This window comes from Passer domesticus, chromosome 16 (genome assembly GCF_036417665.1).
Source record: "Passer domesticus isolate bPasDom1 chromosome 16, bPasDom1.hap1, whole genome shotgun sequence".
Lineage (NCBI taxonomy): Eukaryota > Metazoa > Chordata > Aves > Passeriformes > Passeridae > Passer > Passer domesticus.
The window spans coordinates 6,676,447-6,745,357 of NC_087489.1; the positions used below are offsets into that span (position 1 = coordinate 6,676,447).

Genomic DNA, 68,911 nt, shown 5'->3' on the forward strand with positions numbered 1-68,911 from the left:
AGCGCTGGACCCCGGGGCGCAGCCGGGGCTCGGCAGCGCCCAACCCCGCCGGGGTCCGACAGACTCCCCCGGCCCCGGGCCCGCACCCGCCCGTGCCGGAGCTCCCGGGCCCCACAACCCGACTGTGCCGGAGCTCCCGGTCCCTCAGCCCGCCCGTACCGGAGCTCCTGGGACACAGACCCCAGGCCCCACAACCCGCCCGTACCGGAGCTCCCGGGCCCCACAACCCGACTGTACCGGAGCTCCTGGGGCCACAGACCCCAGGCACCACAACCCGACTGTGCCGGAGCTCCCAGGGCCGCAGCCCGCCCGCACCGGAGCTCCCGGGCCCCGGAGCTCCCAGGCCCACAGCCCGACTGTACCGGTGCTCCACGTCCCGCAGCCCGCCCGTGTTGGAGCTCCCGGCCCCGCAGCCCCCAGGCCAGGCCCACAGTCTGCCCGTACCGGAGCTCCCGGTCCCGCAGGTCCACACCCGCCCGTACGGGAGCTCCCGGGGCCCCGAAGCTCCCAGGCCCACAGCCCGACCGTACCGGAGCTCCCGGGCCCTGAGCCCACCTGTGTCGGAGCTCCCGGCCCCGCACCCGCCCGTGCCGGAGCTCCCGCGGAGCAGCCGCGTCCCGGCCCCGCCGCCCCGGAACGGCCCCGGCCGCTCGGAAGTGACGCGGGCGCCGCGCCTGCGCCATGGCCGCGGGGCCGGTGCTGCGCTCGGCCTGGGCCAGCCTCCGTGTGTGCCGTCTGCTCCGTGCAGCGAGAGCCAGCCCGGGGACGCTCCCCGAAGGGACGCTGCCCTTCAGTTCCAGAATTTTATACTTTTTAATATACATTTATATATATATATATATTTTTATATATATATTTTTTAATATATATTAATATATAGACATATATACTCATATATATACACACGTGTATGCATACATCTACACAAATATACGTAAATAATACGCATATTTTACAAAGCGCATTTTATAAATACATTTTACACTTGTAAAATACATTTTATATATATATATAGAAAGTATTATGTATAAAAATATTTTTATTATGCATGTATGTGTGTGTATATATACATATGTATGTATGCATATACATTCAAATACACTTGTGTGTACACTTACATGTACATACAGATATATGTAAAGTGTATATAATGTATATTAATTGGGTGTATAATATATAAGTGTGTATATAATATATGTAATTATATAACACAGCAAGTCTATTTATGTATATAATCTATAGATTACATAGTATTTTTATATAGTATATAATCACATATATAAAGATACTTTAAAAATATGTATACATATATATACACAGGTATATGTATAAAAATATACATGTATAAAATTACATATATATATATAAACATATATATTTTCTATACAAATGTGCATCCCAGGGCTCTCCCTGCCAGCCTGAGCTGGTGTGGGATCACTCAGTGCAGGCTCCAGGCAAGCACAGCTGGGTGGAAACAGGGCCTGAGAGATGTCCCGGCTGTATCCTGGATTTAAACCACAACAGAAGGACTAACTGTTCATAAAAAGAGAATTTGGGGTAGCTCGGCTTTGCACTGGTTTCTGACAGGACAGAAAACCGTGTTATCCCACAGGAGGCCGGGTGGTGATAGCTGACTTGTCCGTATGGGATTTGTAATAAAAAGGATGAGGATGGTCACTCCCAGGTTTGCTGCATTAAAAGCGCTCCCGGGGAGCGCTGGGGAGGGGGAATGACTTTAAACCGCAGCTGGAGGGATGCTTGCGGAGGGCTCAGCATCCCGCGGGGATGGCCCTGGGGCGCGGTGGTTTCCCTGTCTCTCCTCCCGCTGTAACCGTGCTCTCAGCCGGGAGAGGGAGTCGAGGATAGCTGGATAAAGAGTGGGAGCCGCGGGAGGCACAGCGGGAAGCAGGGCCCTGCTGCAGCGCACAGGCTTCAGCTCCGGTTTGTTTCTCTGCCCAGGGTTCACCCTTCCTAAGTAGAAAAGGTTTCGGCGGCGCTGTACCTGGTAAGGGAGATGGCAGCATGGGAGCAAATGGAGAGTGTCACCGGTGTCACCTGCAGAGAGCTGCTCCAGGGAAGGGCAGTGCATCCAGTCCAGCCTGTGCTCATGGTCAAGCCCAGACCCGGGTGCAGCCTGGCAAGCTGGTGCCTGAAGCTGGGTCCAGTTTGGATCTGAGTAAACTGGACCTGTTTGTGATGTTGCTCCGTGCCCTTTCCAGTGGATTTGTGGGATAAATGAGGTTGGGAGGGACCTCAGGAGGACAAGAGATTTTGTATTGCTTCCATTTGCATTCATACAGCTCCTGGGCACAGAGACCTGACAGAAGCAGCCAGGTGGGACCTGGAGTCCCAGGTGTGTGCTGTGGACAGGGATCTGTGGCCTCCCAGCTGAAGGGATGACAGAATTTCCTGGATCACCTGACCCACCTAATTGCTGATCTGAGAAAAGGCTTCAAAACACCAAACAGCTGGGAAGTACTGGAGCTGCAAACAGGAATTTATGCTAAAGGTTGCAAAATCTGCTTGGAATTTGTACCTCTCAAACAAGAGAGGAAAATTTAGCAGGGAGGTGACAGTTCCAGTCCTGACTGGATAATGGCTGCTGCAACAGGGTGTTGGGAGTGAGCAGGGGTGGTTGAAAGGAGTGACATGTGAATGAAGCTCTGTTTTGGGGAACAAGAAGGGCAGGAAATAAGGGAGAATCGGTAACAATCAATTGAGAGATATGGACAATGAAATTAGAATAAGAGCAAGAGCCTTAGGCAGGTGAGAGAGAATGATGAAGGAACATAGAAGTGAGGATACTGAGCAGTGAGGAAGAGCTGGGAGTGGAATACAATCTGGAGATGGCCCCCAAATGAAGTGACTGCCTTACCTCAGCTTTTTTTATGTGGAGAATGTTGAACTCATGGAGAGCAGTGGGTGGTGAATGTAAGTGAGGGGGTTCAAACATCAAGCCAAGTTGTTGGGGGAGTCTGAAATACTGGCACAGGAAATCACAGGAACTGTGGCAAGAGCTTCTGTAATTTACTCTTCCTGGTGTTGGCATCCTGTGACTAGAAACCAGTAAAGACAGGACCTGTCTATAAGGAAGTAAAAGCTAAAAACTGAAAACAAACATCCAGGAACTGACAGTCCCAGGAGATGTCATAGCTGTAGCCTGACTTTAAATTCTCCTTCCTGGGAAGGAGAGTTTTGTCCTTGCCCACCGCATCAGAAGGGAGAAGGACATGCTGCACCACATGCCCACACCCCTCCCCAGCTGAGAGGAGATGAACCCCACCAACTCTGCCACTCCATCAGGTCCAAACCTGCAGTCTTTGCACGAGTTCTCATCAGGAGTTGTGTTGTGACCTTGGGAACCACACCCAGAGCCCCGTGGGGAGTCCAGCCCTCCTCATGTTCATCTCTCCTATCACATGTGATTCATACCTTTCTCAGCTCCGCTCCTGGGTGCTCCCATGCTCTGCCGTTGTGTTATAAATGAGTGGCTGTTGGTGTTGGTTGATATTTAATGAACTCTATGTAATACTCTTTACTTGTTTACTTATCCGATCCCAGTCTTAATACCTAGCCTGGGAAAGTTATCTTGGCTTCTTTAAGCTTTTCCACCATTAGCAATAAACGTTTTACAGTCTTGGCAAGCTGAGGCTGAAAAGCGAGAGCATGACTTCAAACAGCACTGCTCACAGAGAAGGCTTTAAACTGATATTAAACCACTAAACTGTGCAAACCTAACAGTCCTGTCATAAAGATAATCCCTGAGCAGTTCAGTCCAGGAGGGGCTCTGGTGCTTGGGTTGCAGGTGGAACTTCTGGGCCCCACAAACTACAGAACCCTTTTGGGCCACTCAGCATCAGAGCAGGGAGCCATTCATGCTGCAGTGCTGGACAAGGTCTGCCTGAGTGCCAGGGCTTCCATCTCAAAGCTGAGCTGCTCCTCCTGCACCAGTGCAGCAGAATGGGAAGGGCTGTAGGGGAGCAGCAGTCCCTACAAATCACCCCAGGCAGGGCCATGCCAGGCTCCATTCATGGTGCCTGGCTGTGATACAATCCAGCAGCTCTGCTCTGCACTCAGGGATGAAGTGACTAAGAAAATATGCCCTAAATGACCGTAAATATTCCACTCAAAGCCTGGAAGTGTGCATCCTCCAGAACAGGCTTCTGTGCCTGCTGTCACCCTGCGTGGGGTGGTGTGGGGAGGGGATCCCACAGATGGGAGCCTCAGTGGGGAGCAGCACACGCCGGGCTGCAGGGGACCATCCCTGCTCTGCTCAGGCCCTCCCCACGCACAGATGGCACACCAGACCCACACACACAGCTATGGAAACAGGCACTAATGTGCAAACGCACACAAATCTGTAGCATCTGCTGCCAGAGCAGCTGTACACAGGCAGGCACCACCACCCAGGTACACAAAGCTGTGCTGAGGTGCTGACAGGCCCCAAAAAGCCAAGTGTGTGGTGGGACACAGACACACAGCCTTACCCAGCCCAGGCTTTGAGGGAAGAATTCCCCTCTCCTTGGCTTTACCAGCTTCAGGATGAGCAGTGTTTTTGCAAAAGCTTGGTGAGGAATGTGCTTGGCAGGACCTCTGAATGTTTTAAATATTACAGGATTTCTGCAGTTTAATTTTATAGAATCACAGAATAACTTCGGTTGGAGGGAACCTTTAAAGGTCATCTAGTCCAACGCCCAGTTTGCTCTGAACTGAGCATTTCCTCTCACTGCATTTCATGATGGAAGGAGAGCAGCTGTCTCTGAGGCAGGATGGGTCCCTGGCAGGATTAACCCTTGAAGGGCCTGTGATGAGGCTGCCCTGGGACTTTGGCTCTTTGCAGCCCCTCCATGGCACAGGCTGCAGCTGCCAGAAACACTCGGGTTTGTTCCTGCAAGAAACCAGTTGGTAAATGGTGGAGGATACTTTCCAGGGGCAGAATGAGGTTGGACTGGGTGCTCCAGCTCTTGGGGCTTTCAGCCTGGGGTTCATCAGAAGCCCATATGTCAGTGGGAAGGAGTGAAGCAGGGCTGGGTTTTACAGTAACCCCTGAGTGGTATCTTTGCACATCTTTGGGGTGAAGGAATTCAGCTGCATGGTGTGAGGGGAGGAGCTGCATGCAAGAAATAGTAGCATGTCAACAGAAAATTAAGAGCCTGGAGTGCTGGAGCTGTCTCCACTGCCTCCTCAATGAGTGTGCAGCACAGCAGGTCTCCCATGTGCTCTCCCAGGTGAGGAAGTGCCACTCTAATCCCACACCTTAGAATATGGTTAAGAGGGGGCTAAAACCCACCAAGAAGTGAGGATCCCAATGGCTGTTCTTCATCTGTGCTGGAAGTGCTGTAGGTCTGAGTCAGGCGTTCTGGGTTTGGCACTAAGGTTTCTCTTTGCTGCTTCTGCCTCAAGCTTTTTTCTCAGTGGCTTGTCCCTGCAAATCAGCTCTGAGTGGATTGCAGGATATGTTTGAGCCAGTGTGCTCCATGTCAGTGGTTAATGGTAAGTAACCCATCAGCAGGATTAATTAAAAAGTGGTTTTAAGGCACAGTGGTGTTTTGGAGAGTCCTGGAAAGGAGCAGAGCATTAGGAGTTACTTTATTGTAATGACTTTCCCAGTCATTGAGAGGGAACCTGTCCTGTTCCAGCCAGTGCTGACACCTGCCTTGGCAGCAGCAGAGAGGAGTTCCTGTCTGACCTGGGATGCTTTCTGCGGTGGGTGTCTATCCAGGCATTCCCTCAGGCACCTCTTGTGCTGTTTCTTGCACCCAGAGCAGTTTCTAGGAGGAGCTGGGGAATCACAACAGCTCCCCCAGACCCTCATCTGGTGTGGGGTCCCCCAGGCTCACAAGGGGTCCCTGGTCTTTGTGAATCCGTGGGGTCCCAAGGGACTGCAGGTTCCAGCCAGGCAGAGCTGCCAGCTGGGAGGGGTTGGAGTGGAGCCTGGCAGCAGAACCCAGGGCTTTGTGTAACCCACAACTAAACCCCAGGTTTAGTGTTAGGGTGCCCTCAGGCCTCTGGAGGGTTTTGGTCACGATCACGCAAGCCTGGCATCACTCCAGACCCAAAGCCAGAGCAAGGCTGGGAAATCCAGTTCCCAAACCACCTTCTTTCCCAGACCTGGGTTAGACTCAGAGCCCTTCTTCCCCTGGGTTTGAACTGGAGCACCCTGTTGGTCCCAGCAGCCTCTTCCCTCTAAGAGGACACTGAACTGCAGGTTGTGACTGCAGGGTTGTTTGTGCCAAGCTCTCCTGCTCACTCTCACATAACGAAGCTGACAATATATTGCCATTTTTATTGGCCTGGCTGGCAATTTTTCAGGTGCTAGGTGTGTTTATGATTGCCAGGGTCACACCTCACTTTGGAATGGGGAGAGGGATTTTAGACATACCCACACCTTACCATTCCTCCTCCAGCCTCTCTGAGTGCAGTGTGTGGCCTGAGTTCCCCAGTTGGTTGGTGATATTTGCATTAAGCCCAGAGGGAGCAGGCCAGCCTGGCACATGGAATTGCCTGGCTCAGCAGTGCCACGTTGCTGAGCTGTCCCTGCTGCCTCTTGGTGTTCATGACTATCTGTGCCTGTGTGTGCACTTGTTAGTTTAATAGCAGCAATAGTTGCTTTTGTCAGGGATGATATGCAGGTCATAAAACTTGTTTGTCTTTTTTCCCCCCCTCCCACTAAGATATGAAAGCTGTGGAAAAGGCTCCAAAGCCTGCTGGCTCTTTCAGATGGAACTTATATAAGGAATATGAAAAGAATGCATTTCATAGTGGCCAGAGGACCTAAAAATACCACTTTCACAGATCTTTGCTTGGACATGATGAAAAGATTCCGCAGCTGGAGATGGTGCTCTCCAGGAAATCATCCCTAGGCTGAGCTGCAGGCACAGAAAGCTCTTGTGTTCAAAAACAATGTCAGGGAAGTTGTGTGTCAAAGGCCAATCCTCAGAGCCATCTCCTGTGACATGGGACACGGCCAGCAGGCTCCAGGGAACCCAGCAGGATAAAACACAGCCCACGAGTGGCAAGACCAGTGTTTCAGGGTGATTCCAGGCTGGAGTGACAAAAGAGGTGAGAGTTGGGATTGAGGTTGCCAATTAAGGACAAGGTTGCTTCTGGGACAGTTCATGGAGGTTTTTTCCCAAGTGAGCTGAATCCAGCAATAAGAAAGCTCCTGTAGGAAGTGCACTGATTTAAGATTAACCAGGTAAAGGGCAACCTTGATAGAGCAGTTCATGGGAAGGAGTCCAGGAGAATTTATTGCTTCGAAGATTTGATATTACATATAGGGAATTTTTAGGGCATATACCCAGGTAAAACCAACCATGAATCACAGCAGAGGAGTCCCAGGGTTTGTTTTTTTTTTTATTTTACAAAGAATGAACGAAGTCCTTTTCTTTCCCCTGACTGGACTAACCACTCAGTCCTGTGTGTGCTGGAAGCACATGTCCTGTGCCTGCCTTTGGTTCCCTTGTTCAGGCTTTCAGCAGTGCTGCTGGGGCTCTGGATCATCACAGGTGCACAGGTAGTGAGGGCAGGTTATTTGAGATCTGTCCTGTTCTCCCAGGTCCTTGACTCAGAGTGGAGACAGGCTCTAAATGCTGTCTCCACACAGCCCTCAAACACAGTCTGGATCTCATCCCTGCATCTCATCCCTGCTGGCAGTTTTCACCAGCATGGTGAACTGGGACAGTGTTTGTGCTGATGGGATGGAAAATCAGGCTGCTTCTCATCCCTTGTACCTAGGATGAGACTGCCCACCTCAACTCTCATCAGAGGCAGGAGATGGGGGAACATGAGGGCCAGCTCCTGCAGACCAGAGCTGGAAATGCTGGGTGTTGTTCCTTCCCAGAGCCCTAATCTTTACAGCCATCTACACCCCTCTTCCTGGGTATGCTACAGCTGAGCACAGGCTCCCGTGGTCAGAAAAGCAGGTCATTAAGAGCCTTCTCTAATTGCCAGTGTATTTCTTCACCTTTACAGCCAGTGATAAATTGATTTTCACTTGATCATCTTACTGTGCCCCATAGGCTCAGTGTGGCTCCCACCTGCTGCCAGCAGTAGGGTGGCTGTGTTAGAATCAAAGGACAATCACTCACCCCAAAGTGCTCAGAAATTACCTTTGAAAATGAACATGTTTGAAATGTGAATAATATATTTTAGCTTCCTTTGCTTGGCTTTCAGAATGTGGTTACTTCAAGCCTTTAAGCTCCCTGGAATCATGAAAGTAAATATTTATTCTCCATGTTTGTTTTTCTTTTAATGAAAATTTGGATTGTCATTCAATCTTATGATTCCAGCACACGTGGCTTCAGGACAGACACATTGGGCTTGCCAGGAAATAGTGACAGCTGGCAACAGCATCAAACACTTGTTTGGGCATTTTCTCCATACACATATGCTTTGTGCTCAGACCAACAGGGAGGTTAGCCCCTTGATTTAAAATAAATCCTCCCAGAAGAAAGAAATCCATCTGTCTGGGAAAAGTTAGAAAATATTTTTGAATTTATTTTTCTTTTTTTTTCTTTTTTTTTAATGAATACAAACTCTTGTGAAGAAATATTCTTCTGTTTCTATTGGAAGGCAGAAACCAGCAAAAGTTAATATACAATATTGAGGAACACTTGGTGCAAATGGACCAAAAAGGATTCCCCACAAAGTATGTCTACGTACAGGAAAAAAGGTTGCTGCAGTTGGAAAAGACAGCCTGCTTATTACAGGGTTGGGGTTGGGGGGTTTTTTTGTATTTAATCTCCCAATTATAAATAATCAATGTGATTTACAAAATAATTTACAGAAAATGATTGGATTCATCATTGCAATAAATTACTTGGTACGATGCCACCAGCACTGGGACCGTGCAACACCTCTGACACCGCCAGCACGAGGTGTTTCATTTTGCATTGGAAATCAGGGGACACAGCTGCAGCTCCTCTGGCTGAGCTGGCTCAGATTTATCCCCACCAGAGACCTCCTGGCAGCCGTGGGGCCACCATCCTCATCCTCCCGAGAGGCCAGCAGTGGCTCAGGCCTGCCGTGTGCAGGGCTCGGCAGCTCCAGCCCTGCTGGCACCTGGAGCAGGAGGGCTCCTTTCCTGCTTTCTGCTGTAAACCAAAGGTCACATCTGCAGGGTTTTGGCACAGGCAGGCACAGAGGAACAGGGATAGGGGCAGGAGGGAGCAGAGCAGGGGGGCAGACCCAAGGCTGGGGCAGAACCAAGGGGCTTGGGTGAGACAGGGTTATTGCTGGACCTCTGTCGCTTTTCTCTGCAGGACCCAAATAATTGTATTTTTGAGGCTGGTGCTCTCAAACACTCTGAGGCCTGAAGGAGTCATAACGAAATCTTATCATGTTATGAAGACCTATAAATCTGTTATCAGCCACTCACTCGAAGCTGAAGGAGTGGCACTGCATTGAAGTAGATTGTGTGGCATATCTTGGCATTAAGTTGGGTCTGAACTGAGATCCTGGGTCCCAATGCTTCCAGCACTTAGAAAGCCCAAGACCTTGGTCCAATCTGTGAGGCTCTAGCTCTTCTCACCCCATGGGTCTTTCCCCTTCCTACATCTTTCCCCCACTTCCTTCCAAATAGGCATCCAGTGGCCTTCTCACTGCTGACAAGCAGTAGTTGGCCAGATATTTGGGCAGTGCTGCCAGCCTGTAAAGGGGTGAGCCCATCCCATTAGCTGAAACCTCTGGAATCCCAAGGTCCCTCTAATTTCCAGGAGGCAGTGAGTGGTGCAAGGGAAGGGCTTGGCAGTGGTTGCCTCTCCGAGCATTGTGGTGAGGGCAGGCATGGCACAGAAATATCACAACCCCTCAAGAGGCAGAGGGATCCAAATAGTGGAGTATCTTGGTGGGCCAGACTTTGCCCCAGCATCAGCTGAAAAGATTTGTTAGGTCTGGCTGGGGGGCTCAGTGTGCTGGTGGGTGACACCACGCAAAGACCTGGGACTAGCCAAGGCTGAGGAGCAGTTCTGGCAGTGCTGCCTGGGCAAGCCCCATGTGCTTCACCTGCTGTGGTGCTCCTGGGGGAGCTTCCACCTCCACCAAGTCTGGCTGGACTGGGGACTACCAGGGGGGCTGGCAGGGCTGTGGGAGGAAAGTCCTCCACTCCCACGGCACAGGGAATTGCTCATTCACAGGGTCTGATGTGGCTGAACCAGTGCTGAGGTGGCAGTGGGGCAGCAGCCTGTCCCCAGCCAGTCACTGCCACCTCCCCGCAGAGGGAGGCAGGAATCTGGCCCTCCTTACAAGGACTGAGGGTTTTGGCAAGGCATCAGCCTTAGTTCTGGGCCTCTGGGACTGCCCATGGCCCGTGCTGTCCGTAGCTGCAGGAAGACAGCTTCTGGTGGTGGTCAGTCCAAAAAGCAAGTCCGTGTGTCCGTGCCCAGGGACGTCTGGATGGCTTCTCTTTTCACAGTGGCAGAGTCCTTTTGGGCTGTTCTCCCACACGGTGCACTGAAGGGGGCTGGCTGGGTGGGGGCTGCTAGATGACCTCCTGTTTTGTGATGGCAGGCTGTGGGATGGACGTGGGCTGCTTCGCCACGGTTGCAATGGCTCCAGGCAGCAGCTTGTACTGCTCTGACCCTGAGCCCGCGGGTGGAGACGGCTGTGGAGTTTCTGGAGTAGCTGAAGAGAGAGAAACCGAATTAGAAGAGTTTAAACCAAACCTCACAGCACTGGGATCTGTCCTCAGTCGTGCAGGGTTCAGATGTCAGCACAGCAGAGGCTCTTAAGGGCTTGTGTGTTTGCTGTGGAGCAGCCCGGACATGCAGGCATGGTTTGATACCCCAGGAGAACCACAATAACCAACATCAAATAAGGGGAGCTGCTGACATTTTGACCTCTACTAATCACATTTGTGGTCAGCCAAGCTTGTCTCAGCACAAGATCCCCAGTGGTGGCCCCATTTGGTGGCCAGATCCTCCTGTGTTTTTGCAGAGGACAAACTGAAGTGTGTCTTAACCACTCAAGGGAAGGAGAGCCTTTCCACTGATTTCACTAAGCTCTGGATAGGACCATTCATCCCTTAAGGGCTATGTAAAAGTTGCAGTCTGACAAGGAGTATCTTGTTGAATCAGTTAGTCTGGCCTAATCTAATCTAACCCACCTCTCTGTTTGTCTTTCCCTCCTTTCTGCATAGGAATTTCTCACACACTCATTACCCGAGATTTTGTCTTGCTTGCAGATTTCCATGCAAGGTAGAAACTACCTCCACAGGCCCACTGGAAAGCTCCTGGTTTCTCCCAGGAGCTCTCTGTCTCTCTGGATATACTCACACATCTGCCCATTGTGCATCTGAGGAGGCATTGTGTTGGCCACAATGACGTTTGTTCCCAGGTTCTCCTGGATCAGGTGAGGGTGCAGGTGGTGGTGGGTGTGCGGCGTTTCACTCGATGAGCCTAAGAACATGCAGAAGACATTAATGGCCACAATGGCACAAGGAAACAGTTCAGATAGGCAGACTCACTGCATCCAAATGTCCAAGGCTTCGTGCACCATCACCTTGTGCACAGGTGACTGGAGTACACCCCTCCCTTTTTCCTGCATGTGTGCCTTGAACTCACTAACCCCTGCCTGCTGCCTGCATGTCCTCTTATACAGGATTATATTCCTTAGTCACACCTCCACGTGCAGAATAGCACAGTGGGAACTTTTCATTTTGTTTTGTCCCATTGGATGCTCCCACTAGAAAATCTAGGATGTTCTTTCAGCCTGAGCTTTCAGACCTTTTTGTTCTGATGAGTCCCTTCTGACAGAGGAGAATTGGTGAAATGGCTGCCAGGTAGGAGTCTGGGGGCTGCACAGCAAAGCTTGTCTGTGTGCAGAAAGCTGGGGATACCTCCCTGTAAACAGAGGCACAGCTGATGCATCTCTTTAGGTGAGAAGAAGTAGAGGACCTTTGGTTACCCCTGTCAAGGACAGGGGAGATGATTTTGTGTGAGTCAAGGGCTGACCTGCAGACTGGCTGTCTCTAACTTTGCTAGATAGGGAGCAGTGACTAAGGAGGGTCTCAAGGGGACAACAGTCAGGGAATGCCAAGAGACCTCAAGTACTCACCTCCCAGCAGCATCTCCTGCAGCAGGTTGTCAATCTTAGCCATGCCAAAGAGCTTGACGAACTGGATCTGCTCTATCATCTGCCAGGTGATGCTCTGCAGCACGGGCAGCAGCAGCAGCAGCTCCCCGAAGCGGCCGCGCGAGTCGTACTGCCGGTCGTTGATGTAATCCTCCAGGCTCACCTGCACCTGGTACCGCATCCGCTTGATCTTGGACGGGTCACTCAGCCCCTTGGCATCTGCAACGAGCCACACAGCCAGCTCTCCAGGCTGCTGCCCTGGGAGCTGCCTGCCAGTGACAGCAGGAAGGAAGCCTGAGGGGAGCTGCCTCTGATTCCCCATCGTCTTACACTGACTTCTCTCCTCCCTCTCTAAGAACAGTTTGGCCCAGAGAGACCAGGCAGCTTTTCCACCACTCAGGACTGGTGTTAGTCAGCATAATCCAGACTAGGCCCCTCTGATGGTAACCCTCACCAAGCTGGGCCATACCTGGGTCAAAGAAGATGATGGCTTTCAAGCAGGCATATTCGTTGTCATCTATCTGCAGCTCCTGGAAGGGCAACACCAGCTCGTCCAGGATGCGGATGGCCACACGGTTCACCTCCACCAGCTCGGGGCAGTTCCGTGGGATGATGTGGTCATTGCCTTCAGACAAGCAGCACAGACCATCATTTTGTCATTGCTCAAACTTAGCTGGGGTGACAAGGAGTTCAAAATGCAGGTAGATGATGCTGAGATAATTTTGGGGTGGAGGAATTAAGAAGTTCCTCCTTCAGCCCCTACCATGTCTCAGAACATGAGAAATTTTGATCTGTGTTGCCAGAGCAGCTTCTCATCACGCAGGAGCTACACAAGTGAGGAAAAGCTGACCAAGGAGTGAGAGCTTTTTTCTCAATCCCACCACAGTCTGCTTACACAAACCTGGGGCTACACCATGAATGTTCACACAGTCCCCAATTTTGCCACACCTCATGGCTTTGATGTCAATGTCAGCCAGGCCTAGCTGCACCCAAAGGTTGTGCTGGGCTTGCTAAAATACAGAACAGCTCAAGCCACCACCCTGCAAAAAGGATGTCCCCAAACACTGAGCCACCCTCTGCTTCACCCCAGCAGGGAAGTGCCACAGAAACAGATGGGTTGGGAGCAGAAGTGCAATTTTTACCTAGCAGCAAGACATCCTTGAACACCATGGACCTCTTGGCAGCTCCCAGTAACAGATGCTCCCCTGCGTGTGCACGCAGCAGTGCTACCTGCAAGGGCAGGGAGAAGTTATTTGGGTGATGCAGGGACTGAGACAAAAACTGATTTCATGTCAGCAAGAGGGAAAGCTCAGCACTCCTGTACTGCACTCAAGGATGGGAGTGAGGGCCCCTCTTCAGTTACAGGCAGAGAAAGAGATCAAATAATGCTCTGTGCTAAACCAGTTATAAACCCAGCAGAATCAGCAGGTAGGAGACAGCACCTGAAATATCCCATACTCAGGGCACATGCCATGAGCAGGACCATGCTAGACTGTCCCAGGACCTGCCACCAGTGTGGGCTGTTTGCAGACAGCTCCCACCAAGTGTAGAACCAGGGACCACACTCCACCCTGGGAAGTGGGGAGAAGCACAGTCCCTGCTGTTGGACACTGCTGTCCCTCTGGGCTGTGCCCACCTCCCACTGCAATCACAGCCATGGGTTCCCATGTCCAGCTGGCCAGTGGGGTCACCCCCTGGCCATTCATCCCCTGCACAGCCACAGGAACTGGGGAAGGGAAGCCAAAGGGATGTTTTTCTCCCCTGATGTTAATGATTGAAGTGTTTCACTTTACACCCTCCAGTGGCTCCTGAGAATGTTCTGAATCTTTTGCCCTCCTTCAGTTAAAAATTTCAGAGATTTAGGCAGAAAGAGAAGTTAACAATTGGACATCCTGACACAGAGACTTCTTAATGTCCAGCCAGGATCTTCTGCTGGAGAAAACAATCATTAAACATTAATAGAGAAATGCTGAAAAGTATGTCCTGATGGGAATGGTCCACTTTTCCAGTGTGTTACCCTCAGCATCTGTCAAAGCCAAGAGAAGCCTTACCCTACCAGGAATGCAAGGAGAATGTATCACCCATAGAAGAGAGCTCTGGTTAGGAAGCATGCTGATGTCTAGGAGAGAGGTTTTTGGTTTTTTTTCACCCCAGATGGTAAAAAAAAATATGCAAAATAAATAGAGATCCTTGCAAAAAGACTGTGCACACATGATACTGGGGAATCTTTATCTAGATGCCAAAATCTAGCTTTTCTCTATCGCTGTCCAAACATGGGTGGATATGTTAGCTGAGCTGCTTGGAATTACCAGAGCTGCACAAAACTGAGCTTTCCTACCTGACAAAGCTATGACAAGGAAAAAACTGCCAGCCCCAGGAGAGAGTGAAGCTCTCACCTAAAAATTTCCTGCCTATCGCAAATTCAGTTCACAGAATTGTGTCCAGAGAATTTCCTTGTTTGAGCAGGGTAAAAGTGAATTACTTCAAGAAGGCCAAACCATCTCGTTTGATATTTGTTCTTGCAGTGATGAACCTGAGATACATCGTTCCACTGTGAATTAGGATAGATCTACAGTTGTAACACAACAAAGCAGAATTTGAACTTTGAGATGAAACTCTTTGCCCCACCAAACATGGGAGTTTTGACATTTTGGTGCAGAAGGAGGGTGAGGGGTTGGGAATGATCTTTTCTACAAAAGGAGATCTGTTTCATGGAGCAGCCTCTCCCTTGTGGGAAGGCAGGGTTCAAACTGTGCCATCTTTAGGCTCTGTTTTCTCTTTTGAGGAAATTTGCAGCCCCACAACTGTAAAATGAGCTCATGTGGAAGTTGCTGTAGTTTGCAGAGTTATTGGCCAGGTTTAGGGCCTCTGTTCCAAATGGCAGAAGGATGTGATGGGTTGTGCAGAGCTGCCCCTGGTCTGTGCTGGGCTGCAGCCTGTTCATTTGCATGTGCTGTGTAAATGGCATTTGCCATTGGAGTCCATTGTGGTTTCCATAAATTATGAATTGTATTTTCCTTAGCAGTTTAACAGATTTCTTATCATTTTAAACAATTTAGCACTTGCACACAATAGAAAAAAAAAGGAAACATGCTCCCATTTTAAGAGCACTGAATTCCCCAGAGCTCTGGGTGCTGCTGGGTGGTTACTAAAGAACTCAGATTTAGGATTTAGGGGGTTTTGATCAGCTGGACACTCTCGACTGAATATCCTTTTTCTTCATTATATAAAAATTACCCTTAGGTCGACAGGGCTGGAGACTGGTCCTAGCTGAAGAAAACACAAACTGGTTTGTGACTGTACACTGGACAGACTGGAAATCCCTTCCTACCTGTGACAGGACCTGTGCTGGCCCTGCCAGAAGTGCTGTCCCAGCCACATGTGCTGCTCAAGGCTGGGCACACGTCATGTCCTTCAACACCTGCTGCAGCCCTCTGAAATTCAGACATCCACGGGAGGCCTCTCCTTGTAGCTCTTTGAGGCTGCCTGGGATGCTGCAGTGCAGTTCTACAGAGCACACCAAACCCACTGTGCTTATCTTCATTAGGGAACTCACAAATGCCATTTTAGTAATTTCTGTTAAATGCAAATATATCCTTGCTTTTTAATCCTGGAAAAGGATTTTCTACTGCCGTGGGAGCAAACTAGTGTATAGCTTCAAAAATCCAAGCTGGGAGCATGGATACAAACATACCCCTAGGCAAGAAGCAGCAAGAGACAGACAGGTTTTAAATTTTGGGCAGACCTTAGGCCAGAAATCTCTCCTGCTCATTCTGATTACCCCAAGCATTTGTCAAGCACTTCAGGTTTTCAAAGTGCTGTGCAAACTATAATTAATAAATGACTGGCTGACCCCAAAATGCTCATCTGATAACGACCTAATTCAAGCTCAGTGTTATCTGGCCGTGCTCATGGGCTGATTAGCTGCACATGCAAGTGGCCCGTGCTGGCATTGTATGGATGCCTGGTCTGTGCTGGCATTGTATGGATGCTGCTCCCAATCAGCTGCAGCAGTCAGGATAACAGAGTGCACAATGAGCATTTTCTCTGAAGGTCTCAGCTGGTTTTGGCTCCCCGCTGCCTTTAGCAGGGCAGGGCGAGGTGGGGTGGATGGGGGGACTTGCCTGGTCATCCAGGGGCAGCTCACAGAAGGGGGGGATGTACTTGGCCCACTCCACCAGCACCAGCAGCTGCTGCTTCATGGACTCACACACGTCGGAAATATTGGCAATCTTCTTCCCTCGGATGTCTCCATTGAGCACAGGAACTGGGGATGATATCTGGAAGGAGAGAAGAGATCCTTCAGCTTTCAGTGCCACAGAGGAACCACAGAGAGGAAAATCCCCAGCCCATGGGTTGTGTTGATGCAGACTCCAGAAATTATAATTACATTTTTCTGTGGCACACACCCAGCTCCCAGGACAGGTGACCCAACAAGACTCATTTAAACTCAGATCAGCTTGGGGGGCCTGTGAACATGAAACACTGCAGGGTAGAGGCTGGGGATCATCTTGGTAAACTGTAATGCCTTGAACAGACTGGAAAGCACAGAGGAAACATTCCTAAAGCCAGGATCTTCCTCCCACTGAACAAGTGTGCTCAGTCAAGATCCAGGAGGGAACAGAGGGGCTTGTGTGGCAGTCAGCCTCACCAGTAGAAAGGACACATCCACCAGTGCTGCTGCACTTGGTCCCACCAAAGTGCAGAGAGCTGCTCCCCCTTCCAGCCTGCTCCAGAGGCAGAGCTGCCATGTCTGCTTTCCACAGGAGGAGAGCAGGCTCTGCTCCTCTCCTGAGTCATTGTGAGCTCACCAGGCCACAGCTTTCTAGGTCTGACATTGCTTTCTGTGAGCACCAGGTCATTAACATTTGACATTATCCACTCTGAATAGCTAAGGGCAGACTTAAAAGATAACAGTCTCCCACCTCCCACTGGCTTTTAGGTCCTTTTGGCAAAACTGGGCAAGTTCAAACATGCCCACAACACGGGTGACATTTGTTACATGGCAAATTATTTGTGATTGCCACTTCATTTACAAAGGACAGCCCTGACAACTCTGCAAGTACTGTCACAGAGCTGGACAGAACATCTCCCCCAAACCAGGCACCCAACCTCCTGCCTGGTTCTCATGCATAGCTGCTCACCCAGGTCATCTAAAAATTTGCCCTTAGTCACTACTTTATCCTCATGCTTCTGTAAGCAATTAACTCAACCCCATCATTGCCCTCTGCCTGCCCTCTGTGCTCTTGTACAGCATCAGCTCTTCCTGTCCTATTCCTGCCAGCATTTTCAGCTCGGACCCTGCTGGCCTCCCCAAGGAAATGGAATTCAAATGCCACCTGCATTTTTTTTTTTCAGGTTGCATTACCTGGAGGCTTTCCAGCTCACCAGCTATTATTGAATAAATAAGATTGTAAAAATCTCACCATGTATTACCCTAATCAGAGGGCCCGGAAGGCTTAGCAAATAAATAAAGACCTCTGGGTGAGTGACCCTAGATCTTGGAGAAAGCAGCTCCTCAGCAGTATCTTGTTCTAATTAGCAAGGCACATAAAAGTTACCAATTACCGTGCTGGAGCCTGCCTTGTTTAATGAATCTCTCTGTGCTCTGTGGGAGAGCAGGAGCTCCCCTGGATTTGTCCATGGTTGTAGTTTTTATCAGCAAACCCTTCTTTCATGTGATGGCACTGCAGGACCCTGAGCCCCAGAAATGACCTTCCCTTGTAGATTTGGTGACTCGAGACCCCCTTGTCTCACACCTCTGGGAGCAGCATCAGTCTTATTTTTATAGGGTATATAAATGTATTCAGGGCTGCGTAGGACAAGGTGAGATGTGGGATGAGACTGGATGTGCTTTTTGTGTACAAGATTGGCCCTTGGCCGTTCTGGCATATCCCCTCCTTGGGGAAGTGGACCTTACAGCCTGAGCCTCGTGTGGAGCCAGAGCACAGCACGTCCTGTCCTGGAGCATCTCCCAGGGCAGCCTTCAGGGCAGTGTGACCCTCGAGGCAGCACGGACTGCCAACTCAACCCCCTGTTCATTGTCCCCAGGACACAGAGTTCTATTCTCCCCAGCTCCATGAAGGGTGGCAGCTCCTGCCTCCAGCACAGCTCCATCCTCATCACTTGTTCTCACAGACAAACCCTCCCTGCAGGCTGTGTGTGCCCATCCTGTCCTGTGTCCTCCCAGAGCTGTGTACACCATTTGCAGTATCCAGCCTCTTAAATCAGAGTAATCTTTGCAATGTGAACACTCTAGGAAACGAATCTTGGCAGTCTGCAAGTGGAAACAGGGAATTTCAGGCAACACTGGAAAAGGTATCTGCATAAAACAAGCAGGAAACTGATTCCTCGTGAAACTGTGCAGGAATCCAAAGTTCCTAACAGCTCATGGGGAAGGGAGGCTGCTCATGCAAGGCCAGCCCCTCGTGGGCTTAGGCAGCCACAGCTCTTTGGATTGCAATGATTCTACTCTACTTTCTTCCATCAGGCTCTCCAGGCTTCCTGTGTCCCATTAAAGCAGAACAAATAATTTCATATTGTTACAACTGAGTTCTGGACTAAGGAGATTTAAAGGGATGGTTTCAGGTAACAAATGCTTTTTGAAAAACCAGTGTTGAGTTGGCAGATAAACCACTTAGAAAAGAGGTGATAATTTGAAGACTTGGCTATTAAATACTCAGCTGGCTCTACACTCCAGGTAGTGCCTGATGCTTTTGTATTTGATAAAGAAGAGAGAAGAGGTACCTGCTGTGCCAGGGCTTCTGCGTGCAGGAGGGCATTGATGGAGGGCAGGCTGCTGTCCTCGTAACTTGATCTGCGGGTGCTGATTCGGTCCCGTTCATTTTGTACAGCTGCAAGAGAGGATTTTGGCTGAGCTGCAGGTCGTTCATGGCAATGCACACTGAAAACCAGCACAGACTTCTGGCGTTCCCCTTCCTTAGCTGCAGTTTCCCAGCTTCCCTGCCAGGCAGGGCGGAGGTGCAGCTGTGTCTGGTTTGGGATGGATTCCAGCGAGAGCTGACTGCATCTGATGGATCTGATTTCTTATTTGCTTTATTAGACTTTCCAGGGATGGGGTTGATTCAGAACCCAAACACCTGTAGAGTTCAGTGGGGAAAATTTCCTGGCAAAGGATCTGAGTTTTTTGATTTCATGATATGGGGTTTGAAGCAGTGGCCATGCTCATGTATGCAGCCCAAAGGTGATGTGTGAAATGGAGGAGTATCTGCGAGGTTTCCTTGCCCACATGACTCCTGTGAGCTCCATTCAGAAAAGCTGTTGCACTGGGTAGGTGTAGTTGGAAAACTTCTGTCTCAACTACAATAAGGAAGGAAGTGCAGAACTGCTCCTGCTTATCCATCCAGAGCAAAAGAGCTCTCATACCTTATTGTAAAAGCATCCCAGGACAGGTCTGACCCCAGTGTGCTTCTGTTTTGTCTAGTCTTGAGGGCTTTGAGGGGGAGGATTTGCCTGCTCTGTCTGTCACGAGGCCTGGGCTGGCTGTATCTCACCCTGGCCATGCCACTCAGAGCCATCTGCTCAAATAAGCTATTGATCCATGGCAGGGGAAACAGCACCGTCCCTGCCTTGGGCTGGTGGCTCTCCGGATTGATACGTTCTCCATGTATAAATCCACCTGATAAAAAGCAATAATGAGGCTGGGCCAGGAGAAAAGCCCTGCAGTCAGCGGCTGTAAATAGGAGCTCTCAAGGTTATGCTGCTTGTTATCAGTAGCAGGCCCCTGAGTTCAGTCATGCCATGATGTTTTCCAAATGTTTGCTCAGTATTAGCTGGTCATGCACCTAATGTAACTTCTATTGAATATTAACAGACAACAGCACAGCTCTGGGCAGGGGATGAGCTGCATGGAGAGGAGGATTCCTATATTCTTCAGGAAAACTCAAGAAAAGTTGCTTGTGATACCTCATCCCCTTTTACAGGGAATAAATATTCCTGCTCAGAGGTTTTCCTGCAGCCACCAACGTACCACTGGTACTTCCCTGTTGTCTTCAAGGACCCTTTTACTCCAAAGTTTCTCCTTGAGGCAGTGTGAACTGGGAGGAGCATGGGGTTTAATTTCCCTGCAAGGAATAACAGGGCTGAATGCCTCCCAGTTGTCCCTTTGCAGACATGAGTGAGGTGAGCTCTGTGGGATGCCTCTGCCCTGGCAGTTTGTCCCTCCTCTAACAGGAGCACCATCAAAGCCACCAGGTTCTCCTGTCCCTTCTCAAAACAGGACTAAACAAGGGGAGAATCCTGCCATGGGGACCTGTAAGGGCTGCAGAGACAGGGAGGTAGGGGAGCTGAGGGGGTGAGCATGGGCCATGTAGGGATATCTCTACTCTTCTCATGCTGTTAAATAGCAAAAATGTTCCACTTTACTCTGGTTCCTTTCTGCTGTGGCTGAAACTAAACTAAACTCACTGCCTCTCTGCAGAGGGTCAACAAGAATCTATATATCTATCAGGAAAAAAAAGGTCCAAAATGTCAGTGTGACTTTTGCTGCACTCACCTAGCCAGCTGTGGGTTTTGTGGTCACTCTGAGATAGCACTTGGAGCAGTTTTACCAAAGTCTTTCCAAATTCCCAGGCCCTCTTTGAAGTTTCTGCTCCTCAGTGATGTGGAGAAGCATTCCCAAAGCCCTCCAGTGGACTGCAATGTGGGACCCCAGGTGCTGTGTGTGTCAGTGTGAGCAAGAGTGAGCTGGAGAGCCCCGGGTGTGATTGTGTGCACAAACATGGGCAGCTCTGAGACACAGGCATGGATTCTCCCTAAATCCCCCTGTGGTGGGGGTCAGGATCTGTGCCCAGGAGAGAACAGTGCAGGGAACACAGGGCTGAGGTGGCTGGGCAGGTGTGCACCTGGCAGGGACCAGCCTTGGCTGCAAGGGCTCCCTCAAACACACCCAGGCAGCGTCAGGGACTGCTGCTGGGGGAAGGCAGAGGCACCCACCTTCCTTCTTCATTCCCGCTCGGAAGCACTTCTTCAGCCTGCAGTACCGGCACTGGTTTCTTTTGTCTTTGTCTACCACACACTGCCTGTTAAACCTGGGAAGGAAGGAAGGAGGAAAGGTGTGAGGAGTGGCAAGGCTGAGCCTGAAGGCAGGACAAGGCAGAGCCCCAGGCTCCAAGATATGCTCAGAGAAGGTTCCCAGAGGCTCGCCCTGAGAGAGGAGCCCCAGGCTGTGATTTTTCCACTCCAGCTTTAACCTGTGGTTTCCTTTTTGCAGCAAAATCTCAGTTCTCCCCTGTGCCTGGTCAATATGGACAGACTAGAACTGAGTCACATGCAGGAGCTCAGACTACTCAGTAACCACTAGGGATAGGATGTCTATAGTGGACTAACAAACCCCAGGGAAGTTAAAAGTGTGATTTAAGAGAGTCAGAACCAACTTGGAAGTTGCTGTTGTAAGTTAGACCCCAGTAGAATGAAAGGGAAAATGCCTTTATTGTGAATTTTAAAAAGAGGTGGAAGGTTGTAGTAGCCCATTTGTGAGGTTAAGAAGTCAGTTTAAGTTCCTGCATCTCTCCAGAGCTGTGTCTGGGATTCTCAGAGGTTGTTTCTGACCTTCTGGACAGCATTGCTGCTCTGCAAACTGCTCTGCTGCCACTTGCACTTCAGAGAGGACTTGGGAAGGAACCAGCTCCTTCCCTCCAGGCTTGTGTCACCAAATCCCCTGCGCATGGTGGGGAAAACTGATCTCCCATGTGTGTGATTTACAAGCCGGGTGGCCACTTGCAGCATGAATTTCACTTGCAAATTTGCTCTAATTTACAGCAGATTGATCCAGTTTGCAGAGTAAAGACAAAGGAGTACAGAGCTGGAGAAGGGCTCCCAGCCATGCTGAATTCTGTAGCTTTTGAAAGGGCTTCTTTCTACTCTGCTTTTTAAAGGCCCCAAGCTATGATTTGCCCAAATGGATGCCTGAAAGCAGCTCTTAAAATATTCCTGTAGTGCATATAAAAGCCTCAGCTTCCACAGAACCAGGCACCTTGGCCTTTCTGATGGAGTTGTGGGGAGGGGCCTCCCTGGGCAGCCACCTTAAATAACCCTGGGGTGCAAATGATGATGTGCTTCACAGGCACTCATAAACCTGGGGCTTCCTTCTGTCACTCAGGTTTTAGAGTTGTGTTGCTCTTCATGCTCTCCAAGTGGCTGTCAGGCCATCAGGAGTAACTGATTCAAAAAGCCCAAGGGATTTCGACACTGTGAACAGAGGATTCTTCAGTTTCCTTTGGACTCCCTACAAGTGAGTTGCTCAATGCCAGCAGCAGGCAGGTCACAGCTGCTGAAGGCACAGGAAAGCCGTGGGCTACCCCCAATGGCACGAGGTGCAGTGCATGAATTTCAGGAGCAACACGAGTGCCTCATCCTCAGAAAAGTGCATGTTATGCTTCCCCCATGGTGCTCCTCAGGTGTTCTTGTGTCATGTCACAGGCAGTGACAGCATTGTAGCTGGATGGCAGGCACACATCCATCTGGTGATGGAGGAGGATTGCCCCCAGGGAGAGCAAGGTTTGTGCTGCACTCAGCAGCAAGGTGCTAAGTCCCTGAAATGGGGCTCCTCCCCTGGCACCTGCTGCTTGCTGGCCACATCCATGGGTGGCCATACCCATTTGCAAGAACATGTGCTTGGCCCCTAAAATATGGGTCAAGACCTTCCAGGGTCTTTCCCCAGTGAGCAGTCCCAAAGTCAGGGCAGTCACTGACCCCTCCCAGCTGAGGGCTCAGCTCAGGGAAAGCAGAGGAGGATGCAGGGAGGATGAAGAGGATGAGGGGCAGTGCTGCTGCACTTTGAGGGCTTTGACTGAGCTGTGAGGGGCTGTCCTGTCTGAGCCATGAGTGTCTGTGCCCTCTGTCCTCACCTGCAGGAGTACATGTGGTTCTTCCTGACGCTCCTCCTGAAGAAGCCTTTGCAGCCATCGCAGCTGGAAGCCCCGTAGTGCTTGCCGGTGGCGCGGTCCCCGCAGATGGCACACAGCGTGCTCACCCCAATGCTGCTGGAGCTGCTGAGGCTGGCTGCTTCTGACGGAGACGTGTCTGCTTGGGGAAGGACACGGCAACAAGAGGACAGTGAGACAGCAGCCAACATTTGCTGACTCAGCTAGAGTCAGAGACTCTTGGAGAAAGCAGGCAGCTGCAGCCTGGCTGTGTGAGAGGTGTGTGAGGAGAGAGGGTGTAAGCTCTCAGTGCTAAAGTAATTGCATTTTGTGAAATTGCAATTTCACTAAAACTTGCTGTATTCCATGGTGAGACCCCTCTTCCCAAAGGCCTGGCTGCAGCAATGCCTTCAGATAAAGTGGAAGCCCATTTGCAGGAGTCACAGGGCAGAGCCAAAATTCCTTGGGGATTTGCAGACACTTTGGGCTGCAGTAGTGTGGCCAGAGCAAAAGCTGATGTAGAGTTAAAGCTGAGGTATTACAGCTCAGGGTGAGCAGCTGATTTGTTAGGGAGGTGTTTGTGAAACTGAAAGAGGCCAAGACAGCCCCGAGCAGATGAGGTGAACAGTTCCCTTTTCCAGGCATGGAGCTCCAGCCTGCACAGCCCTTCTTTGGGAAAACAAGACTTTAGGTAAATAGCAAACTCAAATGACTTCAGCTGGAAGACTTATGTGGGCAAGGCTACCCATGCAAGGAAGGACTGATTAAAGAAAAAAGGTGTCACTCTGGCATGGAGAAAGCTATAGGCTGGGTATCTTCTAGAGTCTGGTAGGATCACAGTGGAAATTGATTTGTCTTGCAGTCCTTACAGACCAAGGGGGACTGGGACTTGCAGGGCTTTTTTTTGAGGATAGGGAATTGCAGCAGGCTCTGGAGGAAAGGACATCTGAAAGGCTAAAACCATACAAGGGCTACACTAAACCCCTCCAGCAAGCCAAACAAGCCTCAAGGCTGAAGGGATCAGCCCTTAATTGAGATGATCTAATTGTCCCCTCCCATGTACGTTTCTCTGTGTCATCACAGGCACATCCCCCTCCCTCAGTGGAAATGCCAGTCACAAATCAATCATACCCAGGATCTACAAAGCCATAGAAACCTGCTGGGATTTTTAATGCCTGAGTCTATTGGCCCCTGAATTTTTTTTTTTGTAGGTTTTTGTAGGGACTCAGTTAAGGCTCACCCTGGAAGGACCACAGCTGCTCCCACCTGGCCCCCAGCAGAAGGGCTGGTCCCAGCTGGGCTCCCCATGGTAGCACAGCTTTTGTGCTGGGGGGGTCAGGGCAAGTCTGGCTGGGGCAGGGCTGCAATTTTAGCTTCTATTTTGCAGAGAAAGGGGTATTGCAGCAGGAGCTGCACATCCTGCTCATGCCACCCCTCAGCAGGAGTCACTGGCACAGAACCAGCAGTGAGTGAGCACGGGGGTTCTTGAGCTCCCTACCTCTGATAACTTCTTTCATTTCCCTGCCTGGTTTCCGTCTTTCCAATTCCTCGTGTCCCTCCTGTATTTCTGCGTGAGTCACTTTGCTGCCTGTCTAGGTTTCTGCCTGGCACACCCTGTCACCAGTGCAAAGCTCCTGTCTCCACTCCCAGAGCCCTGAGCTTTCCCAAGGCTGTTCTGGCTGTCTCTTGCCCCTGTGAGCAGCTTGTTTCTGAAAACAGCCTTCCTCCATGAATAGCCTGAGGGCTCAGCTAAATGCAGCTCACTCCAGAAGGAAAGTCAAATTCCCAGTTCCAGCTAAACATAGGACTTAGATGTGAGAGGAAGAGCTGATCTGCCTATAATCCCATTACTTGTATATCTGTGGCAGCCCAGATAAATCCCTTTTTAGCAATCTATCAGGCTGTAATCAGATGAACATAGAGCAGGAAAAACTGGCACTCTTATCAAAGAAATTGCAACATCTCGGTCTAATAGTCAACAACAATGAAATTATTGCCTAATGGATAATTTTCCAATTAAGTTTATTCTGACAAATACATGCCAAAAATGTGGGCTCTGGCTGCTGCAGTCAAGTGGTTGGAGTTAAGGTAAATGGAAGAAAGAAAAAATCTGACTTTGAGGCCTCTCAGCTGAGCTGTGTGTTAGGACAGGAGCTGCTCAAGAGGTCCCTGAGCCTGTCTGAGCACAGGATGCATTTTGCCTTGTGAGAGGCAAACTTGGTCCCTGCTGAGCAGCAGCCCTGGGGCTGAGCTGCAGAGCTGTGGCAGGCACTGGCTGGGCTCTGAGCAGTCCTTGGCCAGAAAAAGAGGCACAGGTTCTGCAGGTGGAGGTCCTGCAGGAGGTGTGTCCTCCAGGGCAGCTGCTGCAGTGCCAAAACAGCCCTGGAAGTAAGGGCTGTCCCTGGCCTGGAGCTGGGCCCAGGAGGAGAGGAGTTGGTGCTGCCTGCCCCAGCTGACTCATCCACCCCTGGAGTGTCACAGCACACTGGATCTTGTCACAGGAAATTCTCCTGTCCCTCTGCTCCATGGAGCCCTGGGTCCGGGGCGGGCAGATCACAGCCCCTTGTGCAGATGCTCGCTGGATGGGAGAGGAGCACGGGGAGGGAGCAGGACCTGAGCTTGTCCCAGAGTGTCCAGATGGACAGCAGCAAAGCCAAAGAGGGGGACTTTTGGCCCAGAAGCACCTGAAGGGGTAGGACCACCCAGAGGGGTGGGGGATTATTGCACAGCAGAGCCACTTTGGCACCTCAGAGTCACAACCCTGACAGAGCAGAGCCTAACCCAGGGTAGACACACACAGGCTGTGATGGAAGAGTCCACAGAGCCAGCACAGCCCTTCTGGGACAGAGGTGCCTAGCAGTCCTGGGCTGGAGGGAAAGGGCTCAGAGGGCCACTTTCTGTGGCTTCGTTTAGTCATTAACCTCATATTTAGAGAGACTTTAGGGGAGACTTGGAGAGGAATCTCTTGCTATCTCTGAGCATTTAATCACCAAGACTCTTTGGTCCTCAAATGGGTGGGCCAGCACTGTGAATTCTGCAGGGTTAGGCGTAATGTACCCTCCTGAAGGAATGGGAACATTTGTCTATCCTCTCAAGGTCCCCTTGTCCCTCTGACTGGGGGCTGAGCCAGGAGAGGGGATGCCACCCCACACCCCAGTGCTGTACTAGGAAAGGGCTGTGGCTCACAACAGCTGCAGCGGCAGTGCCTAAATCACTTCTCACAGTGATTTTCACCCTTACCAGGTGCTAAATGCCTTTCTGCTTCAGGGATCTGCTCTCAGCTCTGGAGGCACAGACTCAGTTGTCTGTCTGAACCATCAACAGCACTTCACACAGAAGCTTTTGGCTGGGGTCTGGGAGACCCCCACCCTGTTCAGCCCCAGCCCCATTCCCTAGGCTGAATGTCTGGAGGGGACCTCTCATTCCAGCCAGCTCCTGGCGTGTGCCTGCTGCCAGGGGCTCTGGGCTGCAGGACACCATCCTGCCTGTACCAAACACAGCTCTGCTCTCCTCGCTCTGGGGAAAACAGAACCCCACCTTGAGAGCTCCCCATCTGACACCCCTTCCCTGCCCGGGAACATTTTCATGACCACCCCAGGGATTTCTCCTCCTGCAGCCCCCAGCTCATCCCACCCTGCAGAGGGAGAAGTTGGAGGGGACTCACCATTGCCCATAGCCAGCACCTGCATGTTCTCAAACTCCAGGGTGGTGTAAGCCGGGTCTAGCGCTGCGCTGTAATCTGCCATCTCCATGTCTATGAGGGCTTTGGAAAGGCGCATTATCCTCGGCAAACACGGGCCAGATTGTACCGATTCCCTTGGCCCAGGCTATTGGCCCTCCTGCCTCCCTCTGCCTTCACTGCGTCCCCTACCTGTTGTCTTTTAATTCAGATATTTCTCTGAAAGGATTTGCTGAGCCTCAAGGCCTATACTCCCAGAGGGGTGGAGGCAGGAGGCAGGGGGTTAATCTTTAATCATCTCACCCATTGCCGAATACTGCTAAGCTTTTTTTTTTTTTTTTTTTTTGGTGGAGCAGCAGTGATTCTTGTTGACTGTTTATTATTGAATCTCAAGGTGTTTCTGATCCTGGCTCCTGGGTGCAGGCAGCACCATGGGAGCAGGCACTTGCCAAGGGCTATTGACCTTGATGCTGAGCTGCTGGTGTTGCTCTTAATTATACCTGGGGTGGAAAATTTGGAAAAAACCCTACGAGACAACAAAGTTCTTCGCCACTACTGTCATTGTCTTCCTCTCCTCACCACTGATTGCTTACGCCCCTGTTTTTCCCTTCTTTTGCTCTCTCCATCCCTTCCACTCCTTCTCCTTTTCTCTCCCTCACAGTCAGAGAAGGTCAGCTCCTGCCTGGAAATTTACACGTTGCTATGTGAAGTGAAATGTATGACTCCGTTTACTTCCCTATAAACCAAGTTTTACAGGGGGCTGGATGCCCTATAAACAGATCCCTTTCTGCAGCCATGCCCAAACAGCGAGTGGGGCCGAGGGGTGGCACAGACACCCTGGGAATGGCCAGGGTGGCTCCTGTCCCACAGCTGAAATCACTCTGTGCTGGACACCCCCAGCCTCGTACTGCCTGATCTGTCATAAAAGTTTCATGAGACAGGTTACAGAGAGCAGCAGGAGCTTTCCTTCTGCGAGTGCTCTGTCTGCTGTCAGCACCAGCAGTGGTTCTGTGCCTCACCCAGACCTGGGTCTGACCCCACTGCTGGCGCTGGGCAGTGGGGCCAGAGCTGCCCGTGCTCTCCTCCCCAGCTGCCCCACATCGCTCCTTCACTTCAGCCAGAGCTGAGAGTTTTCAGTGCAATTGCAAGATCATTGAGTGGGAATTTAATCGATCTCTGAATGGCACCGGCTCATGGTGCAAGAGAATCAGCAATTAATGATTTGGTATCAGTTTGTTCTGCATTGAAAACAGCCCCGTAGTTTCGCAACCAGCGGCAACTGAGTCCACACGCTGCTGATCTGGGCTCCCAGTGCCTGCTGTTTGTTCTTCCCAGGCACCCCAATGCAGCCCCAACCCCACTGGCACCACGAGCTGCCCTGGCCGCAGTGCCATCACTGCCACAGCATGAATCCAAGGTCTCTGGCTCCACACCAGTACATGCCTTTGGGCAGCTATGCTAGTGATGATTTTCTACTCACGTTTTAGGAGCACACAGAATTGTTCAAGCAGCCCTTTGCCCCCCAAAACCGTGACCTACATAGGACTTCTAAACAGCTCCTCTACCCTGAGGCTACAGGTCTGCAGGAGTGAATCTGAGCACAAGGGAGAGCCCTGCTTTCTCACTTGGGAATGGTGATAAACGATCCTTTCCTGCAGGGAACACAGTCATTCCATCAATGCTCCTGAGGGACAGGCCAGAGCTCATGTGCTGGTGGCTCTTCCTTTAGGCAGATACAGTCCTTGCCAAAAACTAGTTTCATGATGTGCAGACTGGGATGGAGATGCAAGAGTAGAGTACAGCCCCCTCCATAGCCTCATCCCAGGGACCTCAGTCCCTATCCCAGCCAGGCCACAGTGATCCCTTTGATTAGATAAATGCTACAGACACCAGGTCAAATATGTGCAGGATTTGCCACAGCGTCTAGTAAAATATCGTAAAAGCAGGGCCTGTTCTGCTCTGCTCAGCAAAACAAACCTTGTGCTTCAATAGCCTGCTGAGCAAGGGGGCTGCAAAGGCCATTTACTTCCCAGGCAGGAGGGATTAAAAGGGCCAGGAATAGAAATCAGAGAGGCAGCGCATGCAGGAGAGCAGAGATAAGGAGTGGGGAAGTTTGGAGAGCATCAGGTGGCTCACGAGGCCAGGGCTGTCAATGGGACGTGGTGTTTTCCCCCCAGAGCTGTGTTGAGTGTTGTTTTCTCACTGCCTGTGTCCTCTGTGGGTCACCAGTGGCCTCTCCCAAATCCCTCATGTTGGTGTGGAGGTTGAGGACCAGACCAGCCAAGGACACCACGCACTTCCTTTGCCCTGGAGTTGGGCTCTGATGGAAGCATTGGCTGCTCCCTGGGAGCTGTTGCTGGAGGCACCCCTGGTGTCTCCCCTGGTGTCTCCCCTGGCATCCTTGTGTGGTGAGTTTTGGGACAGCTTGCCAGTGCAGTCATGGCTTGTACTGGCCAACAGGACCCCACAGCTCTTTAGCTGGTTTAGGTGGGAGGTGTTCAAGTCAGCACCTGCTTGTGGGGCTGTTTCAAACACTTCTGGATACAGAAGATATTTTGCCATTTTTATTCCACATAGAGAGACAACTCATAGCTGCAGGAAGACCCCCACTGATGGGTGAAGGTTGTTCCCAGACTAGGTGCTCCTGAGAAGTTCAGCTCCCAGATCTGCTCCTCTCTCCTGTCCCTGTTTTCTGTACACTCCAGCCACCATTTCCTATGACAGGACATGGCTGCAAAGCAGACCATGACAGCCTGGGGGCTTGACCTGTTCTGTGCCAAGTGATTATTTAATTTTTATCTGTTGAGCAGCAAATCCTTTCCCACACTGGCACATCATGGTACTAATTCTGCCTTATCTATATATCCCTGTCTCGCAAATTTATGCAAACCTAAAGGGGATTCCCTGAGGATAAGATCTGTTCTTCTCAATAGGTGAGGATCAAGAACAGAGTATTTAATAGGGCATTTTTGGAAAGGATGCCGTCCCCTACTGTGCTTGCTAACTCTGCATGTCCAGCAGGTAAGCAGGCTCCTCTCAAGGGGCTCCTCCCTGGTGCTTCTTGAACAGGGTGTTGTAGGATCAGAGGATAATTGATGTCAGAAGGGACCTCAGAGTCTCTGCCCCAGGCTCCTGCTGGAAGCAGGACCAGCTATAAGAGCAGCATGGGCTCCTTGCAACTTTATCTAGTTGAGTCTTGAACACCTCCAAGGATGGAGAGCAGTCTCAGCAGCCAGCTGGTGCTTGACTGTGCTCATGTTTAGACAGTGGCTGAACCTCTCTGCAGTTTTCATACCCCTTATCTCCAGCCATGCAGCCTGTGAGGAGCCTGGCCCCATCTTTTTGGTGCCCCTGTGTGTGTTATGCTGCTGCAGTTCCTGCTGGCCCATCTCTCCTCCCTGCTGCAGGACACAGCTCTGCCTGGGGCTGCCTGCAGGCTTTCTGAGCACGGACCATGACCCTCCTGCCCTGTGCTTTTCTCTCTCACAGCTCTGCACCCTTAAGAAAAGCCCTGCAGTAAAGCCAGAGCCAGCAGGACCCCTCAGCTTTCATCGGCAATGCCATCACCGGCCTGGCAGCCCTGGCTCCAGAGCTCTGCTCCCTGTCACTCGCAGCTCCAAGGCCACTGTAGAGCTGCAATATTTCACATGGCTTTTTTTTTCTTCCCTTCACGCACACGAAGCAGAGGTGGGCTCAGGTGTGAAACCTCTGCAGAGCAGCAAAGCCCTGAGCACGGTCAGGGCCCAGCGCGGCCTGTCGCCATTTCATGAGGGAGCTGTGGGGAAGCAGGAAGCCCAGGTACAAGACAAAGAACAAAAGTCCCAGGGGAACGTCACCAGCACAGTCATCTCCACACATGCAAAGGTCCCTTCTGCCTTTTTTTTTTTCCCCTTTGAAATTTCAAATTCCAGTTTGTGGACAAAGTCCTGCCTATCTGAGAATATAGATCTCCGACCACTGACCAAACTCCACTTCAAGCAGTCCCGAGGACTGCTCTTCCCCTTCCCACGGACGTGTCTGCTCAGTCCTTGGATCTCCCAGGATCATGCCGAAATTTTTGCACTGGAGCACAGCACTGGTACTCGCACAAAGTGGATTTTGCACTTAATGTCAGCAGCTTCCTTTCTGGGAAGAACCTCGGGAATAACCAGGTAGGAGCCTTATCACCTGCAATTCATTTGGCCGGCCATTGCAGAGAGAAAAGGAGAAGGAGAAACAAGGGTTTCCATTGTGCTTGTACCAGCAATTTTAGCTCATCATTTAAGTAAGGGAAGGGAAAAAAAAAAAAAGCAGCTTCAGAGGGGATGATAAACTAGAGGGAACATGAGCTTGTGGAGGCAGAGCCACTCAGTATGGTTAACTGATAACTCCAATTTGCCTCTTCCCTCTCATCTTTTCTGATTCTCTCAATTAAGCTCAACTTATTCTCATGCTAATCATTTCTTGACCTGTTTATTCTGCATTAAAAAATTAACAGAGAGCAGTTTACTGCATGACTTGCTCACACAGAACTGCTACAGATTAGCAGGCATGCTTTAAGCCCCTACACTGATTCTTTTGGGTCTCACAGCCAGTCTGCACAGCTCGAGGATGAGCTTTTTTCCCCTGTTTTTAAAGAACAGCTTTTTCTAAAGTCAATATAAACCCCCCCTCCTTTCATGCCTTGAGTATATTTGCTCGGTGACTATTTCCAAATGGGAAAGATAAAGCCAAGGGCTTGTGTTTTGTCAGACTTTTTGTAAACAGGGGTATTTAGGCCATACTGTCAAACTCTCCTGCCTTCTACCTCGGCGTGCTGTGACTCCAGAGCAGAGTTGTCAGTGTGTTAATAAGCAGCTCCAAGGAATTTTTTGGGGGCCGGAGGGCTGCAGGTCAGTGCAGCTGCACAAGCCCCCAGCTCATGGGGTAGATCTTTGCCTCTGCTCTGGGCAATTATATGACAGACACACAAATGGGGGTCTGCTCCCATGTCCCTCCCCAGAATGTCTCCAGAAGCTGTGAGAAGCCTCCAAGAAAACAGATGATTCAGCAGAGGTTGTTGAGGGTCTGTTTGCCCCTTGCCAGCTGCGCACTGCACATCCCTGCTCCAGCAAAACATTTTGCAGAGGTGAAAATGAGCCAACAGCTCCATCCAGGGAGGTGGATCTGAAAGATCCGGCAATGAGAGGTAGGAGGAGACCACAGCCATGTGCCAGACCTTGCCTGGCGAAGATGCAATCAATTTTATCATCCTATTCCACAGCAATCACTCTTGGTGATTTACTTTCCCCAGGGCTGAAGCGCCTGTCACTGGGGTTGGGGCAGATTTGCTGTTTGGAGCTGGGGGCAATGGCCAGGACAGACAAACCCTGGGCAGACCCCAGACATGCTGTCACTGGTCAGCATGTGACATGTGGTGGCACCCCAGGCTCCCCAGCACAGCTCAGGGTGACAGAGGCAGCTCCATTGCAACCTTCTGAACAGAGTTATCAATAATGTCCTGATCCCCAGACCACAAAATCCCCATATGGAGAATTGGGCATGGGAAAGAGTCACTTTAAAGAAGGTATAAGACTCTGCCTGAACTCCTCTCCAAAAGCAACATGTGCATTTCAGCCGAAGCTGGGATGATGTTGGGCCTGGAGGCAATTATTGGAGCTAAAATAAATAGCTGTTCTGCAAAAGTGGTGGGGAAAGAACTGCAAACATGGGGACAGACAGCCCATTTCAGCACATACTGCTCTGGTGATAACACTGTGCTTGCCTTTCATCCCAGCACTGGGGAGGGGTTTATTATTCTGCCTAACAAGGGCTCTGAACTCTTGAGGAAGTAATTATTATTTCTCCTCAGAGCTGTTATTATGCAAGAACAGTAAATTTGAGCTGTTCCCAGAACGGTGGCTGTACTTGAAAATGCCAGGGCATTTGCTGATGTGTATTTGCCATCATTCTGCCTGCCCTGCAGCCCCTGAAAGCAGCATCTGGCTCTGGGACCTGCAGTTTTGTAGTTGTGACTCTGGAAATCTGTCTGCTCTGTTTTCATGTAAAATCATGCAATGAGCCCAAGAGAGGAAGGGGAATTGATTCATCTTCTTCCATTACACCACAGGCTGCAACTTGGCCACAGCTCCCACCACTGATCCCACTTGCCCCCTTCAAACCCTAGACCACAGGCACTGCACTCCATCCAAACCCCAACCCAGCAGAGACCTGGACACTTTCCTGCTAAACACTCTTCTGCCTATTTGGGAGAAGTCCAGAAAAGCTCTGACTTTGCCATGTGCTGTCCCAGGTTCACTGACTACACTGGCAAAAGCTTGGCTGAATCCAGTGGTTTTAGCCCCATTGAAATGGGGGAGCAGGAGCCTCAGGGAAGCAGCAGCACTGGAGAGAGGGTTTGGTGCCAGCAGCAGACACCTGTTGCTGTTTGTGCCTTGCCAGCTCACACATTTAGTGTGGCAGGGATCTCAGCAGCCTGCTCTGGACCTGGGGAGAACTTGTTTAGCAGGTGGATATGATTCCTTCGGGCCTGAAGTAATCCTGAATCTTCCAAGGAAAAGGATCCCTACTGAGCTCACAGTCTGGCAGGCAAGTGAGTCTCTCCCTTCAGCCCTGCCAGCTGTTTGCAGGGCTTTTAGGTTTCATTGACTTTTTACATTCATTATCCACACATGAAACAGTCCCTGAATCGTTTCGGCTGTGGAGCAATAAGTGAAGGAGGAGAACAGCCAAAATCAACAGTGGTTACACATCAAATTTTACCTTTTTTTTTTTTTTTTAATATCTTTTTGCAAAGCTAGGTGAATCAGCAAGCCACGCCTGGAAGTGACCTCCAGTGGCTGCTGGGGCTTTTGGGATCAAAATTAAGGCAAAAGACTGCAATGCTGCTGAGATGGAGGGAGAGCTGCAACAGGGCAAGGGTGTCAGGGGACAGTCTGAGCCCATGGCCCTGGAGGAGGGCAAGTCAAGAGCAAAAAGCATCTTCTTGGACCCAACAGCTCCAGCTGCCCTCCTGCCCCAGGCTGGCTGGCAAAGTCAGCCCCAGCTGGGCAGCTGATCTTGTGGGGGACATCTCAGGACAGGGCCATGTGTGCCTGATGGGAGGAAGCACAGGGAAGGAGGGAGGCTGCTGCAGATGGGAGCACTGGCAGGTCTGAATTGGAAAGGGTAGGCTGGGCATGGGAAGAAAAAAAAAAACGTAAAAACGTACAAAGGGGTGGTCAGTTAAAATTTGGGGGATTCTACTTTCTGGAGATAGAAGGAAACGAGTTAGTGCAAAATGCTTTTTCTCTGCAGGAGTGTGCAGAGTGCCTGAGTAACCTGTCGTGTCCCCAGTGCCCTCAATCACCAGAGCACAGCAAGGGGTGAGTGAGAGCCAGAGAACACTCAGGAGCTCCATGTCCACAGCAGCTGCACGCCCCCCACACACCCTCCTGTGTGACACAACTCTCCTGTCCACTGCCAGAGAAACAAAAACACAGCAGAAAGCAAGGTATGGGAACACAGGAAGGGCAGGGGATCACACGTCCCTACAGTTCCAGAAACCCACGGCCAGGACACTGCAGGGACAACTGCCTGGCTCTCAGTGGGAACTGCTGATCAGCCTGTGAGTATTCCACATAGGTCTGCAACACTGGATAACACTTTTATTTGTCCCTTTACATTCCTGCAAGTCCCAGTGCCATTGGCCTCTTGTATCATAAAGAAATTAAAATATATTATGACCATAAACGACATCATTTGAGGAAATGAACCACTTCTAGTAAACGTATCATGGGACGCTGAAGCCATGAACTCTCCTAAATCAATTTCCAGCTGATAAAGAGTGCAGGTACTGCTGGGAGCAGCCCCCAGCATGTGACTCCCCACTGGCATGGGATGGAGGGGATGGTGACTGGGGGTGCAGGCTACCCCAGGAAGCACAAACCCCACAACCAGCACAAGCCCTGCTTGGTGGGAATTGCTCAAGCAAGAGGAGCAGCTCAGTTTTTGCTGAGTCCCAGAGAGGAAGGGAGGCTGTTGGGGTGTTTTGGGGATGAAGTTGTGTGAGGCACAGGGGTCCAGGGCTCAGGAAGCCCCAAACATGTCCAAGTTCCTCACAGTGCTGGCAGTGGTCTGCAGGAACTTGGACATGTTTGGTGCATCCTAAGCCCACCCAGCCTCCTGGCCTCCACACCGAGGTCCCCATGGGTGCTGGGGCTGAGGGGCTGAGCACAGAGCTGGCTGGAGGGAGCCACAGAGGGGAGCCCTTAAAACCTTTCTCTTAAGGACTCTGTACAACCAGTAAAGTTTGCACTGGAAGTGTTTTTCTCTTAGTTGCTTCTAAGCTTTCCTTCTGAGGGCTGGGAAGTCCCGCTGCAGATCCGGCTCAGGAGCAGAGGCTGTGCTGTGAGTGGCAGGGTCTGTCCCCAGGCCAGCTGAGGCTGCAGCCCAGGACAGTAATGCCAGGCCTGACAATGACTGAATCGTTTCCCAGACAGCACAGGCAATCACTGGGGTATCCATGGGATGCCAGCCTGACTCTAGCACCTCTTCCCCCAGGAGTCACAGCACCCACCATGCTGCCCATCTTGGGGTATCTCTCTCTTGAGCCCCAGAACCGACATGGGGACATGAGCTGTCACCACCCACAAAGCTGGTATATGCACCCTGCACAAAGCAAAACAGAAACCAGAGACATGGGGGTCCCATGCTCTGGGGACCAGCAATACCAGTGGGAATGAGCATATTTTGGCAGCTCCAAATCCACACTGGACACCCTGTCAATGCCCTTCGTTCACATAAACTCTGCAGCGCTGGTTCTGCAGCTGTTCTCTCCCTGCTGCAAGTGCTGGGGGAGCAGGGGGGTACCTGGTGTTTCCTGGAGCAGGTGGTATCTGCTGCCATTCATCTTCCAGGGGCGCTCAGCTCCGTGGGCAGAGCTAGGGGAGTCTGGCCCCTGGATGGGGCCGTGCAGCCGGCGAGCCCCCCGTGGGCAGGGGGGCACGAGCCATGCCCAGGAGCTGCTTGTGGCGCAGAGGCAGGGACAGGCTAATCCCTTAATGCTGGTCACAATGAGATTTGATGGGGAGCAGCAGTTTGTGCTGCAGAGCCACGGGTTTTAAAGGGTTCTGGCCACTACCCGGAGGAAAATTATAAGGTGGCTCTGGGTCTGTGCCCCGCTGCCAGTGCGGGCAGAGATGCCCGCTGCCTTCTGGGCCACCTTTCTGAGGTCCCTCTGCCTGCTCTCTGCCTTGCCACTGGGTCTTTTTAGGGCAGGGGTACCTGACCATATGTGCAGCCCTGGAGGTTGATCCAGAAAATGTGCCTGGGTGTGTCTAACAGGAGGAGTGGGTCTCACTCCTCAGGGAGAAGCTGACTTGTAGGAATGTACCTGACTTGAGGAGACCCATATATTCCTGACTGTTTTTGCTTTAAAGTGTTTCTATATAAATAGCCAGAACACCATATCCTTGAGTAACAACCTTGGTCTCCCCTCCCAGCTGACATCACAGCCAGGATGACTCAGTCCAGAGAGGAGCAGGGAGGCTGCTGAGCACCCAGAGTTTTCTTCTCTGCAGGAAGTGAGGTCTGGAAAGTGTGGCCAAGTGTTTATAATGGAGGAGGAAAATTGTGTGAGGGAATAGAGTGGCACTTCACTAGGGTTTCACAGGCACTGAGTGACTGGGTTGCTGAAAGGGAGACCTGGGCACCTCTGAATTCTGCCTTGGGCTGCATGGCTGTGACCCAGCTAGGGCCAGGTCCCATCAGCCTCTGTGTCCAGAAGAACCAACTCAGGGACACACCCATCTGAAACACCCATTTTCCTGCATTTTCCTTCCTGCTCGGATGACTCTTCCTGCCAAGCCCACCTCTGCTTTTGCTGTGCCAAGGAGAAGAGAGCTCATTCCTGCCCTCCAGGCATCAGCCCCCAAGCAGCACCTCGAAGGCACGAGCCTAATGGAGCAAAAGCATTCCTAAACCATTCCTGTCCTGTCTCCACAAGCTTCTGCTACCACTGAGGCCTGCCTGAGGTATATTTGAGTTAATTTGGAGTGCCCACAGCCAGCAGCTTCCAGAATGCTCCTGGTGGGTCAGGAATGGGGAGTGAGCAGCAGATCTGTCCCTCAGCTCTGTGCCCAGGGAGGGGTGTGCTGGCAACAGGGGCTGATGCCCAGCATTCCCATGTGGAACAGGGAGCAGCATCAAGGGCAGGGCTGGACTGAACTATGTGTAACCCTTGACACTTCCCTGCACCCCTGTGTTGCCACACAGGTTTTAGTGGCTGTAACAGGGAAACACACCCAAGTCAACAGACGTTTCTCCCAGAGAGTGGCAGTCTCCAGGCACACACCCATGGATGAGCCACAGGCAGCACCTGGCTCTGCTTCCACCACCTTGGTCCCACCAGCTTGCTGGCAGCAGACTCCAGGCAGGGCAGTGGATCTGAAGCCTGGCTGCTTGTCCCCTTGTCCCTCCTGCCTCCTTGTTCCACTCTTCATTTCCTGTTGCTGCCTTTGGCCTTCCAACAGCCAAACTCTGCATGAGCTGGTTCCGTCAGGCATCCATCAGTGCTCTGTCCTTCCTTCCCTGCTGGGCCACCTCACCTGAGCGTGCCTGTCCCTGGCACAGGACCTGCTCAAGCAGCAGCCTCTTACCGTGGGGTATCAAGGCTTTGGGGACCATGTGGCAAAATGATCAGCATCCCTTGGGAGCAGAGGGAGAGAGAAGTGGCTGAGTGGGGCAGGAGGAGCTGGGCTCTGCCCCCATGAAGGGCCCTGGGCCATAAAGCCAGCACTGTGGCTGTCGTTTGTGTGTCAGCAAACATGTTGAGTGAGCTCGACTGTTGATTCTGACCGTATAAACCAGTGTTGTGGCACTTGTTCAGGTTTGTGCAGGTTTTACAGCTCCTGTTCTGAGAAGTACCCATGTATTTGGTTTTGCTCCTTCCTTCAGGTCTATCTGTTGACATTGGCTCTCCTAACCAGAGCGTTGGGCCATGCCAGGAAGCTGAGTGTGCGTCTCTCCTTGTGTTTCCCACTTTCCCAGGAGTTATCACCTATAAAATCTCACACACACCCATGGCTGGGACAGGTTTCTGGTGCAGAGGCAGGTGAAAGGTGTCTGCTGGTCCCCACCACTGGTTGGTGGGTTTGGGTTCCCTGTGCTCAGTGACAGGAGATGAGCCACCCACCCTGACAGATGGATGTGCAAAGCTGCAGGAAAGGTCCTGCCCTGGAATTCTGGAGTGAGCAAGGTCTGAATTCTGTAGGGCTGTGATGAAAATCAGGCTGTCAAACCAGCTTGGATGTGCAGAGAAGGAGAAGATGCTCCCAGAGCACTGACAGAGGATATGGGCTATGCCTGGTCACCTGCTATGGAGGCACACACTGTCACCCATTCCTACCTCCAGTCCTCTTCCCAGCAGGAGCTGCCAGCAGCACTTGTGCCTTCAGGGACACCTTGGTGTGGAGCCTCAGAGGGCTTGAGCTCACAGTGATGGTCCCCATCTGTCTCTGAGCACCAGAGCTCCATTACTGTGGGGATGCACTGGAATCCCTCTGGTGACTGCAGGATTTTGGGATAGAAAGTCTGGTCCAGCCTTGCAGAGCCAGGGTCTGTTTGCTCCTTGACTGCTGGTGCATTTTCACAGCCACTTGCTCTGCCTGAGCTGCTCCTCCCACACCTTTGGTGCAGCATCCTGAGCCTACCTTTGTTTTTTGAGACATGTATTTCCTGAAGGGATTTGCTGAGTAATCTCTGTTGATGCTCAGGCTGAAGCTTGGACAGGAGGTGTTCCTGGGAGGAATTGCTTCTGGGACCCAGCTTTGCTCAGTGACCCCAGCGCCTCTGCCCAGGACAGGAGAGCAGAGCCCTCAGCCCCGGGTTCACCCTACAACCCCTACCTTGAAATTCGCCTTCTGTGAAAATTCTGCAACAGTTGCCATTTCCACATACATTTCTTGTTTGCTTGAATATTTGAGGAAAGCAAACAGAGAAGGAGCCTGAACACAAACAGTCATGAATGTTTTTTTGCAGTCTTTGCCCTGTTCTAACCCCAAGCCTGCCAGCAGAGATTCTTGCAGGCATCCCCTGATGTACCCCTTGGCTCTGCCCTGTGCCCCACTGCTGGCCCTGGTCCTGCTCCAAATACTGCTGTATGAAAGAGAAGCTCACCCAGCTCTTGCTGTCTGTGGGACCACCATCACCCACCACCCCTTTGCACTCATGCTAAGTAAACATTTTTTAATGCCATTTAAGAAATGCCAGCAGATGACTAACAGAGTATGACTGGCAGACCTACACCGGCCCTGCTGAGCTCAGAACATTTCTCAGGCACTTCTCAAGCACTTCCTGAGCCTCTTGCTGCTCACCTTCCAGAGCTGGAGCTCATTTCCTGCTGACAGAGCTCTCTGGGCTCACTCCCCCTATAAAAATACCATTGTGTTTCAAGCAAAGCCGAAGATGAGGAGTGCTGCTGGCCCCATAAATAGCTGGAATGAGGTGGGAGAAGTCACAGCCCTGTGGGTAAGTGCAGACACCCTGTGACACTGAGCAGCATCCCCAGCTCTTCCCCAAGGAAACCTTCACCAAGCACCAGCAAGCAGCTCCTGGGAGCAGGCCAAGTGCTAACACAGTGATTGTCCCTTTTGCATCCCAGCAAATACCTGTGCTTATTCCTGGCTGCCAATACCCTGCTCAGGCACTGGAAAATGCTGGCCTTGCCAGCACCAGTGTCACAGCCACCCCAACATCCAGCAGGGATGGCCAGAGTGGGGACAAGGAAGGGGGCTGTGCCAGGGGTGTCCTGAGACCCGTCAGTCCCTGGTGGCTGCCAGGCCTTGGACACAGAGACCAAGGAGTAAACAGAGGGATTAAAGAGCAGCTGACATGAGCAGTCAAGGAGGAAAAGCTCAGTTCAGGTCATATCTAGAGGAAACCTGCAAAAAATTCAATGCATCTGGCAGTGAAAATTAAAAATATTCAGAAAATTGGCCCCCTCTTATGTTTCTGAGTTGAAACTATTGCCCACATTTGACCAGAGCTCCTGAGCAGCAATGACGTCTGGCATTTTTCAGCTGTTTTCCAAAGCTGCTTTACTGAGCAGGGCCAGCCCTGGTCCCTGCTGTAACCACCAGCCTTGGGGATCCCCAGCTCTGAGGAGATCCAAAATATGAAGGGGTGGTGCTGCCTGCACTGGGATTGAGACCAATTGCCCAAAATGTGCCCAAGTCCCCGTGAGAGGCTAAAGGTGGATCAAGGGGCTCATCCCTTCCCTGCTGTCCAGGAGGAGATGTTCCCTTTACCCCCTCTCCATCCTCCACCTTCTCACACACCTCTTTGCAACTTCCTGCAGGGATTTAGCACCAGTGCAGCCCTTTCCAGCTCACAGCCTGTCCTCAGCAGGTGCTGGTGAGGATTGTGAATGTGCCTCCAGCTCCAGGTCTCTCCAGAGCTGCAGCATCACTCCCTTCTCCCCCAGGGACCCACCCAGGGTGCTGGGCACAGGGCAGCTTTGTCACTGGCAGGGCATCCTCCAAGTCCTTTACACAAGGCACAGGTCTGATGGGAGGGAAATAAGTGTCTCAAAGTGTCCAAAACATTTAGGGAAAACACTGGTGACAGTCTGGAGCAGGGATGAGTGGGAAGGGTTGCAGGAACTAGAGTGGGGGGATGCTCTTACTGATGCCACCACTGCAAGAGAGGCCAGACCTGCTGGCTGTCCCAAGGCTGATTAGAATGTACCCCTGGCTTCAGATGGATGCTGAAATCCTGAAGCTCCTAAGACAGATGGGGAGCAGGGGAAATCAGAAAAAATCTTTCCATCTATCAAAAGAAACTGGAAATAACTGTGACCCTCTCCACGGCTGAAGGCTCCTCTGGAGGACCCAGGTGTGCCTCCATCAGGCATGCCAGCTCCATGGCCTGTCCTGCTGAGGGCTGGGAGCTGCTGGCTGCCAGGGCATCACTATGGGCACAGTGGGGCTCAGCACTGCCACTGCTGTGTGATTTTCCCTGCTGCTTTGCAAGGGAATAAACATCCCAGTGACCCTGGGAAGGGTTTGGCCACCACTTTGCCATCTGCAGGATGGTGCATCCCGGCTGCTGTGCCCACTCTGCTGCCCGGCCCCAACCCAACCCTACAGAGCTGCCAGGGAAGCCAGGCACTGCCCAGTCCCCATCCCACCAACCCTTCCTCACCTCTATTTGGATAACTTTTTCACCCATTTTATTTATGAGAACTCCCCTCCTTCTGCCAACACTCTGAGTTTCCTCTCGCTTTAGTCTGGGAGGCCCATCTCGCTTTTTTATTCTCATTATTTCTCTCTCCCCCTTGCCTGGCCCCAGGCTTGCAGCGGGTGCTGGCCAGAAGCTGCTTTTGTTCGGCCAGGGGAGCAGATGGGGAGAGTGGCTGCAGGTGGGATGGGCAGTGATTCCTCCCCATCCACCCCACAGCACCTGGCTCTGCCTGCACTTGTCCAAGCTCAGCATGTGGCTCAGTTACTGACTCTCAGACTGAAAAGTTAAAAGAAAAACAACTTTAAGAATCACAATTAATTAAAATATTTTTTAAAAAAATTCAGGGGAAAATTGCTGTTAGAAATGTTTACCTGCCTGTGTTTAAGGTCACTGATGTGCCAGGGCTGGCAAGTGGCTGCTCACATTAGACCAGCTCTGAGTGGACAGAATAACTTCATCCTAAGTGATTGAAGAGCTTGTTCAGCTCCTCCTGTTGCATGTGTCAGGCAGAGCTGGTTGCTCACTGCAGAAATTAGGTTGGCTTTGCCCCCTGGGGCTAAGCTGGAGGCAGGCACTCTGGATGTGGGACAGCCAGAGCTGGCCACCCTGCACCACCAGGTCTCCCAGGCTGATGGGAGCATCCCTTGAACCTCCCCTTCTCCTGCAAATGAGGTGCAGGTCAGTCCCTGGAGGGAGGGTGGGTCAGGAGCCATCTCCCACCAGCAGCGGGGGCTTCAGCCTGGGGGATGCTCAGCACTGGCTCCTCCTGGGCCAGTTCGCCCTCCAGGATCTGACCCTCTGCACATCTCAGAGGAATCAATCCTTCATTTCTCCAGCTCACACATGTATGGCTCCTTGCACTTTGTCCAAGCAGCACCAGCTGGACACAAAGACACAGCCTGCACTAAACAGACCAAAACCTGGACAGTTTTCTGGGCATTTTCCTGCAGCTCAGAGGTAGGAGTGAACAGAGCTCCTCCAGACACCTGGCTCCTGTGGGTTGGGGATGTACCACCTGATAAAAGCAGGTTGAAACTCAGCATTCTGTAACTGCTTGATCACGACTGCCTACTCCAGTGACACTACAGCAGATCCTGTACAATTCCTACACACTTCCATTGCCATAGGCCATGGACCCACCCAAATGCTGACATGCCCTGTGTGTGGCCATGGCTCACCGTGGGGTGATGTTACCTGAAATAAAGTGATCTGCAGAGTACTAAAGTGCTGGGGCTGGGGCAGGGAGGCACAAGGCAGCATGAATGCCACAACAGAGGTGGGTTAGGGCTGGAGGTGACACCTGTGAGAGGCTGCAGGCCTGGATCAAGGGAAGCAGCCACCCAAAGAGAGACCATGAACAAAGTGGTGGTCTGGGAGTCCCACAAGCCCTCCTGGGACCTGGGTTTGCACACACAGTACCTGGAAGGTGAGCTGGGCAGGGGCTGCACGCTTGTAAAACAGAAGAGGAGCAGGACATGAAAAATAGAGTGAGGAAAGCAAGGTAGTATGATGGGGAGCCCCATGAGGTGTGATGGAAAGCCAGGGAAAGCGATGGAGAGCCCTTGAGAATGATGGAGAGCCGTGAGGATCTGATGGAGAGCCACGAGGAAGTGCTGGAGAGCCATGAGGATGCGACGGAGAACCTCTTAACTGTGAAACCTCAGCTGCTGGGATCTCACTCCACAGCCTGGCCGTGCCCAGGGAACCAGGGTTCCCAGAACACACAGGACCAAACCAGCTGCGTGACGATGCTGCAACACAGGCACAGTTGTCCCATCCTGAGGATAACCATGGGCTGATGTCAGCCCAGGCAAGGGCACCTGTCCCCAGGAGTCCAGGGGTGCATTTGGTGGCAGCTGGCCTCTGTCACAGCCAAGGAGCACAACAGGGGGTTGGTGCCCACTGTGCCACACCAGAGCATGGACACAGGCCTGGCAGGCATCTCGCCGTGGCCAGGTGACCAGGCAGCATTGTGCCACCTGATGCTGTGCCCCGCAGAGGCTGGAGGCTGCTGCTTGTCCAGGCACTACACTCCGTGCTGGGAAAGCTGCCCAGCAGTAACACCGGCCTCGGCGGGAGCACGGCGCTGGCAGGTGCCCGCTGTGCCCACTCACACAGCCCGGGCACGCCACGGGCCACCTGCAGCCTGTGCATCGGGGCTGGCAGCGTGTCCTGGCGCAGCACTTCACCTCCTCTAAACTGCTGCCACTTGTGCTGCGAGCCCGGCAGCAGCAGCAGCCCCTCTGCCAGCACGTGGGGCCGCTCTGCTCCCTCAGGCACGTGCCTTCCTCTTTGGGTCAAGCAGAGTGAAAGAGAGAAAACACACGGATAGGGTTTACATCACATCAAAATCAACCAGAACCCTTCTCCTGCCTCCACCTCCAGCCCTGCCTGGGGCGGGGGAGCGCGGCGGGGCTGGGCCGTGGGGCTGGGGGCTGCTGGCCGCTGCCAGCCCCGCTTCCCGCGAGCGACGCCAGGCCGGCAGCGCGGGCGGTGGGAACGCCGTACTCACCATATGGAGCCTCCATCTTAGCGCTTAGCTGGGTGCCTACATTGACCATGTCTCGCCGGCTACTGCTATGGGGACTTGGGGAGAAAACCAGAGGAAGTAGAGGAATAAAAAAGAAATCTAAATAAATAAATAAAAATGTCTCTCACTAAGGAACTAGGTGAAGGCAGGAGGGAGCGCGGAGAGGCAGGGCGAGGAAACCTGCCTCTCCTGTTATCTTATTGATTCGCTTAATCAGGGCTAATGTGGGTGGAGATGTTAAATAGTAACCAAGCTCTTATGGAAACCAATCTGCAAGGTGCCGTTGCTGTAGCTATAGTAACTGCTGCCAAGCTAGAAACTCAAACACGGCTTTTACTGGACTCTTTTGGGGCTCCCGCTTCCAGATGGTGTCAAGGCCGGGGCAGCCGCTGGGCTGGGGTTCACCCCTGGCCACGGGGAGCGGGGCAGCCGGATCCAGCTCTGCAGTGCCCCAGGTGCTGCTGGGTTTTGTGCCATCACCCGCCCGAGATGGGAAACCAGGTGTGAGCCTGTGTACTGTGAAGGGCAAACACAGCATGGGGGCCAGGGGCCATGGGACAGGTGTAGGGACTGGTAAGGCACAGCACAGCCTGGCTGAGGCACAAGGGGAAAAATGCCCAGGCCATGAGTTGGGGCTTGTCTGCCTGGTGCCAAACCAGAGAGGTTGCTTGGGGATGCTGTGGTGGATGCAGGGTGATACCCTGAGCACAGGGCTGGGCACTGGGTGCTCGCAGCTCCTCCCTGTCTCTCTCTGTTCCCAAATCACAAGGTGCCACAGCCACTTTTGGTTATCTGTGCTCCCTCTGGGCCTGCTGCATCCAGGATCTCATGGTAGCAGATGTGCAGATGAGCTCCCCATGAGGCTGTGGCTGCCCCTGTGACACCGGGGGCTCCATGTCAGGAGCAATCTGGGCTGCCAGGGGCTGTGCTGAGGCCAGCAGGGCCATAGGCAAGAAGTGTTGGAGAGAGGACACCAAGTGTGTGGGGAATCCAGAACTGAAGCTGAAAAAATGATTATCCATCAGCACAGAGCCTTCCATATCTCCTGTACATCTCAGGAAGAGGCCAGGCAGGTGGAGGCACAGAGGGGTCCTTGCCAGTCTCAGGATCCCCCCCAACACCTCAGCTATTGAAACCCTGCAGCCCTGAGGGGGCCAAATGAAGGACATCTGCTCCTCTGGAATGGAAAAGCACATCCCAAGGGGCATGCAGTGGGGAGAGCGCTGCTGGATGCAGAGGGCTGCAGAACAGGAATCCACAGCTGGATTCTCAAATCCAAGGACTCAGGAATCTCTGAGTTTGCTGAGTGCTGAGAGGTTCTAAAGAGGGAGGGGATGTGGATAATGGGGCGCTCAGTGGCACTGGGGTGAGGTAGAGTGGTGGGATGGTGTGGGACAGCATGGGCGGGACAGTGAGTGTGTGGCCCTTCAGCGTCATCACCACCCCGTGTCCCAGCAGTGCTGGCTTCTCCCACACGATGGAGCAAAGCGCCCAGACATCTCCTGTGCCCGCAGCCCGTGGCCCCACTGAGGGCATCTGCCCCCGCTTTGCTGCTTACTCCCCAAACCAGAGCAAAGGCACTGGCTCGGTGTTACCCCGAGGCTTCAGGAGAGAAGTGAGTGAGAACCAACACAAGCATGGGGGTCTCCAGACTGCTTTATTAGGGGGCTCAGAGCTGGGGGCCCCACGGTCAGAGGGGCTGCTGTGAAGCAGGAGAATGCTCAGGGCTCCCCACTTATCCAGCTGCTCCCCACGAGGGGAACATCTTGGTGTTCACTTACTCCAGCCTCTGCCTTAGCACCGGGGGGGGACAATGGGTCTGCAGGGCAGCGACCATGTCAGCCAGCCCCACTCCCCCCATGCACCCCTAAACCATCCCCATTTCAGAAAATAGAGACCTGAACTGTCTGTAGATCCCCCAAAGTGGGAAGCAGCCAGACAACGAACACTGCTGGAGACGTGTGCTAGAAAAGCATTTTCCTACATGGCATTAGGATGAAGCAGGTTGGACAGCCAGGCTGCTGGGGGTCAGTGTTATAAATAATTCTTGTTCAGCCCATCTCCATGGCCAGGGCTCCTCCTGGGGCTGCAGCCCTAGAACCAGCTGACTTGGTTGGATTTGACTCCACTGAAGCACATGTTGTTGGAGCAGCCCCCGCCGTAGGTGGGGGGGCAGGCTGAGCACGGCCGCCCCACCTTGTAGGGTGCTTCTCCCAGCCAGTTACCCCTAAAAAGAGAGGAAGGCATCGCCTCTGAGCATCATCAGCCCACTGCTGACACTGCTGTGGGGAGGGAGGCTGGCACGGGGGGCTCTCCCCAGTCACTCACTTGATGGCGTAGTTGCAGACGAGGAGGATGGCGTGGCGCCACGTGCTGCCCCACACCCGCACGTTGGCACACGTGCCCAGGGCACAGCCCAGGCGGCTCGAGGTTGCCCACACCATCTGTGCCGGGACAGAGAACAGACCCTGTTGTGTCCATCCACCCACACACCCCACAGCTGATACCCCCAGGATGCCAGTGCAGGGCTCTCTCCCCCCAGGGAATTGCATCCCAGCTGCCCCAATCTCTTTGGCTGGATGCTGGCCCATCACAGGCAGTGCTTTTTTACCAGAGGGTGACTTTTTGCTCTCCCTCTCCTACCTGCAAACTGCACTGCCCTGCACAGGATTGTCTTGCCAAGCTCACATCCATGAGCAGCAGTCTGGGTCACTGCTCCAATTTACCCAAATTAGCTCCTAAACCTCACACTGAATCATGGCCAGCAGCTTACTCTGCACAGAGGGAGGTCAAGCAAAGACTAAAGCTCCTCCTAAAGCCTCTTCAGGTTAAATCTCTTCCATTAAAAGTGTATATTGCCCTTTTGCAACCAAGAGCATCCCTGAGTATCCTCAAGGATGAGCCACATGGGGATGCAGATGCTCAGGTAAAGGTTGGAGCCATAAAGAAGAGGTAATTAGGGGTTGGCACAGTTCTGCTGCCAGGCACAGCAACAGAGGAGTTTTCCACTTTGTGCTGGCCAGGCTGTGTGAGGATGTGCCAGGGGATGAAGGGGCTGCATTCCCAGGGAGCCAGAAACAGCTGGGTGCTATGAAGCTGCTCCATCACAGAGAGGAGGATTCATGCTTGGCAAAAGTACAAAGCAGCTTTTTTTTTTTTTTTCTTTTCACCACCTTTAACTTGCCAGAGGTGCAGTGAGGAGAGAAAGGCCAAAGGAGAGGGAAAAAAACTTTCCAAAAAATGGAAACCTCCTTGTCAACTGGTCAGAAGGTCCCAGCTGCTCCTCCAGTGAGTTGTGAACCCCTGGGACCTTCCTGCAACAGCCCAAATGCTGGAAAAGCCCAGGCTGGGAGGGCATCGCTGGCATCCCTCCAGCAGACACTGCCAGCTGCCAGGACCGCTGCCTGATCTGAAGCTGGCAGCTGCCAGGGTTTGACCCTGGATCCCTGGCAGAAGAGCTGTGAGCTGCACAAGGCCCCCCCTTGCATTGGGATCCCAGGGGCTGCAGTGCTCACCTGCGTGTAGTGGCTGCAGACGGAGCCGCTGCATTTGGAGGGGCAGCGGGGGTTGCACTCGCGGGGGTGGGGGAAGGAGTAGTGCTGCTTCTCCTGGTGCCAGGACTTCACCATGTCCATGACAGAGCGGTACCTGCAACGGTGCTACAGGTCAGGTGGATCTCCTCCACATCAGAGGTCATGGGGGAAGGAAAGGAAGGGAAAGCTCCACACTGAGGAAGTGGAGAAGATAAATGGTTTGGGGCCAGGGCCCGTTGGGAACAAGCATTCCTGGGAAAAAGGGGATATGACATCCTTGTGCCAAGAACACTTGTGCTCAGGGCTGGAAGACCAGAGACACGTGAGCACTCAGCCACATGGAGGAAATCCAGGACCTGTATCCCCCTGGTCTGGGTGCCTGGCAGAGAGGGGAATAGTGTCATACTTCCCAAATGAGCAGCAGGCATGCTGCTTTCCTGTATTTACCCGTCTGCAGGAGCTGGGCCCTGCTCCTGCACCCCGGGGTTCCTGACGTGCCTCTCAGCTCTATCTCACTCTGTGCAATGCCAGCTCAGAGCCCCTCTGCTCCTTGGCTGAGGGGCTGCTGCTGCTCCTGCTGCAGCATTGTGGGGTGTGGGGGCTCCCCAGGAGTGTCTGCAGGGCACTCACCTGCCCGATTGGATGGAGAGGTTCTGTCCCACGTACTTCATCAGCTCGGGGGGGCCGTGGTCCCACAGGCAGCGCGCGGCCCACGCCTCCGCTGCCCTGGCCAGCCGCTCATCCCACACCTGGCCAGGGGAAGGAAAAGGGCAGGCAGGAGTTCTGGCTTCCCGGAGGAGGGAACAGGAGAAATCTGCTCCCTTGTGCTATGAGGGTTTTCTGAGTGTCCAAAAAATAGCACTCATGCATTAGGGTAGAAAACGCCCAGGGGAAGGAAGCACAGCAGCGTGTCCAGGAGCCGTGGACCTCCCCAGCTGCTGCCACAGCTCTGGACACACAGTGTGGCAGAGCAGGGATGCCCTGCAGCACTGCAAGCCCTGTGTGTGTGACTCCCTCCAGGAATGAGCTGCTGCACAAGGTGGAGCTGAGCACACGGGTGAAACCCTGCAGCCCTGTGCTGCTGCTGCAGCTCACAGCCGTCCCAGCCCTCAGTGCAGCCCTGGCCACAGCCTGACCGGTGAGCACAGCTGCTTCCTTCATGCATTATTTAAACTGCCTCACCCATCCTGAGCGCCTTTGGGGAGATGCCTGTGTGAGTTACTTTGGAAGGCAGGAATTTAGGCCAAGCAAGAAGCAGTGCAGGATGCTCCTGGGCATGTCTGACCTGCTCTGGTACCCAGCAAGCTGGGCTGCTGTGTGCTTCTCCAAACCACATCCAGGGACCACCCAGCTGCTCCCTCAGAGCTGCTCCCCTTCCTGGAAACAGGGCTGCATGTGGCACCTTCTGCCCTGAGTAGGCTGGAAATAGCTCCTCTTGGGGGACCTTTAGGGCTGGGTTAGGATTTCCAGGCAGGGTGGACAGAACCTGAGGAAAGCTCTGCCCAGGGTGATCCTCATCTGGCACTGGCTGCACATCCCCTCCTTGACTCAGTCCTGCACCGTTTCTGCTTCTGGGAACTGGCGCCACTTGGAACACTCAAAAGGGACCCCGGAGATTGTGATGGGATCATCCCTCACAGATGCAACTGGGGAGAGGCTCCTGCCTGGGCTTTGGGTTGGGACCTGAGCTTTTCGTGCTTGTAGCCACCTCCCAGATGTCCCAGACACAGGCCCACTGATCCTAAATCTGCCCTCATGGGGAGACATCTCTGTGCTGGGACTCCATCCCTCCTGCACAGAGGCTGCATGGGTCTGCTTAGCCCCTGGGACCCAAAAAATCCCCCAGGGCAAGTGTTCAGCCAGGAACCTGATATCCCTCCTAGGCTGGGGCTCCCCAAAACCACCCTGCCAGAGCCCAACTCACCATGTATTCCATATTGGCAGCGGGGGGGGACACCTGTGCCCGCACTTGGTTGTGGTAGTCCAGAATCACGCTCATGTCGTGGGGGGAGAGGAATCGCTTCCGCCGGCCCCGCGGGACCCCCTCGCCCCGCGGCAGCCCCGCGGCCGCGCCCGCGGGCAGGGACAGCAGCTCGGTGGCGTTGGGCAGCAGCAGGGAGCTGGACAGCTGTGTCGCCCAGCAGCCCAAGGCCGTGAGGTACAGGTGCAGGTGCAGCACAGCCATGCCAGCCCGCCCCGGTGCGATCAGCCGGCAGAGTTCTGCTCCTGCACGGAGTTAAGCAAGGACAAGGGGGATTGCTGGTCCCTGCTGCTGGTGTGCAGATCTAGGAGACAAAACAACAGAGGCACCGCTCAGGATTGCAAACACCATGCAAGCACCGTGTCCCAAAATAACGTGGAAATAAATTTTCTTTTTCCCTAGTAATAGCAGTAGTTTTTCCCTATTGAAAACAGTAATATTTAAAATTAATCTCTTTAATAACCTTATTTATCAGAGCAAATTCCCCAGGACCATCAGGGATATACCTGGGGAATTGATTTTCCTGTTTGTTTTAAAAAAAGATAAAATCAGCAGAAAATCTCCCCATTTTTTCACTTCTGGCACATACCTGTGGCACAGGAGATAGGAGTACGCTGAGAGTCACTGCAGCTGCCTGCCCTCTAACTTCCCAGGAGTTTGGATTGTTGAATAAATCCCCAGCACAAACAGAAACCTCACACAGATAAAGAAACTCACAGCAAGACTTAAAAGTATTGTCAAGAAATCCTAACGACTCGTTAGCATTTAGGTAGAAAAGAAAAATTTCTACTGCAAGAGCCGAGTATTTTTTCTTTTTAAGGAAAAACGCTGGAATATCCCCTCATCAGTCAGCCGATGCACCTCCTAGCATCCCTGCCAGCCCTTCCCGGAGCAGCGGGAGGATGGATGTTCCCGGGAGCACGTACCGTGAGCGCTGCGCTGCGAGCGGCGGAGCCGGGCGGCGGCGGGATTGACCTGCGGGAAAAACCTTCGGGAACAACCTGCGGGATTGACCTGCGGGAACGACCTGAGGGATTGATCTGCGGGAACAACCTGCTGGGGCAGATGCGGGAGGCTCGGCTCAGCCCCGGCGGGCAGCCCGCTGCGGCCGCTGACGCACAAGCTGCATCTTAACTCTTCCCGCGGGGAACGTCCTGAGGTTTGGGAAGAGCCCTGCCAGGGGATTTATAGGCTGGTGAATGCCTCCGCGCACACGGAGCCCCGCACGGGGCCGGGGGGAGCGGGCACAGCACGGCTCGATGCCCCGGTGGGTGGAGGGGCTGCTCCTCGCTGCTGGCTGGGGGTTTGTTCAGGCTACCTCCGGGGAGAGATTCCCAAAGTCATCTCTTTCGTGCTCGTTCCCTAGCGGGAGCAGTGGGCAGAGAAGCAGATCCAGGTCGGTGAGGGATGCAGAGGGGGTTTTGCCCCGGTGAGGAAGCAGCAGGGCTGGGACCCGCCTGGACCACCAGGGTCACCCCACCTGGGTGCAAGCTTAGCAGGTGGCAGAGGTGTCCCTTATGGGGGTGGCTGGGACGGGACCCGGTGGCCACACACGTCCCTGGGTCAGCAGCTCTCCCGTTATAGATGAAGCCACTTGCTGGGCTGGGCGTTGCCACCTGTGTGTAACCCAAGGACTGGGACTTGTCACAGCCCACAGGGACTCTGCCCATGGCCCCACCACTGACCCGAGCTGGCAGTGCACAGCCAGGGTCATCTCAGGGGAAAGCAGTGGGCTGTGCTCCCTCCACTGTGTCCATGTGTCTGTCCCCAGGGAGGGGAAATGGCTGTAGCATCTGAAAGCCATATCCTGCAGCATGGAGTGTGTTTCCCTACAACATCCCACACAGTCATGATGCCAGGGGACAGCTGAGTTATTGCAGGTCACAGAGACACCTGGCCAGCTGGAGGGGCTGCTTGCAATGCCTGTCACATCCTCCTCCCAGCGCAGGTGGCATTGTGTGACCTGCAGCAGGGCTCGCTGCTGCCATCCCCCCATGCTACAGTGCCCCCGGTAAGCAAGGTGCTGCTCCCCCTGTGCCTCACCAGCTTTGGGTTCACCACAGGCGGCTTTGGAGCCAGGATCTGGCTCTTCAGTTGCATGAAGAGGAGCACCAAGGCCAAACTCCCTCTCCTCAGCTGGCAAGGGGCACAGAGATGGAGTGCAGGGAGGAGAAGGCAGTCCCACAGCAGTGGCAGGTCACTGCTTCTCGTGCCCACAGCTGTGGCTGACAAAACCTGAGGATCCCAGACCCATAACTCCTGCCTGTGCAGGGACTGAAGCATGTCCCAGAGCCTGGCTGGCTGCACCCAGCTGCCCCAGAGACCTGCAGCAGAATCTGACCAGGAGCTCAGAGAGGCACAGACCTGAGCATGGAGCAGGAATAAGGCCCAGGTGCTGAGCTGATGTGCTGTACTAATACAGCCTCACCCTGCTGGGAGCCTCCAACAGAAGAGACCCCTTTGTACATTTTTCCTGGCAGCATCTCTCTCATAAAGCAATTCAAGATGCTGTGGGCCCTGGGGAGCTGCTGAGACGTGTGCCAGAGGGTATTTCCATCCACTCCCCAGCCAGCAGGTGGGATGGTGGTTGTGCCAGTGAGGAGACAGGGAAAATGCAGCTGGGGCATCTCTGGCCCCACTGCAGCACTGCAGGAGGGGATCCCTCAGTGCAGAGACCAGCAGCACCCCATGAAACAGCAGGGCTGGGTATCCTGTGGGGGCTCTGCTGTGGATGGCACTGGGAATGCCAGGGCATCAGGGTGGCTCCCATAGCTCTCCGACTTTCCAGGCTGCCTGTTGTAGGGGTCTAACCAGCTCAGCCTCACCTTCCAGCCCCAGATCACCCCAAAACAGCAGCCACCTCTCTGCAGGTGCTGGGCAAAGTGCCATCCCCAGTTTGCCAGCCCTGCAGACACCCCTGTTTCACGTTCATCTATGAAGACAGGCATGTCAGCTCCAGGGACCAGCATCAGGACAGCGCTTTGTGCTGCACATGGGGACAGGCACTGGTGCTGTCTCCCTCCACTCAAACCCAGATATCAAATCTCTCATTAGCGAGGCTGGTAAAGGCAGTTTCATTCCCAGCAGATTAAAAAGGCAGGTGGGGACATGCAGCAGTGATCTTAACTGGGCAGAGCGGGAGGTGCAGCTGCTGCCAAGTGCACACTGAGGTAAGGACACTGGGGCTGTGTTGTGGAGAGGGTGGTTTTTAATGATCTATTATTTCACAGAAGACACAGCCCTGAGCAGCAAACACTCATCCAACACTGTGAACTGCAAAACTTTTAATTTGGGATTTTTCTTTTGAGTTTCTGTCTCCCTGGGGGCTCGGGGAGATTGAAGCCACCGCAGCTCCCTGTGCCACGCAGCAGCTGAGCCTCTGCGCAGAGGCAAGGCGAGGGTTTTGTCTTGGGTGCAGATTGAAAGCACTGCTTAATCAGCACTCCACGAGACAATCCAAATTCCAGGAACTGGAAGGGGTTTGTGTCCCTGCCAGGCGTAATATCCTGCAGCCCAGACTGGCCCGGCTGCCAAAGCACACGGTATCTGCAGCGAGGACCTCGCCGGGAGCCAAGAAGCACATGCATTCAGCTGGATACAGCCACAGACGGCAAATTCCCATTTTAATGAGCATCAGGGGGAACAAAAAAGATAAATCACTGCGTTCAAGCACTCTCTTGGCAGAGAAACCCTCTGATGCTTTTATGACCAACAGACAGCAGCTTGCTCTGGAATAAGACATAATGGGACTTGCAGGATTTCTCTGTCATGTTTATTTCTCCCATCTGTTGGCTTTGGGCATCACCCATCACCCACATTCCAAGGTGGCAGACGGTGACATGAGCCCATGCAGGACTGAGCAGGGCTTTGCCCTTTGCTGACGTCAGGATCTGCTCTGCTCCCTGAGCGTCCTGGTGCCTGGAGCAGGTTGATGTGGATTTCCATAGCAGGAGCTTTCTCTTCATTGGGGTAAAATACAATGAAACCAGGGTCCTGTCTGAACAAAACTTTCCCCAAGCAATGCACAAACTCTGTTGTTCAAGTAAAATATTCCCCTCCTATCAACTGACAGAAAGGCTCATTTCCATCTTTGCTGAAAGATGTTCCTTTCCACCAGTCCCACCCCAAAACATCAACAAGAGCTCCAACTACCTTGGTGCCCACCCTGGCAGAGAAGGAAAGTGGGGCTTTTGGAGGATTTTTTCATTTCTGGAGTCCCGTAGAGGTCCAGCATATCCAGAGTTTGGTTTCTTCTAACACATCATGAAGGGAGATCTTCCTTCTGAATTGGAGGCTGGAAGATTTGATCTCCATGTCTTGTGACTTGAGTAAGTCCAGACTGAACTCCTGGTTTTTTGTGATCTTCCAGGAGTGAAACACCCATTGAGGTGTAACACAACTGAGATCAGTCCTGAAGTCTGAGGACTCCAAAGTCATCCTTCTTCCTATTTAGGAGCTCTTTGTAAATGCTGAATCCCTTGCTGAGCTAAGCTGAACCTTGGAGCAAGAGCTACTGTCAGACCTCACACTGAAGAGGTGACCATCAAAGGGACAGGAGTTCTCCTGGAGCCTTTCATGCAATGCCCAGCACATCCCTCTGCTTCAGGTGTAATGTCCCCTTATAACCCACAGTTCCTGCTTGTGCATTTGCTAAGGTGAAGAAAAACCTTTCCCATTTTATATATAGTGATGGTGTAGAAAGCCAGCAGTTGAGAGTGTGGGCAGGAGCCTGCACGTGTGGGTCTGACCCAGGGCTCAGCAGGGCAGCACAGAGCAGCCTTACCCTCAGCCTTACCCTGTCTCCTGACCCCTCCCCAAAAGTGACCTGGGCACCACAACTAGCTCCTTTCAGTGGTGCAGCTGGCCAGGACTAATGCTTTTGAGCCCTGAAGTAAAAACCACTTGTTCTGGGGTATTAACTAAGGTGTCCCTCAAGGTTGACATGATCCTCCATGAGCTCCTTGGTGAAAAGGTGGGTGTCAGCCCCCCACGTCTCCCCACAACACCTGTGGCACTGTCAGAGCTGTGGCCCCACCATCAGCCTGTGACTGCCTGCGAGGGAACTCTGATAGCCAATGGCTCCAGCCAGCACCAAGATATATTTGGAACCTTTGAAAGGTGAGAAATTTTTCCACTAGCTCTAGAAATAAACATCTCTGAAGTCAAGCTCTGTGGACAGTAGTTGCTCGCAAAGGTATTTTTTACAGTAACTGGGCTAAGTTTAGAAATTCACTTAAATAACACGGAAGCTGCTCTCAGCACAATTTGGAAGGTAGTTAATTTGCTGCTTGCTAACAAATGGTTGTTTAGCCTGGTGCTGTGGGTGTGTGATGGTCTCACTGCACACTGCCAAGGTGAGAAGAAACTCTCAGCTCAGTGGGAAGAGGGGCCCATCACACCCCGAGCCAGCTGAGACCAAGACAGACCCAAACCTTGGAGCTGACCATCAGCTGTGAGCTCCTCACCAGCTGCAACCAGGCTGGGTCCTGAGACCCCTGCCCCAGAGCAGTGCTGTGCCCACCCCCCATCCCCAGTGCACACCCCCAGCTCCCAGCAGGTGCAGCCCACATCCAGCTGTGCCCACGGCCACGTGCCAGAACCAACAGCCCTGGAAACACGGTGCTGGTGGGGTTTTTACTCTGCTGCTGCCAGATTTCTGCATGATTGTTTTCCAGGCTCACTGGTGGGAAACCCAGGAGTCCTGGTGGGAATTTCCCATCTCACCAGCCTGCACAAAATTCATCATCTGGGGTGAGCTGAGATCATGTCTTTCCTCATCATCTGACACAACCACTGTGTAGTGGTTGGGAGTGATCCAGCAAAGGGCTGGATCAGCTGCTGGATGGGGGCTAGTGGATCCCAGCCCCGAAAGCCCAGCCCCAGGGAAGTGAAGTCAGGACACCCTGGCAGCCTCACTGTGTAATTTTCTTGCTTGGACGGGGGTGTGCCACAGCTTGACTGCAGCCCCTGTGTATTCACTCCATTCCCTTTTTTTCCAAGACCAAAATTAAGATAGAAACTGAGCACCTGGCACTGGTTCACAGGCAGGTTTTTGTGGCTGTACAGGGAGGTCTTGTTCCCATTGCTCCTCTTGGGGTGGCCCCACTACTCACATGTCTGTAACTCCACTGGGGCACCAGCAAACACCCTCTGACCATCCCACCAGTGCAAGGTTCCTTGTCTCCAGCTGAAAAAGGTTTTTGCTGTAGCAAAACGCTGGCAGTGTTTGTTTGTTTGGCTCAGAATAAATGACTGGGGCTAAGAGAAATACTGCTTTTCTTCCCTGCCTCTGAAGGAAGAGGGCGATGTTTGCAGTGTTTTTTCACACCCTGGGATGTTGGGATGGGTGTAAGTTCTCCCTGGGGTCTGCCTGGGGCAGGAAGGTGGGTGATGATCATCCAGAGCCTGGGAGCATTTAAAAGCAGGCTCTGGTGAGCACAGGAAGGTGATGCAGAAGGAAAGGCAGAGCCCAGGAACCCCCAGAGGCTCTGGGTGTGTTAACATTTCTGCACAAGGCTGGGAAACAGATGCAGTTCAGCTCTCCCCAGCAGTGCTGAAGCAGAGCAAGAACCTGCCAGGTGAGACGGGGATGAAATCCAGAAGTGACACTGAGCAAACCACTTTCCATACGTATTTCTCTGCCCATACTCTCCCATCTTCACTGATCACACCTACCAGAGGGCTCTGAGGGGTTCCTGTGACCTGTCCTGCATCAGAGCCAGTCCTGCCCTCCCAGGTGAGCAGGGCAGGACTGTGCAGGATTTCTGCAACATCTGCCAGTTCCTGGCACGGAAGCTGAAAGGAGCTTATGATGTTTTTCCTCACTTTTAAAATCTCTTGCTGTACCTGCACAATCTGGGCCTTCCTGACTTCTGCCTACAGAAAGTGAGAAGTTTGATGGACATTTTGTAATTCCCCTCCACTCTCCCCTAAAGATGTATTGTGAATCTTTGCTAAGAATCTCCTTTTTCTCGTGGGACTTCCAAGCTTTCCCATGTCCAGATGGCTGGATCTAAGCCACCAGATTTCTCTCTGCCTAGACATGAAATTTCTCAGGTTCAGCCATGAAGGCTGAGAAATTTGCAAGAACCACTTTGGTCAAAGCTGGAAAAAATCTGGGAAAGCAGAAATTGAGACTCTTGGGATGCTCTGCAAAATGGGAGCGATTATCTCTACATCTCTCTCAGAAGGGAGACACACTTCTCGGGGACTTTCCTCCCTGACCAGAGGACATGCTGACATGTGAGTCCCAGAAAATCCTGGAAGTGGGACACCTCCTGTGAAGATGAGTGCTCTGAGGCTGGTGTGAGTGCTGGCAGCTCCACTGCTCCTGCCTCCAGCCTTAGAAGGACAGAAGGAGCAGAATGGGGGATTCCTGCAACTCACTGGCATCTCTGTCCATCCCTCAGGCTGTGTCCACTCCGTGACACAGAGGCCTGACAGTGGCTTGTGCTGACACACCCAGGCTGGTCTGACCTTGCCTGTGAGCCACGAGCAATGGGGAGGAAAGAGCAGCAGAGCTGGGCACACCCCAGTGCCAGGACCATGTGCCTAATACTTTTTTTGATATATAAAAATATTTTTATCAAAAATATATTTTAATATGTAAAAATATTTTGATCTTTGGATGTAACCACCAAACATGCTGCAAATTCCCTACAGCTCACATCATACCCTTCCTATTCACTTGAGGAGAGCTGGGGGGGGGGAAATATGTGACCTGCTGAGGTTTTCAGGTGCCTGGGCTTGTGGTGGCCCGTGGGGACCAGGGCTGATGAGGTTCATGCTGTCTTGGTGCCCCTCCTGTGCTTCCCCTACCCTGAAACCAGGGGAGGTTGAGAGTACAGTGTCCCACGCACGGGGAGGGGGCACCCCCAGAGCCTCCCCCAGCATTTCCCAGCCCGTGTCCCTCAAAGACACCCTCAGGGGCTTTGCATATACCCAGCTGGACCCCGTTACAGCCCCTGCACTTCCTTTTGTGTTTTTAACATCCAGCTGAGGGTTTCTGGCTGAGAAAGGGAGGGTGGCATTTCCCTCGGGGCCATGTCGGAGCAGTGAAGGTGCAGGGTCAGGTTTGGGAAGGGGGGTGAGGAATTAGCCCAGCCCCATCCATCTGCATTCGTCTCACCTGGTGCTCAGCTGTTTCTACTTTTCCCCTTCCCTTTTTCTTATTGAAGCTGCATTTTCATGCTGTGCTGATAAGCAAGAGGAAGCCTGGGGGCGTTGGTGGGTGGTTTGGTGGCTGAGTGTCTGCGTTTCCCCCTCCACCAGCTGCTGCAGTTCAGACATCATGGGCAGAGTGGTCCAGCAAAGCCCTCTTTCCAAAACAAACACCCTGAGTCCCCCTGCAATGGCTTGGTGGGACGTCAGAAGCCAGAACCTGATAGACTCATGGGATGTTATTTGATGTGTGTCTGCTGGAACAGGTGACTCACAGTGCTCATGGCTGAACCTGCAGCAGCAGGTGGGACACAGAACTCTGTGCTCCCTGAGCAGCTGATGCCCAGCTGGAGCAACTGGCATCAGTGAAGTTGTTACAAAGCTACAGCAGCAGTGCTGGGAGCAGGACTGCTCTTCTCCCCAGACAAGGAAAGGATTTTCCCCTCTGCCTGCTGCAGTGATGGAAAGGATGAGGTGTGTGCAGGAGCTCGTGGACCGTGCTGGGGAGGCCTCCAGGTCTCCTGGCCGCAGTGTTTTGTGTCTGCCCACCTCCTGAAGTGGTTCAGTAAATCAACAAGGCTCCCCTCTGTGCTGCTGAAACCCCTCCAGCCGTCTCGCACCGATGCCCCTTGAGGTGATGAGGGGGTTTAATTGACTCTGACAAATATTTACCTGTTTCTCTGGTTTGCAGAAACCTCGCTCCAGCCCCAGCTTTGAAGTGCAGTTCAAAGCCCCAGCAATGCTGACGTCTTGGAGGATCGAGCTCAGCCCAGCATGCAAAACCTCTCCTCCAAAAGGAGGGAAATGAATTCCCCATCCTCCTCCTTGGGCACCAGGTGCAGCCTTGGCATTTTCCATCATCTCACAGGGTCCTGCTCATCTTCCCACCCCAGAGCAAGATCTGCTTTGCCAGTTGTTTGGGGCCTACATTAAATAACCAGCACAAAGAAAGTCCCTGTCCCAGCACAGAGGCAGAACATGTTACACATGTGTTTTTGTTACTAACCTCCGAGTGGTGTCAACAGAGATTGGGCTGAGTCGCACATCTGTGGTGGGCTTATATTTAAAAAAAATCTTGTTTGAACTGTACAAATAAACACTTGTGAAAAGAATCCTGTTTCTTTAAGTGCAGTTGGTAAATGCTCTGATTTAGTTAAAGCATTAGGATTTGGCTTTAATTTTATTTTTCACCAGAATTAAAGCTAGAGGAGGAGAAAAAAAAAAGTTGTTTATTCTCAGAACAGGTAGAGTGTAGGCAGGAGGAGCAGAACACCCATCACCCACCTCCTCCTCCTTGGGCTGCTGGTGACAGGGGCACTGTTGACCACCCTCCACACCTTCCCTCCCCTTGGTAAGGTGCAGGTGGGGTATTTTGGGAGATGCTGTGTGCCTGGCAGACTGGGATGTGCTTCCTTGGTGAAAGCCAAGAGCAGCCAGGCTGGGACTTGGCTTTCACCAAATCTGGGCCAGACTGTAATGAGCAGTAAAATGCCAGGAGATGCCTTGGAGAAGGCTCAGAAGCTCAGGAACAGACACTTCAGGCTTAATCTGATGTTTGGGAGCATTTAAGCCTACTGGCAGTTCTTCTGTTCATGGGGCTCCAAAACTCCTGCAGATGATAAAGGGAAGGGTCCTGGATGGGGAAAAGTGGGAAAAACTGGAGCCCAGGCACCAGAACAGCTCTGAGCTTCTTCTTGAGGCAAATTCACTCCTTCCCTGCCCTCACCCTGGGGATGGCTGAGCTGGGCATTGCTCAGCACCTCACACTGTCACATCCTCTCACCTCGGTGCCTTCCTGCCCCTCCTGTGTTTCAGGTGCCACCCATGGCTGATGACCATGACAATAAATCCCATGGCCTGGGGCATCCTGGTTTCTTCTGCCAAAGGTGGAATATGGGGCAGCCCTGTGGTGAAAGCATGGCAAGGTTAGCAGAGATGTTGAGCTCATTGAACACAGGGAATGCATAGGTAAAAAACCAAATAACTCTTTAAAATAATAATTTATAATATTGGGCATCCAAATTAAGCCTGTGACAGAATTGAGTGTACTGGCTCTTCAGCACACACTTTGAACATCTTTGTAATTATTATTTTTTTGTCTGCAGAGCATTTAAACGGTCATTGTGGTCAGCAAAAATCCAAATCACATTTCCAGCCAACACTTTTATCATTATCCAAGCCAGTAAAGCACAGATTAAATATTATGTATGTATATATTTTAGATTTATATTTGAATATTTATAATTACATATTGGACTGAAATAGCTCTTGTTTTGTGGCTGGCTGTACCTGGTACTCAGTCAAGAAACCAGGACTGTGAACTGTGGTCCTGCAGCTAATCAACATTAAGTCACCTTCAAATTTTACACTCTGACTCTTTCCTTCCACTATATGAGCTAAAAATGCACCAGTGAAGTTTGAAAAGTCCATATTTCTGAATTTGAATTAATAAGCTCAGACTGTTTCCTTCCCATGTTTGATCAGTTGCAATAAACGGTACTTTCTTAATCTAAAAATAAAAAAAAAAAAGGCAATGTTTTGGTACAGTAGCTTGAGGGCCACCCAGCAAATGGTTTTGTGGAGATTGTCATTGAGTTTTGTGTGATCTTTAATCTATGCTTGATAATCCTTATAGAAAGGGAATAAAAGGGAACAACAAATAATGCTTTTAGTGCATGGCTAACAGGAAGGTTAATTGGTCTGGGCAGGAGTTAATTCCCTGTAACTGCTGCTGGGAGAGCACTCCCCACTCAGCCTAGAGGGAAAAACTTCTCAGCAGCTACACCTGAAAGAGAACACCTCGAGAATCACATGAATTCAAACGCACAGGTGTGGGGATGAGGAGGCTCTCTGGCAAACACGGAAGGTGTGAATTATGTGTTGTGGGAAAAAGGGGAGTATTTCATCAAGGAGCTGCAAGTGCAGCCACCACAGCTGCTCAGGGAAGTCAGGCAATTAGAGATAAACACGAGTAATTAATATAATTTTATATCCAAGTACATGTACCCTTAATCACATGAATTACATATTTTTTCACATGTAATCTCATCCCCACTTCATCTCCTAATGGGCTCCTTAATCTGTAATCCACACAGAGTAGCTGTTTTACATCTTTGTGAACTCTGCTTATTTTTAAGCTCTTCAGACCATTATTGCAGCCCTCTGCAACCTCACCATTTTCTCTGAAAGACATTTAGAAGAGAGAACAGAATTTCTCCCCTAACCTGCTCAGGGTGTGGGGATACAGAGCCTAAGGGTGTGTGGCTGGGGAGGGAGTTTGTCAGAGCCACAAATTAAACTCAGCACCTCATGCTTGTCACAAGACCATTCTCTCCTGTAAATCAAACCCTGTCATTAGTCTGCTCTGCTGTGATCTAGCTGTGCCAGACAAGAAATGTAAATATTTTGTAGCGAGAGGTATTAATTTTTAGCATTAATAGAGCTTGCACCACTGAAAACTGAATTGGTTCTTTCTTATGCTTTGCCCCATATACCAAAATATTTTGATCTTTGGATGTAACCACCAAATGCTGCAAATTCCCTGCAGCTCAGATCATACCCTTCCTATTCACTTGAGGAGAGCTGGGGGAAATGTGTGACCTGCAGAGGTTTTCAGGCTGGGTCCAGCCGGGTTCACTCTGTCTAAATTCCCTGGGGTAATTTCCACACCTTTTTCTAAAACTCCTGGGGTTTCAGGACAGGGAAAGACCTTTCCCATTTATTTGGGCAGCCGCACAGGTGATGAATTACCAACATCTCCCTTCTGTTTCCCAGCTCAGCACCTCCACTGTAAACAACCCATCATCCCTCTCAGGCCTTGGTTCTGCCTGGACCCATGCAAGGCTGGGGCTGGTGGGAAGAGCATCCCTTCCCATCAGAGATGGGCAACCAAAATCCAGCAGAGATCCAGGCCAGCATGAGAGACAGGCTGCTACGCCTCCACCCTGGGCTGCATTTCAAAGGCATCACTGACACAGGGAAACAAAGCACAATATTATTTTTAATCTCTTTTCCTAAGCCAGCAGTGAATAGAGAAGGCTGCGGAGCTCAAAGCACTGAGGCTGATGGACAGTGTCTCAGCAAAGGGCCAAAACTATCTTAACTTCAAGCTTAAGCTCCCATTAGGCAAAGAAAATACAGCCCAAATTATGCTTATGTAGCACCTCTCATGCAAACATCCCAGGACACTCCAGGATCAAACTCAAACACAATCAATCATGGAGATGTGAGCAGTGCTCACCAAGGAAAACAGAGAGCAGGTGAGGCTGGGCAGGAATGAGCACCTGGCTCCCCCAGGGAAGGGCTGGGGGCTGCCAGGGCCCTGGGCAGGCAGGGATGGGTGAGCAGGTGCTGGCAGGCTGTGGGAATTGCTGGGAGGGAGGAGGATGAGCTGGGAAGACAGAAGATGTCCCAGATCCAAAGGGGCTGTTACCACTGGGGTAATTCATCCCCACCGAGTGTGGACACAGGCTGATGGCTCTGCCAGCCCGACAGGCTGGGTGCTTGGATGGGCACCCGCCATCTGCTCCTGGTGCCCCTGGAGCACACCTTCCCCAAGAACCACCTTACCCCAAACCTGGGTCACAGAGGAACCATTGCTTGAGTTATGTAAAAAAAAAAAAAAAAAAAATTAAAAATGGTATCATTTTCTTTCCTTCTCCTCACAGCATCCCTCCTTGGCCACAACACAGAGCAGTGAACCCAGAAATCTCATAAAATAAAATTATTCCTATTTAGCACAGTCAGAGGTTTAGTTTGACTGTTTGGGCTGAGATTTCAATTCAAATTGGTCCTATTCCACAGAAAACCTCCCAATCTTTGCCAATTTATTTTTAACTGTCAGGACACTCAAGACGGCTGGACATCCTGCAGAACTGAAGAATTAAACTCCAGTAACTCATCCTGTGATGGCTTTAAGGCATAATCAGCTTTCCATTAACAGCCTTGCCACTTTGTAGCCTGTAATATTTTTAAGTAATCAGCAGGAAGAACTTGTGAGCAGGGGTCTCATGACACTGAGGAGTGAGGCTGTGACCCCACTGCAGCATCATTTTCTCAGCATTCAGGTGACAGCAGATCACAAACGCAGCACCTGAGCAAAGTGCCACTGTCTTGCAAGATCTGAATTTCTCCACAGCTCATTTTAAGCATACAAATTAGGTGAACAGTTGCCCTGGGCTCCTGGAAAGGGCTGCTAATGCTGTCTTTCCACTGACTATGTTGAAAGGGGTGTCTGCTTCAAGATGAGGAGCCTCAGTTCTGCAGAAGGTATCCATGCCATCGTCTCACATCAACGAGGCAGACTTCTTTGCACTCAAAACGATTAGCAGATAATTAACAGAATCACCAAAACAAGACAAATAACATTTCTAAGCAACTTATTTAAAACAATTAAACTCCTAGTGGCATTATTCCTTCTCTAATTAATAGCTAATAACACGTGAACTCTATGAACAGGCAAGATTTTCCCCCAGCCTGCTGCAGGTCATGGGGGAGGATGCTTTTTTCAGCTCTGGTGGATCCTATTTCAAATCTCTGCTCAGGGAGCTGGGATCTCCCCGTTACCTGTCCAATTAAGTGTCCTAAGCTCTGGGTGACTGGGCATGAAGGGACAAGGATTACCAACCACTCTTCAGCTCTGGAAGTTGTTCTACAGCTCCTAATGAATCTGTCCCCTGGATTTTAGAGGCAAAATGGGATTTCTCAAAGAGAAGCAATTTGTTGGAGACCTTTGGTTCAAACTAAACCAGAAAAAGAAATTAGTCCCAAACCAGTTTTTAAAATCAAATAGTCTGAAAAATTTCAGCTTCAACCAGGCAGGGATTTGGTGAGGTTGAGGAAGAAGTTTAAAAAAGCCAGATCTGCTGTACCTGACAAATTAACTCAGTTTAGTGTGGTTAATACCTGTCACACCTTGACCAAGTATCCGTGAGAGCTTTTTAGGAGCTTTCTGCAATTCCCTTAGAACAATCCTTAGTCCTTGTTTATGAATGAAAGCTTTATCTGCCGTTTTGAAAGGCCTAAATTCCACTTCTCTGATTCTTTTCAGAGGTATGGCAGTCGGCTCCTCAGAAGGTCTGCTGGCCTTGGCTTGGTGCTCATGGCAGCAAATACATGGCCTGAAAGTAGAGATTTTCTCTAAATCTGCAGAGCACCTGGGCCCAGCGAGCTTTGCTCACCGCACTTGCGACAATCCGTGATTTACCAAGATAATCCTCAGACATTTCAAGCTGGGCTGAGGACAGACAACATTTGCAGCCCGTGCCATCAACTGCATTCATGTGGAGCAGGTGCCAGGCTTGGGAAGTGCCCCGCGTGGGGCAGACAGCACAGCACGCTTCATTAGCAGCCAGCCGGGCAGCTCGCACCTCCGGCACTGCAAACCCAAACCTGGGAGGCACAGGAGGCGAGGTTTCAAAGGCACGGGGGATTTAGGCAGACAATGAGGGGCTCTGTGGAAGCTGCTCCCAGCCCCGCTCATCCTCACGCGTCTGAGTGAGCGCAGCTGCCTGTCGTTTCTAATTCGGGGTGCAACGCCGGGGCTGGGAGTGCCAGACGTGGCCGTGGCAGTCTTATTAAAAACAACAGCTAATCAATTGCCAAATGCCATTTACCCTGGATAACCTCCTTAGCCCAAACCCTCCATATCTGCTGGGGCTGCTTTGATGTGTTGATCTGCTCTCTCAGCCCAGATGTTGTCATAGATTTGCTGACGATGACGGCGAAACAGCTTTGAAATACTCTGGCAAGAAATACTTTCCCATCCTGACTCAGATAGGAGCTGCCTCCCCCCCCCACCACCACTCTCACATTTTTCTTACAGAGGCCATTGGGATGAATAAAGACTTTTTGTTCTTTTCTTGCTAATGATTTTTTTATATTTTAAAAACTAAGCTGAAATGACAGCAGCAGCTGTTCAGTAGATGAAATAGGTCTCAAACACCCCAGCGATGGCCGGTGTTTGGACACCACTTTCAGCCACAGACACGGAGAGTGAAAAGACATGAGAGCCTTAACAGCTCCAGAAATACTTTCTCCCTCCCTCTTAAGCCCTAGAAAAGATTAAAATAATTCTTCTGATTGAAAAAATTCTCAGATTTTCTCATGAATATCATGGTAAGACCCTCTTTTCAGACGTACTGATAACCTAGTTAAAAGTAGTGCTTGGTCTTTTATAGGATCCAGAGAGAAAACAGCCTCAAGTTGTACCAGTGGAGATTTAGATTGGAGATTAGAGGAAATGTTTTCACCAAAAGTGTTACAAGCACCAGCAGAGGGTGCCCAAGAAAGTGGAGGGGTCACAGTCCGTGGCTGGATTTAAAAAACATGCAGATGTTTTTTAAAACACTTGGGGATGTGGTTTTGTGAATGGATCTGTGGGGAGGCATCTGTGTGGATCCATGTGGATGGGTCTGCATGGATGGATCCACATGGATGGATCCACGTGGATGGGTTTGTGTGCGTGGATCCATGTGGATAGACCTGTAAGGATGGACCTATGGGAATGAGTCCGTGGGGATGGACCTGTGGGCATGGATCCTTGTAGGTGGATCCGTGTGGTTCCAAGTAAAACCGTGTGGATGGATCCTTGTTAATGGCTCTGTGTGGATGGATCCCTGTGGATCTGTGTGGATGGGTCTGTGTGGATGGCTCCGTGCAGCTGGATCCATACATATCCATGTGGATGATGGAACCTTGCAGAACCCAGTGAGTGGCTCCCTGTGGATGGATGGATGTGGATAGATCCTTGTGGATGGATCCCTGTGAACGGATCCCTTTGAACAGATCCCTGAGAATGGATCCCTGTGAACAGGTCCCTATGGATAAATCCCTGTGACTGGATCCCTGAGGGTGGATCCCTGATAATGGATCCCTGTGGTCAGATCCCTGTGAGCCGATCCCTGTGTGCCAATCCCTGTGAACACACCGCTGTGATTGGATCCCCGTGAGCTGATCCCCGTGAGCTGATCCCTGTGATTGGATCCCTGTGGATCGATCCCTGTGAGCCGATCCTGTGAACCATCCCTTTGAGCCGATCCCTGTGAGCAGATCCCCGCGATCTGATCCCTGTGAGCTGATCCCTGAGGATGGATCCCTGTGATCTGATCCCTGTGATCCAATCCCTGTGATCCTGTCCCTGTGATCCGATCCCTGCAGATGGATCCCCGTGGATGGAGCCCTGCAGATGGATCCCCAAGATCCGATCCCTGTGGATAGATCCCTGTGATCTGATCCCCATGAGCAGATCCCCATGATCTGATCCCTGCGGATGGATCCCCGTGAACCGATCCCCGTGATCCTGTCCCCGTGATCCGGTCCCCGTGATCTGGTCCCTGTGGATGGATCCCCATGATCCGGTCCCTGCGGATGGATCCTTGTGGATGGATCCCCGTGATCCTGTCCCCATGATCTTGTCCCCGTGATCCGGTCCCTGCGGATGGATCCCCGTGATCGATCCCCGTGATCCGGTCCCCGCGGATGGATCCCCGCAGATGGATCCCTGTGGATGGATCCCCGCGGATGGATCCCTGCGGATGGATCCCTGCGGATGGATCCCTGTGGATGGATCCCCGTGATCCGGTACCTGCGGATGGATCCCTGTGGATGGATCCCTGTGGATGGATCCCTGTGGATGGATCCCTGTGGATGGATCCCTGCGGATGGATCCCCGTGGTCGATCCTCATGATCCGGTCCCCGCGGATGGATCCCTGCGGATGGATCCCTGTGGGTGGATCCCCGCGGATGGATCCCTGCGGATGGATCCCTGTGGGTGGATCCCCGCGGATGGATCCCTGCGGATGGATCCCTGCGGATGGATCCCCGCGGATGGATCCCTGCGGATGGATCCCTGTGGGTGGATCCCCGCGGATGGATCCCCGCGGATGGATCCCGCGGATGGATCCCCGCGGATGGATCCCCGCGGATGGATCCCTGCGGATGGATCCCCGCGGATGGATCCCCGCGGATGGATCCCCGCGGATGGATCCCTGCGGATGGATCCCCGCGGATGGATCCCCGCGGATGGATCCCTGCGGATGGATCCCTGTGGGTGGATCCCCGCGGATGGATCCCCGCGGATGGATCCCTGTGGATGGATCCCCGCGGATGGATCCCCCGATCCTGTCCCCGCTCACGCCCCGCGCGCTCCGGGCTGGCAGCAGGGGGCGCTGCGGGCGCTGCGGGCGGTGTCCGCGCGGGGGCGCTCGGGGCGGGCCGGGCGGCGCGGGCGCTGAGGCGGCGGCCATGGAGCGGCTGGAGCGGAGCGGGCGCTGGCTGCGGGCCGCGCTGGCCCGCGGGCGGCTGCGCCGCCGGCTGCCCGCGCTGCTGCTCGCCATCGCCGTGCTGGGCTCCGTGCTCAAGGACAGCGACCTGGTGCCCGACACGCCGCTGCAGAACAAGCGCAACCCGCTCAACGTGTGAGGAGGGGCCCGGGGGTCGCGGCCGGCGCGGGCGGGAGGGACGCGGCTGGGCGGGCCGAGCGGGCGGCCGTGCCCGCAGCGGGCTGAGGGCCGCGCTCGGCGCTGGCCGCCGGTGCCGCGCCGGGCCCGGGGCTGGAGCTTCGGGTGATGAGGTTTCCTGTTCCTGACTCGAAGGTTTCAGAATATCGGGAGTTTCTGGCTCAGTCTTTATTGGAGGGGGGGGAAAGGAGTTGTTGGGGTTTTTTTTCCTTCTTAACGTCGCAGATAATTCCTCGTATTTAAGTAAACCGATTTCACTTTCTCCGGCAGGACCGAGGGCAGGGCCTGGAGCTGTGTCAGGGAGGGTGTTAGGAAAGGTTCTTCATCGGAGCGTGGCTGGGCACTGAGCAGGCTCCCAGGCAGTGCTAACAGCAGCGAGGCTGACAGAACCCAGCGGTTTGACATTTTGACAGCATTTTGACAATGCTTTCCATCACATGCTGTGACTCTCGGGCTGTCCTGTGCAGGGCCAGGAGTTGGACTCCAGGACCTTTGTGGGTCCTTCCAACTCAGCATATTCTGTGGGTCTGTGACAGTTACTGAGCTGATCTAAAACCCAGCCGAAGGAAATAGGTCTTTTACCATCTTTTCTAAAAGCAGAGTGGCTGCCATGCTTTTCTGGCACTTGGGCAATGACCTAAGTGGCTTAGTCATTCTGTGAAACTAGTTTGAGCATTTTGAAGGAAGCAATGAGCTGTCCTGCTACAGATCTGAAAGTAAAACTAAAATTGCTGTTTTCCTGTGTGACTTGGGGAGCTTTGGACTTCACTCATTCAAATCTGTCCTTTGGTGACACGAGAGAAGAGCTGGTTTTAGTGTGATTGAAAGAGCATTGACAGGAAACACTTAGAGAGAAATTGCTCTTACAGTAAAAGCATGTTTCAGTTCAGTTCTCCCTTTTAAATAGAGGAAGGTGATCTGTATTGACAGTTCCTGAAGCAATATTTTTTCCCTGCAAATTACTTGCCTCCTGGCTTGTCAGCAGTAGCCGTTCTTGCTTTTAAATAAAATGGGGGATTTATTTTCAATTACTGTTTCATAGCAGCAGCTGCAGTAACCACACAGGCATCGCTTCTCCTGTAAAATTAAACAGTGAACGAGGTACTCCTCAAAATCCTGGGCAAGGCCCTGACAGGTTTGTTAGGGTCATAAGGAGGATGCAGAACTCCAGGCTGGTTGGGCTTTGCCTTTGATGCTCAGGTGAGGATTAAACAATGACTGTGTGTGTCTGTCCATAGCTCAGCCACAGAGCAGAGTTCAGCTGTCTCTGTTTTCAAACTGGGCTTGAGGTAACAAAGGGGCTGCACAATTCCCCTCTTGGAAGATGCTGATGAGAGAAGCAAGTTCCACAAGGACTGTGGCCTCCTTAACTCATTAATAAATTCACTTACATCTGCTCCAGTTTAAGAAAAGAGAACAAGTTAACACAATACTGTCTTCTGTTAAACAAGATATCAACACATGGTCAGCTGGGTTTCAAGATTTTATGGGCATCACAGCAAAAGTTTTCAGGGCAGAGAGTGAATTTAGAGATGGAAGAATTTGTGTCTGCTAAAATAAGGCTCTCATCGATTGAAAGGACAACAAAGGAGCAACATTGAGCTGCTTCATGTATTCAGAAGGACATGGGAGAGCAGAAGCTTCACAGGCTGATGAGGGAAAAGAGCCAGCCCTTCTGGCTGCCTTAAGAGGCTGAGGTTGTGAGAGGCTTTGTAAGCAAGGATAATTGAGATGGTGGAAGAGTCAGAGAAGGGGTTACTGTGGTCAGGGTGGCAAGCTAAAAATACATTCTTTGCAGCTGCATTTTGAGTAGGGCAGAGTTGAGCTGCTTTGTAGGGTCAAAGTGATTGCAAAACTGAACTGCAAGTCTGCTGCAATGAATGAGGGCTCTGGGTCCAAAGCAATGCTGCCTTGGAAACAAGTACCAGGCTGAGGAAGTATTCAGATTTTGGGCTTGAGGAAAGTACTGGGCTTGAGGAAAATACTGGTTAAGATTGTGGCTAAGCTGTATTTTGAGAGGAGCTCACAAGTCTCTAATTCAGACAGTTCTGAACACTGACCTTGAGCACTTGCTCCACTGCTTGCCCCACTGCCATGACATTTCACCCATGCTGGTGTCTCCTTTGCCTTTCCTCTGGCAGATACTTTGTGAAGCTGGCCTGGGCTTGGACGCTGTGGCTGCTGCTGCCCTTCATCACCCTCACCACGTACGAGCTGGCCCGGAGCAAGCTGCTCTACGGCCGCGCCAAGAGCGCGCTGCTGGTGCTGCGGCGCCTGGGGGCCCTGCTGGTGGGCACGGCCGTGTGGTACCTGTGCACTGAGCTCTTCATCCTCGTGGAGAACCTCACTGGGGAGTGCTCCCTGCAGGGCAAACCCGGGCAGCCCCCCCGGCTCTACGCCTCCAAGCGCGAGTGC

The 68,911-nt window shown here is 52.2% G+C and overlaps 4 protein-coding genes and 1 long non-coding RNA gene across 13 annotated transcripts in view; 2 read left to right on the plus strand and 3 right to left on the minus strand.

The window, feature by feature from the left end:
* Window positions 1–683, minus strand: part of TTPAL (alpha tocopherol transfer protein like) — a 9,395-nt gene extending 8,712 nt beyond the window's left edge. For 4 of the 6 annotated variants that reach the window (XR_010348295.1, XM_064391058.1, XM_064391057.1 and 1 more), the window contains exon 1: window positions 556–683. The gene's annotated coding sequence lies outside the window, so the exon portion shown is untranslated. Of the gene's footprint in view, window positions 1–444 lie in introns of all 6 variants that reach the window. The other 2 variants (XM_064391056.1, XM_064391059.1) reach the window with 2 other exon arrangements.
* A 7,795-nt stretch (window positions 684–8,478) lies between these two features.
* Window positions 8,479–43,574, minus strand: HNF4A (hepatocyte nuclear factor 4 alpha). Of its 4 annotated transcripts, none has more exons than XM_064391186.1 (10): window positions 43,346–43,574; window positions 22,941–23,118; window positions 21,028–21,122; window positions 18,820–18,926; window positions 16,197–16,352; window positions 13,215–13,302; window positions 12,542–12,697; window positions 12,055–12,291; window positions 11,274–11,396; window positions 8,479–10,623 (listed from the first exon to the last, which is right to left on the minus strand). In XM_064391186.1, the coding sequence occupies exons 1-10, from the start codon at window positions 43,392–43,394 to the stop codon at window positions 10,481–10,483; spliced, it is 1,332 nt and encodes a 443-aa protein (XP_064247256.1). In that variant the 5' UTR covers window positions 43,395–43,574; the 3' UTR covers window positions 8,479–10,480. The 4 variants fall into 4 exon arrangements, with proteins under 4 accessions (XP_064247256.1, XP_064247257.1, XP_064247254.1 ...); XM_064391187.1 differs by having other exon boundaries at window positions 22,941–23,115; window positions 43,346–43,573; XM_064391184.1 differs by lacking the exon at window positions 43,346–43,574 and adding an exon at window positions 26,620–28,979.
* LOC135281890 (uncharacterized) lies at window positions 29,688–34,344 on the plus strand. Its single transcript, XR_010348324.1, has 2 exons — window positions 29,688–30,785; window positions 33,910–34,344. It is a non-coding gene; the product is annotated as an uncharacterized LOC135281890 (long non-coding RNA).
* A 1,522-nt stretch (window positions 43,575–45,096) lies between the features above and the next one.
* R3HDML (R3H domain containing like) lies at window positions 45,097–49,162 on the minus strand. The gene is made up of 5 exons (XM_064391592.1): window positions 48,821–49,162; window positions 47,527–47,645; window positions 46,879–47,011; window positions 45,692–45,807; window positions 45,097–45,590 (listed from the first exon to the last, which is right to left on the minus strand). Exons 1-5 carry the CDS (start codon window positions 49,079–49,081, stop codon window positions 45,458–45,460), a joined length of 762 nt encoding a protein of 253 aa, XP_064247662.1. The 5' UTR covers window positions 49,082–49,162; the 3' UTR covers window positions 45,097–45,457.
* A 17,084-nt stretch (window positions 49,163–66,246) lies between these two features.
* FITM2 (fat storage inducing transmembrane protein 2) overlaps window positions 66,247–68,911 on the plus strand; it is a 5,072-nt gene continuing 2,407 nt past the window's right edge. Inside the window, exons 1-2 of the mRNA XM_064391480.1 lie at window positions 66,247–66,454; window positions 68,638–68,911. The exon at window positions 68,638–68,911 is cut by the window's right edge and continues 2,407 nt beyond it. Of these exons, the coding sequence (XP_064247550.1) occupies window positions 66,282–66,454; window positions 68,638–68,911 (447 nt within the window). The 5' untranslated portion in view covers window positions 66,247–66,281. The remainder of the gene's footprint in view (window positions 66,455–68,637) is intronic.

Bases quoted from the DNA above. Each gene is read 5' to 3' on its own strand.
- HNF4A (XM_064391184.1), bottom strand. From the start codon at position 26,734: ATGCGCCTTTCCAAAGCCCTCATAGACATGGAGATGGCAGATTACAGC. The intron at 13,303-16,196 runs GCAAGTCCCCCC...CTGCCCTTGCAG, and splicing joins AGCTGCCCCTGGATGACCAG to GTAGCACTGCTGCGTGCACA. The intron at 12,292-12,541 runs GTATGGCCCAGC...GGCTCGTTGCAG, and splicing joins CATCATCTTCTTTGACCCAG to ATGCCAAGGGGCTGAGTGAC.
- R3HDML (XM_064391592.1), bottom strand. From the start codon at position 49,081: ATGGCTGTGCTGCACCTGCACCTGTACCTCACGGCCTTGGGCTGCTGG. The intron at 45,808-46,878 runs GTGAGCACTGCA...GTCCCGGCACAG, and splicing joins TCTGCAGCCACTACACGCAG to ATGGTGTGGGCAACCTCGAG. The intron at 45,591-45,691 runs GTGAGTGACTGG...CTCTCTTTTTAG, and splicing joins GTCTGCAACTACGCCATCAA to GGGTAACTGGCTGGGAGAAG.